General features: G+C 33.4%; 2 protein-coding genes, 1 long non-coding RNA gene and 1 other non-coding gene across 5 annotated transcripts; 3 read left to right on the top strand and 1 right to left on the bottom strand.

Moving 5' to 3' along the window:
- Window positions 1-14966: 14966 nt before the first annotated feature.
- LOC133038770 (uncharacterized) lies at window positions 14967-17001 on the bottom strand. The gene is made up of 3 exons (XR_009688283.1): window positions 16029-17001; window positions 15862-15932; window positions 14967-15135 (listed from the first exon to the last, which is right to left on the bottom strand). It is a non-coding gene; the product is annotated as an uncharacterized LOC133038770 (long non-coding RNA).
- Window positions 17002-39479: 22478 nt separating this feature from the next.
- LOC115724689 (protein CHLORORESPIRATORY REDUCTION 6, chloroplastic) lies at window positions 39480-40988 on the top strand. The gene is made up of 4 exons (XM_030654028.2): window positions 39480-39808; window positions 39918-40049; window positions 40134-40342; window positions 40452-40988. The coding sequence occupies exons 1-4, from the start codon at window positions 39604-39606 to the stop codon at window positions 40656-40658; spliced, it is 753 nt and encodes a 250-aa protein (XP_030509888.1). The 5' UTR covers window positions 39480-39603; the 3' UTR covers window positions 40659-40988.
- Window positions 40989-41262: 274 nt separating this feature from the next.
- On the top strand, window positions 41263-41336 carry TRNAN-GUU (transfer RNA asparagine (anticodon GUU)). Its single transcript has one exon. It is a non-coding gene; the product is annotated as a tRNA-Asn (tRNA).
- Window positions 41337-45777: 4441 nt separating this feature from the next.
- On the top strand, window positions 45778-52528 carry LOC115725435 (nuclear matrix constituent protein 1). 2 transcript variants are annotated; one of them, XM_030654949.2, is made up of 10 exons: window positions 45778-45955; window positions 46156-46250; window positions 47036-47324; window positions 47883-48092; window positions 48464-48717; window positions 48836-49106; window positions 49208-49291; window positions 49401-51478; window positions 51622-51817; window positions 51923-52528. In XM_030654949.2, the coding sequence occupies exons 3-10, from the start codon at window positions 47052-47054 to the stop codon at window positions 52121-52123; spliced, it is 3567 nt and encodes a 1188-aa protein (XP_030510809.1). In that variant the 5' UTR covers window positions 45778-45955; window positions 46156-46250; window positions 47036-47051; the 3' UTR covers window positions 52124-52528. The 2 variants fall into 2 exon arrangements, with proteins under 2 accessions (XP_030510809.1, XP_030510810.1); XM_030654950.2 differs by lacking the exons at window positions 45778-45955; window positions 46156-46250; window positions 47036-47324 and adding an exon at window positions 48183-48263 and having other exon boundaries at window positions 47965-48092.
- Window positions 52529-72089: the final 19561 nt, after the last annotated feature.

The raw sequence follows: 72089 nt of genomic DNA, 5'->3' as shown, positions 1-72089 counted from the left end.
TAATAGCCACATTTTTATCCTTCTTTAACAAATTCTGTCTAGCATTCTTGCACGGCCCATTCGACTTGAAGGAGCCCAAAGCACTTATCTTGGATACACGGCTCTCTTTATATGGCCCACTGACCAACTTCTTGAAACGTGGCCCAAATAAAGGAAAATGATTAGGGATATTAGGAGCATCAACATTACCCATTTGTTGCATTAAAGATCTCGGCCCACTATCCCCAACATCCAACTGGCCCACCGCCCCAACCAAAGAGCCCGAGTTGACTAAGTCAACCAATTCAAACACACCCTCTCTATCAACACCACACGACTCCCCATAAAATTTTGAAATAGGCTCTAAATGAGGAAACATAGCAGTATCCTTTCTCACCACCAGCTGCTTAGAGTTGGAAACATCACAAGAAGAGGAAATAGTGTTCCTCTCCACCTTTGCCACCTTCGTTCGCAGATTTGATTTTAAGAAAGTGAGACAAATTGTTGAGATTAGGAGAGCTTTTGAGTGTCATTTCTGGTAAGAATTCTTGGTCAGGCAAAAAAACTCTGCCAAATGATTCCTCCATGGTCTGCATCAATCACCACCAAGTTAACAGAGTCCCTCAATTCCATGGCTATGTCTTCTTTTCCTGCTGTGTTTGTAGACCAAACGACACCATTCCTACTTGTCGAAATGAGGTTGCCACTAATGTCAAAGTCAAACTTATCAAAGTTTGAGATTGGTAGATCTCTATTAGCAGTTCAAATTGACTTTGAACAGTCCTTGTGAATAATTGGAAAGGAAAGGATTTGGAATAGGCACAGGAAAGAATCTCAATCCAAAGATTATTTACAGTCAAAACTACAAAGTGGAAAGATTTTAAACAATTTCTTTAAATGAAGGGATTCATATATCCCAATACAAACTAAAATTAAGAAAAACATCTAAAAATAAAAAAAACTTACCAAAATCTTAATGTCCTCTCAAGCTTTCAAGCAACAATCTCAAATCTTTCCAAAAAAAAAAAGAAAAATCATTTAAGATTCGTAAATGGCTTACGGTTATCAATTCATTTATCTTTTCTTTTTTTTTTTTTCATTTTTTTATATATTACATAATATTATTTAAATATTTTTTTTGAGATAAATATTATTTAAATATTAAAGAAGTCAGTGTTTTTTTTTTTGGGTGTCAGTATTATTAGACACTACTGTACAAAGCTTTTTAATCAGCTATACGCTAATATATATTAGTTAACGTGTACACTTAAAAGTCATTTACGAATCTCTACACCAATGGCAGAGACAAAAATTTGGCAATATAAAAAAGAAAATTTCCAAAGCTCAGAAAAAGGTTGCTGATTTAAACAATGTTACTGACCGAACCTCTAATGCCATGGAAGAGTTGAAACACAGTGAAAATGTCTTAGATAATTTGTTAGCTCAAGAAGAGACATATTGGCAGCAGCGTTCGCGTGTTGATTGGATGCAAAATGGGGACCAAAATACCAAATTTTTTCATGCCTATGCATCATCTCGCAAAAAGCATAACACAATTAAATCTCTTGTTGATAATGATGGAGCTGTGGTCACATCAAAAATTGTAACATCGGATATGAACGACTCCTGACTTCGGCCTTTTACCAACGATGATGTTTACAATGCTCTCAAAACAATAAATCCAGACAAAATCCCAAGAAGTGATGGAATGTCAGCAATGTTCTACCATAAATATTGCTCTATAGTTGGGGATGTAGTTACTAAAGTTGTGTTGGGAGTCTTGAATGATGGTGACTGTTTGGAATCTATTAATCACTCACTCATTACTCTCATTCCAAAGATCAATGTTCCTCAAGGTATGGGAGATTTTAGACCAATAATCCTATGTAATGTCATTTACAAAATTGTTTCCAAGGCTCTTGCTGTCAGATTTAAAGATGTTCTTCCAGCAGTAATCTCTGAAACGCAAAGTGCTTTTCTCTCTAATCGGTTCATCACCGACAATATTCTTGTGGCCTTTGAATTGGTTCACCACTTGAAACATAAAACAAGGGGAAATAAAAGCTACTCAGCACTAAAATTGGATATGAGTAAAGCTTTTGACAGAGTGGAATGGTTTTACATCCTAAAAGTCATGCATAAGATGGGGTTCCATGATAGATGGATTGCAATGATCATGAGTTGCCTAAGTTCCACAAGCTTCTCCTTCATGCTAAATGGTGAAGAGGTTGGATATGTCAAACCTACAAGAGGCCTTCGGCAAGGTGACCCTTTGTCACCATACTTATTTTTAATCTACTCTGAAGGATTATCAAGACTATTACAGCATGAAGAATCGACCCAGAACCTTAAAGGCTTACGCTTAACACGTCATGCTCCATCAGTTTCTTACCTTCTCTTTGCAGATGATAGTCTCCTTTTTTGTGAAGCTACTAACAGTACAGCCGTGGCAATTAAAAGGGTTTTGGACATCTACCACAACGCTTCAGGCCAATTGTTGAATACAACGAAGTCAGTAATGTCTTTCTCGCCTAACACTACACAAGCTGCTAAGGATTTTTTCCACCACACTCTAGGAATGCCAATTAGTGAATGTCATGAACGTTATCTTGGTCTTCCCGCTTTTTCAGAGCGTGATAAAAAAGAAATGTTCAGTGATGTAAAAGAACGAATATGGAAAAAACTACATGCTTGGAATGACAAGCTCTTCTCAGTTGGAGGGAAAGAGGTTCTATTGAAAGCAGTGGTTCAATCAATCCCTACATATGCCATGAGTTATTTTCGTCTGCCTTCTACTTTTTTTAGCCAATTAGAATCCATGATGGCTAATTTTTGGTGGGGTTCAACTAAGGATGGTTCAAAAATTCATTGGCGAAGTTGGAAATTGTTATGCAAATCGAAATTTGAAGGTGGAATGGTTTTCTCTCCTTTGTACATTTTAACAAGGCACTCCTAGCTAAGCAAGCTTGGAGAATCTTTGAGATGCCTAATTCCTTACTAAGTCGATTGCTCAAACATAGATACTTTTCAAATAACAATTTCTTGGAAGCTCGGCTTGGTCACTCACCTTCACTCACTTGGCAAGGAATACATTGGGGAAGGGAATTGCTTGTTGAAGGACCGCGTTATAAGATTGGTAATGGTTTCAATGTTTTCGCTGGCTTTGACAAATGGATTCCGGGATATACTGATTTCAAACCAGTTAGCTTCAATGGGGCTGATTCTTTGACTGTTTCCAACTTCATAACCAACCAAAGAGAATGGAACATCCCTCTACTTAATCAATATTTCCAATCCATTGATGTGGACAGAATTGTTACCATTCCTCTTAGCTTCTTTCCTTCCAATGATCGTTTGATTTGGCACCATACTATAACAGGCTGCTACACAGTGAATTCGGGTTTCCACCTTGCTGAGAATTTGGCAGAAAATCAAGAAACAAATGGATCAAACTCTCGCAGCACTTGGTGGAGAACTTTTTGGAGCTTAAATCTACCATGTAAGGTTAAAATTTTTGCATGGAGAGTGATGCAAAATGCTCTTCCTGTAGCTACTAGTCTGGTGCGAAGGAAAGTAATTGATTCTGTAACTTGCTCTTTGTGTAATAATGCATGGGAATCGATTGGTCATGCCTTGTTTAATTGTACCAAAGCAAGGAAGGTTTGGAGAGAAACAAAGTTCACCATTGATCACACACATACTCATAATATGTACAATGGTGATTATTTGATCCATTTATCATCTCTACATTCCAAGCAAGACTTTGAATTAATTGTTTGCACCATGTGGGCTATATGGCATGATAGAAATAAGGTCATTCAAGGAGGTTTGTCAAAGCCTAGTCAAGTCATTGCATATTTTGCTAGTGCACATCTGGAGCAATACTATCGGGCTAAAACTAAAAACCAGCAGCAGTATATTAACTGCAATGTCCACACCAGCAATGACTCTACACCAGTACACTTTCAGCGACAAATATCTGATGTACCTTGGTCCCCTCCGAGCATATCTGGACTTAAAATAAATGTTGATGTTGTTGTCAACCAAGAAAGGAAGGTATTGGGGGTTGGTGCTATCGTCCGTGACCATCAAGGCAGTGTTGTTGCTGCTTTATCCAAACCTGTTCAAGGTTGTTTCAGATCGGATGAAATGGAGGCCAAAGCACTATTTCATAGTCTTAATTGGGCGCTGCAATTGCAATTACAGCTTACAAATGTTGACACTGATGCATTGCGTGTTTCATCAGCTATTAATTCTCTTTCTAAGAATCTATCTAGTTTTAATGATTTAATTATGGATGTTAGTTGTCTTTTATCCTTCTTCTCAGGAGTTACAATTTCTCATGTTAAGAGAAATGCTAACCAAGCTGCTCATGGTTTAGCTAAGTACGCTCTTGAGTTGGATGAAGATGTCTGTTGGATGGGCGAAGTCCCAAATCCTATTTTCTCTGTTGTTGTAAACGATTTGCAGTTTTAATAACAGAGAAATTTCTCGAAAAAAAAAGTATATCAAAGGTTCAAAAATTGTCACTATACTATAAGAACAAAACAGGTGTGCTTACCATATAATTTTTGTATATATATATGCTTATAATAATTTGTACACTTTATTATAACCATACTCTTTTAACTACAAAGAATGTATCTATCAGTATCATTATTTTTTAAAAATATATGTTTAGAAATAATATATAAAATGTATTTTGAAAGTAATTAATTCTCTAATCAAACTTAAATTTTATGAAAATATATTCTAATATAATCCTTATATATAGAGAAATTAATATAAAATACGTATAACAATGAAATTCATTCTTTTATTGTACATATAATATATAATTATATTTAAAGAGCACACTAATATAGTCACAATAGCTAAAAAAATTCTCAAAGATCAAAATCTCAAACCTATTTCAAAAATTAAAATATAAAAATACATTACCTAACTAAAAAAATTGAACATACATGTATTGCACTTAATATCAGTTAATTAAATCTAATTAAAAAGAAACTAATTAAATGTGCATTGCACGTAACATCAACCTAGTACATATAAACAGATCAAAAGTTTCTTATTTTGGAGAATCAGGTGGGCTTGCCCAAATTTTTTTAAAAAATAAATACTTTAAGGAAAGAAAAGAAAAAAAAAAAACCAATCACTTTTGTAATAGTGACAACATTACATTAAAATTCAAATTTTAAATTTACTATTAAATACACTAAAAAATGTGTATGAAGAGGTAAATTTAGTTTCTTATGATTAATTTTTTAAAAATATATATCTGTCATAAAGTGACAATACCGTCGTATAAAAAAAATCATTATTAAATACAATAAAAACTTTTGAAAGAGACCCTAGACTGACATGTGTGAACGAAAATGCTACATAAAAAGTTTTACAATTAAAATAGTAGTCTAGCGCTAAGCATCGGTCGGTTTGGTTGGCTTTTTCTATATTAAAATCTAAAATTCAGTTTTCGGTTTGGATTGTTGCAATTCAAAAACCGACCGACCGATTCAGAACTTATCTTAAAATTGACCGTTTCGAACCTCGGTTTCGTCGACTTAAATCGCCCGAGCCGAACTTCTTTTTTTTCTTTAAAATATGATCCAATGTATTCTATAAGCACATTATTCTACATTCTACAACTGAAAACATACAAATTAATTGTTTAAAAACTAATTATCTTACTCTTTTAACTTTAATATTAATAAAATAATAATAATATATTGTTAGTAACTACAATACATAAAGTAAAAAAAAAAAAACTTAATAAATTAATTTATATATCTATAACGGTCGGTTTAAGTTTTTTCTGTCGGTTTATTACCCAAAAAAACTGACCGTTCAATGGTTGTTTCAATCGTTAGCAATTTTTTCGATTTTTAGTTTTGTCGATTTCGGTTCTAACGATGTTCGGTAGGTCGGTTTGAACTATTTTTTTAGTTTTCTAAATTTTATGTTTAGCCATAAACAGTACACAGTATATATCAAGTGCAGTAAAATTATAAATATTGGCACTCAACAGTAAAAATTAAAAAAAAAATTAGTATATGGCGTAAAAATCTCTATATATACTGGACATCTACTCCATGTAATCTCTTTTAATTAAATGAGATAAACATGATATACATTTACATTATAGCATGGATTGATGATAGAATTGGACATGGGATAAGTTGAGGAATACTTTTTTTTTTTGTATCCATTAATGAAAAATATCCCTATATTATATTTCATTGAAATATACCCACTTTTGTGAATGGGTTGCCCAATATACCCTCACCTTTCACTTAAATCTAGCATATAATTTATATTAACTTAAGAGATATAATATGAACATCATTTATAAAAGTGGGTATATTTTAAAAAAATAAAAATAAAGGTAAAAACATGTAAATCAAAGTGGGTATCGTTGGACATTTGTGGGCCCATTACTCTTTAATGGTCACGCCCTGTCCAGCCATTCAAAATAGGGATAATTACACCACATACTAAAATTTTCAATTTTTTTACTTTTATACTGTGGGGTAAAATTTTTTTCAAAAATACTGAGTTTTTTTTTTCAAAAATACGGTGTACTGTGTTAAGTTTTTATTGTTATTCTACGGTTGTTTTTTAGTTATTCTACTGTTATTTTTAGTTATTATGTTTTGTGTTCCACTGTTGTTTTATAAAAATACAGTATTTTTGAAAAGATTTCCGTGTGACAGTATTTTTGTAAAAGTTAACCCGAATTTTAATATTTTTGTAAATTTCCCTTCAAAATAATGCATATATAATGAAGTTGGATCAATTTCTAAGCTCTCAATTGGGCCTTATCCACTCGTTCACTTAAAGCATTTATTCTTTTTCTTTGCTCCAAATCTAAAAATCAACACAAAATCTAATTAGATTAAGGGCCAGTTTAGCACAATTGTGCTGTGGGAAAAAGCTACTGTAGCTGAGCTGTGAGAAAAAGCAACTATAGCAAAATTGTGAAAAAATATTGAGTTGAGTGTTTCGTAAATTATAAATTTTAAAGTATTGTGAGTTCTTAAGATCTATTATAATGATAATGATAATATTATAACTAGTTTAATATAATCACAAATATGTAAAAATTTATTTTATATAATATTTTATTTTTTATATATTTTTAATATTTTTTCAAATATAAATTTATATTCATTTGATAAAAATAATTTATAGTATTTTTTTATTATGTTTTATCAAATGTAAAAAAAATTAGAAACTCAAGTATATAAAAAAAAATTCTAAGTTGATGTTGTTTATTAATATTAAAATAAAATATATAATAATTCTTTATTTTATTATAATTAGTTAATTTTTATTTTTTTAATATGTGTAACGCCCGTACTTTTATAAAAATATTAATTTTATTTACAAGCGTTAAACGCGGAAAATCGTAATGTCGCATTTTTATTTAATACTCGAAAATGTTCACAACTAGCCAGTTTTCGTAAAAAAAAACATAATAATTAATAACTAAAATAATTGCGACATAAGTTTAATAACATAAATAAATAAACAGAGCGCCCTAGACCGCCCGCAGTTATATGGCCCTTAGCGAATTTACACACACAAGCATCCAAAGTTCCACTCGCCACCGGCTTTCTAAACTTTCAGTTACCTTGGTCTGCACATGATAATTTGATAAGGGTGAGCTACTAAACTCAGTAAGGAAATGTGTGTCAGGTAGTCACATAAATAAAAACAAAACTTAATTAAAATGCACATGCAAATATTTAGGCAGATAGCAAAACATAAACTTAATCATATCACTAGTCACTAATAATTAGGTTCTAAGCTAAATCACATAATAATGATTACGCCCGAGTCCAATTTTGGCAAATAAACTCGAGCTATTGGACTAAATGGCGGAGGGCTAGGTTCAGTAAAATCGTACCCACTACTAAATGGCCCCCTATCTACCATATAGACCCAACAGTCAAGTATTTAACCATTATCTTCTCGGTCAAACCATGTCACATAAACTATAATCTATCTAATTTAAATAATGGCAAACTACTATACATTATTTAAACAACATAACAATCATAATTAAATAATGTGAATCTTATAAACACACTATTTATATACATACTTAAATAACATGAATCTTATAAACATATTATTTAAATATATACCTTTAGCAATGGCCATGCTCTAATACTGTAAACATACATAAATAACATGAATCTTATAAACATATTATTTAAATATATATTATACAGTACATTAAATAACAAACAATAAAGAGTCAGGCAGAAGACCTTAATTAACTTCTCTTTTACTATTCCCACTCTTTCTATGAATGTTATCACATACAGAAAACTTATATTTTTCTACTTAATTTCCTTACCTCGAATGTGGAGTTCTAGCCTTGATTGTAATGAGAGTGATCCTTGAGAAACAATAATTTTCTTATGAAACCTAAATTTCATATTTATTAATTAGAACATATTACAATGGTATATATATACGAGATCTTAATCTTGAATCTACAAATCTAAAATCATAGAATGATATACCTTAATTAGCTTCAAATGAGATCTAGTTGAGCACTAAAACTTGAATGTAAAAATAATGGTGATACTGATGTCGATATAATGAAGGAGATGTATATATGTATGGGGATGGTGGTGATGTAGTGATGGTGCTATCGTGTAGCTACGTGACTATGGCTATATTGTTTTGAAGAGAAACACAACAATGAGAGAAAGAGGAAAATTTTGTTGAAGGTAAGAACTTAGAGATGTTGGTGATGGTGGGCTTCGGCCTAGGATGAGTAAAGGGTTTAGAATTATTATTCTTTGAGAGTGATGAATTGGTGATATTGGTTTTGAAACTTAGAGAGAGTGATGAAGTGAGCTACGAGATACAATGTATGCTTGGATGTGTTTGTGAGATAAAAAGGAAAAATGCCTCTTATTTATAGACTTTGATTGGACTTAACTCTTGTTGGTTTAACCCTACTCCACCCTTGAGTTAAGCTATAATAAAACTATTTAACTAATCATCATAATACTTGACTAATTCAATTTGAAAGCCCTATATACGTTTCATGTGAAATATTGTTTTGGATTTAGTCAAAAGTGGAGAGAGAAAAGCTAAAGGCAATTCAAATGGTAATATTCTTGGACTTCACTTCGGCTACCAGAAATTCAAATGTTTATGCTATTATTTCTCTAACTATTCCTCAAATGTATCCCAACAAACCATGTGTCATGCCTATGTATTCATCTTATTCCACTATAATCTCACTTAATGCCACATGTATAAGACCACTCCAAAGCTTCAGCCAAGCACACAATAAACATATATAAACCTACATGTAGTTTATGTGGAATTGGTCAACTTCTCTCCATACATATCACAACAATATGCCTAAGTGTAAATAGCTTATTTCTAATTCAATAATGCACTCACACATATATGACTAGCCATACTAATAATAATAACATTACTAATTACAATAATAATAATGTATAATTATCTATATATATTATTTAGGTACTTAGATACAACTGATTATTAATTAAATCATCCATTAATTTTATAAGCCCAATTCAAAAATATATATATCTTACAAGAAAATACTATTTTATATGAAACCATTATTTCCACATCGAGATATTAAGACTAACGTAATATAGAAAATAATAACTAAATATTTCGATTATTACAATCTACCCTCCTTAAAGGAATTTTCGTCCTCGAAATTTACTTACTTGAGAATAACTCGGGATACTGATTCTGCATGTCCTTCTCCAACTCCCATGTCGCTTCTCTATTAGAACTATCACTCCACACGATTTTGACTAAGGGTATAGTCTTATTTCGTAAGACCTTTATTCCTTTTCTATCACGCGCACAGGGCGTGCCATAAAGCTCATGTCCTGCTGTAAGTTCAAGTTCTCGTACTTAAGCACATGTGTCGGATCAGGTACATACTTACGTAACATGGAAATGTGGAAAACATTATGCGTTTCTGCTAATGTCGGCGGTAGGGCCAAACGGTAAGCTACCTGACCAACTCTGTCCAGTATCTCAAAAGGACCTATAAATCTTGGGCTTAACTTTCCCCTTTTTCCGAAACGCATAATCCCCTTCATAGGTGATACCTTCAAGAACACTAAGTCCCTACAGAAAACTCAACCTCCTGTCTTTTCAGATCTGCATAACTTTTCTGTCTACTTTGGACGGTGAGCATCCTTTGCCGTTTCTTTTCAACTGCTTCTGAAGCTTCTCTTACAGCTTCTGGACCTAAATAGCGTCTTTCTCCAACTTCATCCCAGTGAAGCGGTGACCTACATTTTCGTCCATACAACATCTCATATGGTGCCATTCCGATTGTGGCTTGATAACTATTATTGTAGGAGAACTCTATTAGGGGTAAATACTTGCTCCATGAGCCAGTGAAGTCTAGTATACACGCTCGAAGCATATCCTCGAGTATTTGGATGGTGCGTTTAGATTGTCCATCTGTTTGGGGATGAAATGCTGTACTTAATTTCAATCGCGTCCCCATTGCCTTATGTAGACTCTCCCAGAACTTGGAGGTGAATACTGAACCTCTATCAGAGACTATCGTCTTTGGAACTCCATGCAGCCTCAATATCTCTTGCACATACAGGTTAGCATACTGCTCTGCGTTGTAAGTAGACTTTACTGGAACAAAGTGTGCTGACTTGGTGAGTTTGTCTATAATTACCCAAACTGAGTCGTGTTGCTTGGTTGTTCGGGGTAGTCCTGTCACAAAATCCATGGCTATATCTTCCCACTTCCATTCTGGTATTTCCAATGGTTGCAACATCCCTGCTGGTCTCTGATGTTCAGCCTTAACTTGTTGACAAGTGAGGCATCTAGCTACGAATTCAACTACATCCTTCTTCATCCCTGGCCACCAATACAAGGTTCTTAAGTCATTGTACATTTTGGTTGACCCTAGATGCATTGAGTGGGGTGTAGTGTGTGCTTCCATCATGATCTTTCTTTTAAGCTCTATGTCGTTGGCTACACACACTCTTCCCTTATACCTTAGCATGCCGTCTGTACCTTCGGAGAAATCCTCTGCCTCCTTCTCTGGCATGCCTGCTCTTTTCTTCTGTAAGAACTCATCAACAATCTGTGCATCTTTAAGTTCTTGTAGCAACGTCGAGACAATGGTTAGGTTAGCTAGCTTTTGTGTAATGATCTCTATACCACTTCTTTGGAGTTCTTGTTGTAGTGGCATTTCCATTTGTGCCAGTATTGCCAAGCTGGCATAACTGCGTCTACTTAGCGCGTCTGCTACTACGTTGGCCTTCCCCGGATGGTAGTGGATTTCACAATCATAGTCCTTAACAAGCTCTAGCCATCGCCTCTGCCTCATGTTGAGTTCCTTTTGCGTAAAGAATTATTTCAGGCTCTTGTGGTCGGTATAAATTTCACATTTCTCCCCGTAGAGATAGTGCCTCCATATTTTTAGCGCAAAAACTACTGCTGCCAACTCCAGATCGTGTGTTGGGTACCTCTGTTCATACTCCTTAAGTTGTCTTGAGGCATATGCTACTACTTTGTCATTCTGCATTAGCACGCATCCCAGCCCTTGTTTTGATGCATCACAGTACACCACAAACTTATCCTCGTTATTGGGAACACATAATACAGGGGGTGTTATTAGTTTGTCCTTAAGTGTTTGGAAACTACCCTCACATTTTTCTGACCAGATAAACTTCTGTGTCTTTCGAGTCAAGTTGGTTAGAGGAGTTGCGATCCTGGAAAATCCTTCAACGAAGCGTCTATAATAACCAGCTAGACCCAAGAAGCTTCTTACTTCACTTGCAGTCTTAGGTGTTGGTCAGCTCTTGACCGCTTCGATCTTTGTAGGATCCACCTCGACTCCATCTTTGGAAACTATATGGCCTAGGAATGCCACCTTCTCTAACCAAAATTCACATTTCTTGAATTTGGCGTATAGTTAGTTCTCCTTAAGTCGGTTTAGAGTCATCCTCAGGTGTTCCTCATGTTCCTCCACAGTTTTGGAGTAGATAAGAATGTCATCAATGAATACAACAACAAACTTATCTAGGTACTCCTTGAACACCCTATTCATCATATCCATGAAGGTTGCTGGGGCGTTAGTTAGTCCGAAAGACATTACTAAGAACTCATAGTGTCCATACCGTGTTCTGAATGCTGTCTTGGGTATATCTTCCTTCCGGACCTTCAGCTGGTGATACCCAGATCTTAAATCTATCTTTGAGAACACAGCCGAGCCTTGCAATTGATCAAAGATATCGTCAATCCTTGGCAGAGGGTACTTATTCTTGATGGTCACCTTGTTGAGCTCACGGTAGTCCACGCACATCCTCATACTTCCATCTTTCTTCTTGACGAAGAGTACCGGCGCACCCCAAGGTGAGTAACTCGGTCTAATGAACCCTTTGTCTAAGAGCTCCTATAGTTGTATTTTAAGCTCTTTTAATTCATTAGGTGCCATTCTGTACGGAGCCTTTGAAATTGGATTAGTCCCTGGGGCTAATTCAATGACGAACTCCACCTCTCTATCTGGAGGTAGTCCCGGTAGATCTTCTGGAAAGACCTCTGGAAATTCACAGACTATGTGCACATTCTCCACATTTAGTTGCGTTTCTATTGCTCGATCCACTACATTGACCAAGAATGCCAGACACCCCGCCTTCATTAGCTGACTAGCTTTTAGGGAAGAGATTAATGGAGTCCTAAGGGCCAGCTTGTCGCCCTTGAATATAAACCGATCCCCAGTCTTTGTTTCAAAAACGATCAGTTTCTTTCGGCAATTGATTGTCGCACCGTGACTAGATAGCCAATCCATCCCAAGTATAACATCATATTCCTTTATTCCCAGCTCTATTAGGTCGCCCATGAGTTCTTTGCTTTCGATTATGATAGGTACATCTCGCATTCTTCTTGTTGATAGTATGGTTTCTCCCGAGGGTAATTCCGTCACAATACCACATCTAAGTAGGTCACATGGCTTATCTATACTATCAATCAACCTAGTAGCTATATAAGAATGAGTAGCTCCAGAATCAAAGAGAACATTACAAGGCAATCCGTAAATAGAAACCTGACCTGAGACAACAGTGTTGCTTGTGGCCGCTTCTCCTCTGGTGAGAGCAAACACTCGAGCGGGAGCGGCTTGGTTCTTCTTCTTTTGTCCCTTTGGGCAATTTTTCTACAGATGGCCTGGCTGCCCGCAATTGTAGCAGACCCCTGACTTCATCTTACACTCCCCAAGATGTTTTCTATTGCATGTGGGGCAAATTGGGAATTCTACATAGGACCTTTTCACCCCATTGTTGTTATTTTGGACCACTGCTTTCCCCTTTTTATCACGATCATTACCGTGATTTCCCTCGTGTTTTCTCTTGTTCTCTTGATTTCCTCCATTGTTTCTTCGGGCTTCCCACTTAGCAGCATTCTCCTTCTTTATATCATTTTCGAGCAACTCAGCTTCGAGAGCTTTCTCTAACACCTCAAAGATAAACTGTGTTGGTCCCCACCATGATTTTCACATCTTTTTTTATCATGGGGTTCATCCCCTTCAAAAACCTTTTGACCCGAAGGGCCTCGGTTGGTACGATCTCTTGTGCAAACTTTTCCAGACGGTCAAATTGCCTAGCATACTCCGTGATAGTGAGATTGTTCTGCCTCAGATTCATAAACTCATCTTCTTTTACAGCCAGTATGGCGGCACTGTAGTACTTCCTGTTGAACACATCAACAAAATCTAACCAGGTCATAGTTGTTATGTTGCGACTCTGTCTTACTACTTCCCACCAGATCCGTGCATCCTTTTTAAGTAGGCTGGCAGCACAGGATACTCTTTCCCTATCATTGAGGTCCATATATTCCAATATGGACTCCACTGAGCGCAACCATTCCTCAGCTTCAAGTGAGTCCGAGCTCCCATTGAATATTGGTGGTTGTTGTTTCCTGAATCGCTCGTACACAGGTTCAAAACGTTGTATTGGTTCTGGATTCATTGCAGCTGGTTGAAGAGCTAAGTTTCTAACGGGTGGATTTTGATTCTGGCGTAACTCCTCATTCTGAGCTCGTAGCCTTGAAATTTCTTGAGTTAGCTCCTCACGTATACGAGCGTTTTCTCGGAGTATCTCAGCTTGAGCATTGGGAGGTTGTTGTTGTTCGAGTGCTACTTCATCTACCGGTGCTACCGATGCTCCTTGTCTACCTCCCCTACCGCTTTGGCCTCCACGTCGGCCTCCGCGTCGACCATCACCTCGGCCTCCGCCCCTTGCGGGTGCTGGAGCTGCATCCACGTGGATGTTTCTATTGCCGTTGATTCGAACTGATCTTCTTGGAGACATTATTTCCTAATGTTCCTTGTTTGTTTCTAAGAATTTCTAAAAGAAGATAAACTTAAATAAGATATCACTATTTTCAAAAAAAAAATGCCCATACTTACATAACTAGTTCACAAATAATTTCTATTTATTCAAAGATAAAATAAATAATCACATAAAATAATAAGACACACATTTTTTTTTCAAGAGTCATATGGTGCTATCTAACATCAAGTTCTAAAATTTTACCCAAAATTTTATTTTAAACTAACTTGAAATATATTTATATGTATTAAAAAAAAAAATTATTTCATATGGGTAGTACCTAAACTTGGATATTGGTACTAAGGTTTTTTTTTTTTTTTTTTTAAAAGTAAAATGCCAATTTAGAAATTACAAAAAAAAAAATACACATAAAATGCAAGTATATATAATGGACTTACTTGGTGGCAAGCAGAAACTTTTTGGCTGATGTGTGTAACTCGTGAGAACGTTCGGGACCGATATAACTGTGGCTCTGATACCAAACTGTAACGCCCGTACTTTTATAAAAATATTAATTTTATTTACAAGCGTTAAACGCGGAAAATCGTAATGTCGCATTTTTATTTAATACTTGAAAATGTTCACAACTGGCCAATTTTATATAAAAAAAAACATAATAATTAATAACTAAAATAATTGCGACATAAGTTTAATAACATAAATAAATAAACAGAGCGCCCTAGACCGCCCGCAGTTATATGGCCCTCAGCGAGTTCACACACACAAGCATCCAAAGTTCCACTCGCCACCGGCTTTCTAAACTTTCAGTTACCTTGGTCTGCACATGGTAATTTGATAAGGGTGAGCTACTAAACTCAGTAAGGAAATGTGTGTCAGGTAGTCACATAAATAAAAACAAAACTTAATTAAAATGCACATGCAAATATTTAGGCAGATAGCAAAACATAAACTTAATCATATAACTAGTCACTAATAATTAGGTTCTAAGCTAAATCACATAATAATGATTACGCCCGAGTCCAATTTTAGCAAATAAACTCGAGCTATTGGACTAAATGGCGGAGGGCTAGGTTCAGGAAAATCGTACCCACTACTAAATGGCCCCCTATCTACCATATAGACCCAACAGTCAAGTATTTAACTATTATCTTCTCGGTCAAACCATGTCACATAAACTATAATCTATCTAATTTAAATAATGGCAAACTACTATACATTATTTAAACAACATAACAATCATAATTAAATAATGTGAATCTTATAAACACACTATTTATATACATACTTAAATAACATGAATCTTATAAACATATTATTTAAATATATACCTTTAGCAATGGCCATGCTCTAATACTGTAAACATACATAAATAACATGAATCTTATAAACATATTATTTAAATATATATTATACAGTACATTAAATAACAAACAATAAAGAGTCAGGCAGAAGACCTTAGTTAACTTCTCTTTTACTATTCCCACTCTTTCTATGAATGTTATCACATACAGAAAACTTATATTTTTCTACTTAATTTCCTTACCTCGAATGTGGAGTTCTAGCCTTGATTGTAATGAGAGTGATCCTTGAGAAACAATAATTTTCTTATGAAACCTAAATTTCATATTTATTAATTAGAACATATTACAATGGTATATATATGAGATCTTAATCTTGAATCTACAAATCTAAAATCATAGAATGATATACCTTAATTAGCTTCAAATGAGATCTAGTTGAGCACTAAAACTTGAATGTAAAAATAATGGTGATACTGATGTCGATATAATGAAGGAGATGTATATATGTATGGGGATGGTGGTGATGTAGTGATGGTGCTATCGTGTAGCTACGGGACTATGGCTATATTGTTTTGAAGAGAAACACAACAATGAGAGAAAGAGGAAAAGTTTGTTGAAGGTAAGAACTTAGAGATGTTGGTGATGGTGGGCTTCGGCCTAGGATGAGTAAAGGGTTTAGAATTATTATTCTTTGAGAGTGATGAATTGGTGATATTGGTTTTGAAACTTAGAGAGAGTGATGAAGTGAGCTACGAGATACAATGTATGCTTGGATGTGTTTGTGAGATTAAAAGGAAAAATGCCTCTTATTTATAGACTTTGATTGGACTTAACTCTTGTTGGTTTAACCCTACTCCACCCTTGAGTTAAGCTATAATAAAACTATTTAACTAATCATCATAATACTTGACTAATTCAATTTGAAAGCCCTATATACGTTTCATGGGAAATATTGTTTTGGATTTAGTCAAAAGTGGAGAGAGAAAAGCTAAAGGCAATTCAAATGGTAATATTCTTGGACTTCACTTCGGCTACCAGAAATTCAAATGTTTATGCTATTATTTCTCTAACTATTCCTCAAATGTATCCCAACAAACCATGTGTCACGCCTATGTATTCATCTTATTCCACTATAATCTCACTTAATGCCACATGTATAAGACCACTCCAAAGCTTCAGCCAAGCACACAATAAACATATATAAACCTACATGTAGTTTATGTGGAATTGGTCAACTTCTCTCCATACATATCACAACAATATGCCTAAGTGTAAATAGCTTATTTCTAATTCAATAATGCACTCACACATATATGACTAGCCATACTAATAATAATAACATTACTAATTACAATAATAATAATGTATAATTATCTATATATATTATTTAGGTACTTAGATACAACTGATTATTAATTAAATCATCCATTAATTTTATAAGCCCAATTCAAAAATATATATATCTTACAAGAAAATACTATTTTCTATGAAACTATTATTTCCACATCGAGATATTAAGACTAACGTAATATAGAAAATAATAACTAAATATTTCGATTATTACAATATGTAATAAATAAGTAAATATGATTTTAGTACAAAAAAAATTATTATAGTCTTTTAATCAAAACAACTGTAGCTTCTCTGAAAATTCTCAAAAAGTTATTTTTTGACTGTTTACCAAACAAAATTTTATCACAGTTTTTTCAAAAAGCAGCTTTTAACTTTTCTAAAAGCTGTGTCAAACGGGCCCTAAATATTTTCAAATATAATAATTTACAAAACTAAAAAAAATATTCAACTGAAATAATTTTTATTAAAGCCTTAAAAAAATACAAATTTGAGTTCTAATCAATAATCAACGTGTTAAAATTGTAAATATATATGTTTATTTTAATTATTTATAAATATTTATAAAATTGTATAAAATTTTATAATAATGTGTTTCTGCACATATCTTGTAATATAATAAATTTACTTGTATATAATTAAAAATTACTTTATTTTAAACATATTCGTTTTTTCTATAATTATTCCATTTCTAGTTACGATTTAGTAAACCTATCATTAGAGTAATCAGATGATTAACTAATTACCTCCATCTTAAGATAACCAAATTACATTCACTTATAAATCAAATGGTTAACTAGTTACCCATAAAATATTTGTTAAAGTAAACTTTAAATTAGATATAATGATCATACCTATTTAGTTTTAGTCATATATAGTTTTAGGTGGAGATCACATCATTTTTTTTTTTTGAAATCATCATAATTTTTTAAAAAAATTGTATATAATTTATATAATAAATATTGATTAAACATTAGAGAAAGCATATAATTAAGTGTGTCACAATTATTATAGAAAGGAAAATAAAGTTTTTCTTTTAGTTCGAGATAAAATTACTACTTGAATGAAAAAAGTATTGATTTGCCATAACAAAGAGGATCATCATGTTTATAATTATTATGGCACGTTTGTTATACTGTAACGCCCTATCTAGCAGAGACACCACGTGTGTGTGTGTTTTTATAAAATTCTTATTTAAATACTATATATTTATAACAAAAGTGTAGGTAATTAAATTTTGAAATTTTTACACCAAAAATCTAAAATGATAAATTTATTATATAAATACATGTACACAGCTAAACCAACTTTTTTACTCATATTCTATATTTATATTACTATTTTACTACATGCACACACAATTCAACCTTTTTGACACTTGAGTGATTGATGTATTTCTCTCCTTTTTCTCTTCTTTTTTCTTTTATTTTCATTTTTTTAAAAAAAATAATAACCTCCATAGCTGAACACTTCCCTCTCCACAATCCCAACTTCATTTCACTCTTCTTTTTGTTCTTCAATTTTTTTTTCAACTCCCATTAACCGTTTTCCCTCTTTTTATTTTTCTCTTAATCTATATATAAATATGGTTGTAACTCATTCTTCATCAACTCCTTCTCCTATTCAAAAAAAAAAAAAAATTCTAAAATGGAGTTGAAATCTTTAGCTAATAGAAACAAGGGTAAACGACCTGTTGTTGAGGATGATGACTCTGATTTTGCTCCTCCATTTTCGAAACGTGGGCGAGCTCTTCCAAAGAAGAAATCAAAGGTGGCTGCCTATGAAAAAATTCCTCAAGATGATGCTCAAAAAAATGATCAAGATGGAGTTGGTCTTCAGTATAAGGTTTGATTTTAGTTTCTTTTTGGTTTCACCCCTATTTGAAATTTGTTTGTATTCGCCATTTGTGTGTCTTGTGTTTTTCGATTTTACTATTCTAGGTTTTTCATTTTAGCATTTCGTTTGGTTTTGTTTGGTTTTTTAGGGCTTCTATTTTTTTTTTTAGTTTAATTTATTTGTTCTTTTATGGATTTTTCATTTTCGTTTGTTTAGTCTTAAAAACTGTTTTGTTTTGTTGTCTTTTTTTTTCCAGATGTTTTATTCTTTTTCATTTCAGTTTCTTCATTTGATCTATTCTCAGTTTGTATTAGTTTTTTCATAGTTTTTTATTAATGTAAACACGTTTTGTATGTATTTTTTTGGGAATATGTTTTTGTCTAGTTGTTTCCTGTCCATTTGTATATCATTAATGGGTAACAATTTAATTTATCATGGATGTTGATGTTCAAAGAGTTTTTTCTGTATTTTAGTTTGTTTACAGTTATTTTGTAGTTTTATTATAGTTTTGCTACTTGCATAATATATAAACTATCATAAAACGATAAGGCAACTATAATACAACCAAAACAAAAAATAAACAGACTTATACGTAACTTGTTGTCCCTTAATTCAAATTTGCTCTTCTTATTGTGTTTTTTTAAAAAAATATATTCCACATTGGAAACCAGTAATCAACCAAAATGCAACTATATATAACGTAAATCTATTATTCATGAGGTTTTTTTTAAAAAAAAAATTCACATCATACCTTGTTTTGGATTCGGGGGGAGCTCCAGATCTATTTGTTACAGATCTACATTTCATGAATCTGGATTTCAATATTAGGGGGAGTTGTTTTGATCGAATAAAACCGAAAACAATTGTGTAATTTTAGTTTCTTCCCAGTTTTTCTGGTTTTTTTTCGTAAATTTATGTTTGGATCATTGCAGGTCATCTTTTCCAGTTGATTTCGCCAGAATTAATGGTTGTATTTCCTTCGTTTTGGTTTCATTTTGGTTGTTTTGCTGATTTGAAACGATCGAGGTATGTCATCTTCATTGTTCGCTCCGTGCAGCTGAAGGTTTAGTGCATGTGGTATTTTTGTAAATATTTGTATGTGGACTGTATAAATGTTTAATGGGCCGGCCCATAGTATTTTTGTAATTTTTTTTCCTTTTTTGTATTTTTCTGTTTTTTTCCCTAAAATTTTTGATAATTAAAATCACGCATATAAAAATTTCTTTATAGTAAAAGATAAGTAGTGAGAACTACGGGGACCCCCTGTTTTCAAAATATTACAAACTAGTTTATTACTGCTTTTACAACATAGACATTGCAATCCCAAAATACTATCAAAACGGAGCATCCTTTTCACTGGGCCGAGCCAATGCGGCTGCTATGTACATTGCTGCTACGACCTCGAACTCATGGTTGTTCAACCTTTGCTTTCCCCTTACCTGCACCATAAAGCACTTGTGAGTCACAGAGACTCAACAAGAAAAGTGAACAAAATAATAACCAGTAATATTCTGCAATTCAATCTCAAATTAACTTGCATACACATTTACACAATATTACAGACACAACTCTGGTACTTTATAAAGTACCCCTTTACAACTCGTTAATCACGAGCTGAGTATGTCACTATCGTTGCCCGATAAAGCAAACAATAAGTAAGAAACCTAACTACGGTTTCAAGAGTAATTACTCGTAATGATAATAACCATTCCCAATCCCTAGGTCATAACCTAGGCTCACTTTTAATCAGAATCTTGATAATAATCAAGATATAATCATTCAACCGTCAACAACTATATATGGTGCTTACTACTTTTCTTACCTTAGTTCAGAACTCAACCGTACGGGCCGACTTGAGTGAAAAACAAGCTAAGCGATCTCGGGTCCTATGTCACGACAAAGAAATTCGATAAACAACTTATCCATATTCTAACCAAACCCTAGCTCCATAATCACACAAATTTCTAACTCTCCTCTAGTTTAAAATAGCTTAAACATTACTAAAATAACCTATTCTAAATTCTAAAAAACACTCCGAGCGAAACCAGTTTCGAAGCCAAAACTAGGGTTTTCCTCCATTGCTGCCAAAATTGGTCGACCGGTTTCACTATGCCTGTGAAATCGGTTAACCGGTTCGCCCTACTGCAGAAAACAGAAAATTGGGTATTTTGGCTCCAAAACCAAACCAAATCTTCTCCAAACCTGTTCAAACCTTCCAGAACAGTATAACAACCATAATACAACATATCTCAAGCTTCAAAACACAACAACTCAATTATTTACTCAAAATCATACATTAAAGTGAAGAAAATCAACTTTTAGCTTCATCCAACACATTTCAATCCAAGCAGCCAAAGAAACCTCTCAAAACCATTCTCAACATATTCAAAGACCTAGCCTAAACACAACTCAAAGTCAATCTAATCCCTACAGCCACGGAAACACAAAACCCTAACCTTAAACCAACCAAAATTCATAAAATTCACAACCTATAAGGTGTAAACTTACCTCAATCACATCTAGGTTGATCTTAGGTTGAATAATATGCTCCAAGGGCAAAGAAAAATGGTGAGAAGAGCCTCTCTTGCGGGCTAGTTAGCTTGCACGAAGGGGAGAAGAAGAATAGTGTAACGCCCTAATGCTAAGGCACGCTACAGTGCTTTTTCAATAATTGTGCAATCTTTGCTAATCAAAGAAATTTCTCGAAAAACGTGTCAAATTAAAACTTTTGCATTAAACATTAAACTTTGAAATTTAATAAAATATTTACAAGTGCCGGGATCCCGATTTTTAAAACTTTACAAACTTTACTTTTTAAATATACATTCCAAAATATACAGATTTACAGGTCGCACAGCGACTTTCAAAATACAACTCCCAGATGTCCCGAGACCGAACACTCCAGGTCGCGCTGCTTGACATGTACAATCTCACCCGAGCTCGGGTTCACTCTGTTCGGCTTTCGCCTTTCCTTTACCTACACATGGAAGCAGAAACTGTGAGTCGACAGACTCAGTAAGAAATGCATATAACATACCATATAATTTCCAGGCACGTAAATAGGCGCCCATACACCTATTTACAGAGCTTAACAGATGAGCATGAACGTTCAATACCAGGGTACGACCACTATACCACATACACCACGAACCTAGCTGTACGAGTGTTGGTAGGGTTTACCTCGATCAGTGAGTAACACTGAGTAATGTACCACACACCTTAGCATTTTTCCTATGCTTGTGTTGGTATCACCGTATCGTACTCAAATCAACAACAATCACTGTACCAAACACACTCTATAACTTAATTATACAAGTGTTGGTAGTGTTTAACATAACTCAAGCATGCATATATAAACACATATACACACATTCAGATAATCACATCATACATTATACACAGTTCTTACCTGTTTTCCGAATTCAAGTGTGCTGGCCGACCTGAACGGAATTCACGTGCTAGATGGATGCCCTAATCACAATAACGGTAACACAGATGAGTGACCCGCCAAATCACTTTTCGGGACTTAAAACTCGAAACTAAAAGTTTCCCTATCAATAAACCTCATGGCAATACCCTATATAACCCAAAATTGGCTAAAACTAGGGTTCTGGAAAAACCCCCAACAAAGCGACGGATCCAACCGTATCCCGCTTCGGGTCACCAATGGTCGACCGGTTGGTATAGACCACCTGCAGGAATTCCGGTTCATCTGCAGAAACCCAAAAATTTATCCCCCTTGATTCAAATCAAGCCCAATCTTTACCAAACTCTCCAGTATACCTAAACAAAGCATACACAATGATTTCCAGGCAGTAATTCACAGAACAACACAATAAATATCAACTTGCCATTAAAGCTTAAAGCTTGAACTCAAAGCTTAGAATTGCTCAAAACTTACAACCAACCTCAAAACCAGCTGCTAGGATTGCAAAACAACTCAAACTAATCATAAAATTCGAACTCCAAATAACTCTAACCCTAACAGCTCCTAAAACTCAAAATCACCATTTCAACCTAATTTTAAAAGCTTGAAAAACAATAACCAAAAGACTAGGGCTTTACCTCACTTCCAATAGATTGAAACCTTGCTGAAAAATCCAAAGAAAACTCAGCCCTTCCCCTTGCTCTTGCTGCCTTCGAAGAGAGAGAGAGAGAGAAGAAAAGCTTCCCAACCAATTTTTTGCTTATTTTCTAATTTTCCTTTATTCTTTGACTTTCCTAACTTAGAAAAGAGTTAATTAACTCTTTGCTGCCAAAAGAAATGGCTAGGTGTCAACCAAAGGGGCAGCCACCTATTCCCCTTAATAGCAAAAGACTAAAATGCCCTTTAGACTTAAAACTAGGGTATTTCTAAAGCTAGGGGTAAAATGGTCAAAATCCATAACCCCGCTCAATCCCGGTAATTTATTTTCTCTAAAATATTCCCCACTATAAAATAGGGTTCTAAAATTACCCATGTGATTAATCTAGCCATCCATCGCATTTTCCGTTGTCGCCGAATAAAAATTACAAAAATAACATATTACACATATAAGCTAGATAATACCCCTAGAGTTTAATAAAATCTCCGAAATTGAGAAATTATAACTCTAATATTTATTTCTAAATATTGGGGTCCACATTAAAATTTAATTCACAAATAATAATAAAATAATAAAAATTAGTGCTAATTGCCTTTACTAATTCATAAACTAGAGCGGTCATTACAATTATCCCCCCGTTAATAGGATTTCGTCCCCGAAATCTAACCCCGAATAGCTACGGATGTTGAGTCCTCATATCTGACTCCAACTCCCAGGTGGCTTCTTCCACCTTACTATTCCTCCAGCAGCACCTTAACCGGCAATAGTCTTGTTCCGAAGAACTTTTTCTTTTCTATCCAAAATCTGAACAGGTTGCTCTTCATAGGATAAGTCTGGTTGAAGTTCAAGGGCTTCATAACTCAAGACATGAGTCGGGTCTGACACGTATTTCCTTAACATAGAAATGTGAAATACGTCATGAACAGCTGACAATGCTGGTGGTAAGGCTAGCCGATACGCTACCTGCCCGACCTTCTCAAGTATCTGAAATGGCCCAATGAACCTAGGGCTTAACTTACCCTTCTTCCCGAAGCGTCTAATACCCTTCATTGGTGAAACCCGCAGGAAAACATGTTCCCCTGTCTGAAATGTAACATCTCTGCGCTTCGGATCAGCATAACTTTTCTGCCTGCTTTGAGAAGCAAGCATCCGAGCCTTGATCTTATCAATAGCTTCATTGGTCCTCCGCACTAACTCGGGACCTGTGTACTTCCTTTCTCTGTCTCGTCCCAATGAATAGGAGAACGACATTTTCTACCATATAACATCTCATAGGGAGCCATCCCTATTGTACTTTGGTAGCTGTTGTTGTAGGAGAATTCAATTAGAGGCAAGTACTTAACCCATGAACCCTCAAAGTCCATGACACAGGCTCGTAATAGGTCTTCTAAAATCTGGATAGTTCTTTCTGACTGACCATCAGTCTGAGGGTGAAAGGCTGTACTAAACTTTAACTTGGTACCCATAGCCTTCGGAGACTCACCCAAAACTTCGATGTGAACTTTGGATCCCCGTCCGATACAATAGATTTAGGGGCTCCATGGAGACGAACTATCTCCTTCACATACAATTCAGCATATTGATCCACTGAATATGTAACTTTCACTGGTAAGAAGTGAGCTGACTTTGTGAATCTGTCCACGATGACCCAAACAGAATCATACATCCCTGTGGTTCTAGGCAAACCAGTTACGAAGTCCATTGTGATGTCCTCCCACTTCCATTCTGGAAGGACTAAAGGCTGTAATAACCCTGCCGGCCTCTGATGTTCAGCCTTAATCTGCTGGCAAGTTAAACATTTGGACACGTAGTCCACCACATCTCTTTTCATCCCATACCACCAGAAGTAGGGTTTCAAATCCTGATACATCTTGGTGGTTCCCGGATGCAACGAATAAGGTGTGGTGTGAGCTTCATCAAGTATCTCTTTCTTAAGCTCATCCACACTAGGAACACAAACTCGAACTTTATATAGTAACATTCCACTGTTCGAGACTGTAAAACCTTTAGGCCGACCAGCTATCACTTCATCTCGAACTTTAACTAGTTCGGGATCTTCCAGTTGTGCCTTTCTGATTCTCTCCAACAGATCAGATTGGAGTGTTAAATTATGTAGTTTCCCGACCACGAATTCAATTCCTGCACTAACCATTTCCGAGGCTAGCTGAGGAGCTATCATAACCGTAGTACACACTTGACCGGGACCTTTTCTGCTCAGAGCATCGGCCACAACATTGGCTTTCCCGGGGTGATACAGTATTTCACAATCGTAGTCCTTAACCAACTCCAACCACCTTCTCTGCCTCATATTCAGATCTTTTTGGGTGAAAAAGTATTTAAGACTTTTATGATCAGTATAAATTTCACACTTTTCACCGTAAAGATAATGTCGCCATATCTTTAAAGCGAAAACCACAGCAGCGAGCTCTAAATCATGAGTTGGGTAACGTTGCTCATAATCCTTCAGTTGACGAGAGGCATAGGCTATAACTCTGTCAGCTTGCATCAGAACACATCCCAGACCCTGTCTGGATGCATCACAATACACAACAAATTTCTCTTGATCTGATGGCAAAGCTAACACGGAGAGTCGTTATCAAACGCTGCTTCAACTCCTGAAAGCTTGATTCACACTTATCTGACCACACGAATCTCTGATTTTTCTTAGTCAATTCGGTTAGGGGCATAGAAAGTTTAGAAAATCCTTCGACGAAACGTCGATAATACCCTGCTAACCCGAGAAAACTTCGAATTTCCGTCACAGACCTAGGCCTCGGCCAATTCTTCACTGATTCCACCTTGTTTGGATCGACCATAATTCCATTCTTTCCCACAATATGACCCAGAAAAGATACCTCGGACAACCAGAATTCACACTTTTTGAACTTGGCATACAGCTTGTGATCTCTAAGTCGCTGTAACACCATTCGAAGATGATGCTTGTGCTCCTCTTCTGACTGAGAGTACACAAGAATGTCATCGATAAACACTATAACGCAGTTATCGAGGAAATCCTTGAATACCCTATTCATGAGATCCATAAAGGCCGCAGGAGCATTAGTCAATCCGAATGACATTACCAGAAACTCATAGTGCCCATATCTGGTTCTAAAAGCAGTCTTCGGTATGTCCTCCTCCCGAATTCTGAGTTGATGATAACCAGACCGTAAATCAATCTTCGAAAACACCGTCTTTCCTTGAAGCTGATCGAACAGATCATCGATCCTAGGCAACGGGTACTTGTTCTTAATCGTCAGCTTGTTTAGTTCCCGATAATCAATACACATTCTGAGGGAACCATCTTTCTTCTTTACAAAAAGAACCGGAGCTCCCCAGGGCGATACACTGGGTCGAATAAACCCAATATCAAGCATCCCCTGAAGTTGTAACTTAAGCTCCTTGAGTTCCGCTGGAGCCATTCTATATGGAGCTTTAGAAACAGGTTCGACTCCAGGTGCCAGATCAATTACGAAATCAATCTCTCGCTGTGGCGGCAATCCCGGCAATTCCTCGGGAAACACATCAAGAAAATCTTTCACCACCCGGACTATCTCAGGCCCAAATGTTTCAGGTCTGCTGGAGTCAAATACTACCGCTAGAAATCCTATACAACCATTGCATAGTAAATCCCTAGCTCTCAACACGAAATAGCGGGGATCCGAGACCCCCGAATCGATCCAACATAAACAAAGGGATCTTCACCTTCCATTTGAAAAATCACCATTTTACGTCTACAATCTATACTGGCCGAATACTTGGATAGAAAATCCATTCCCAGTATAATATCAAACTCAGTTAATTTCAATTCTATAAGATCAGTACTCAATTCCCTATCTTCGATCCTAATCGGCATAGACCTAATGCGCCTATTAGAGATAACCAATTCCCCGCTAGGCATTAGGGTTCCAAACCCTCTTTCTAAAATGTCACAAGGTCTACCCAAAAGATCAATCACCCTTGTAGCCACATATGAACGTGTAGCTCCCGAATCAAATAATACTGTAAATAACAAGTTGTTGACGGGAAGCTGACCTGTCACAACAGAAGGACTGGGCCGCGGCATCGGCTTGGGTGATGGCAAACACACGAGCGAGGAACCGGTTTCACCTCAACTTTTGGCTCCTCTTTCTTAGCACAGGGGCAATCTTTCTTGAAATGCCCCACCATGCCACACGGGAAGCATGTCTTCGGTTACACTCTCCGGATGGTGTTTCTTGCATCTTGGACACTCAGGATAAGAGTAACCCTGGCGTCCTCCTCTGCCTTGGTTCCCACGGAACCGCTTGCTTTGCCCCGAGCCACCGTAAGCCGGAACAACCTTTCTTTTACGCTCGGTGGTGGAGTCACCACCATCCCTACCATAAACGGGGAGTAGGAACAGTGGGGGTTCCACCAACACTCGGAGTCACCCGGGGCTCCTGAAGAAATTTTACTGCACCCTCGGCTCTCAAAGCCTTCTCAACCATATCTGCATACGTGGTTGCTTCGGTAGTGGTAATAACCAGATCATGCCGGATCTTTGCACTCAAACCCGCTAAATATTTTTCTTTCTTACTGAAGTCCGTGGGTACAATTCCTGCCGCCAACTTAGCCAACCGATCAAACTTCGTTGTATACTCAGTGACTGACATACCCTCAGTCTGAACTAGATCAGTGAACTCTTTCCGCTTTGCACTGCGGACCGCTTCATTGTAATACTTGGAGTTAAATAACTCCCTGAATTCTTCCCAAGTCATCAGCGTGACGTCCCGTGTGAGGGTTATCAATTCCCACCACACAAGGGCATCTTCCTGAAACTGGAAAGTGGCGCAGGTCACCAGATCATTTCCAACCACTCCCATAAAGTTGAGAATACGCTCAATCATCGAAAGCCATTGCTCGGCCTTCATCACATCAGGGCCTCCCAGAAACACTGGAGGTGCCTGCTTCCGAAATCTTTCATACAACGGTTCCATACGGTTGCCAACAACGTTGTTCCCGCCGGCACCGCCGGAACCGCAACGGCCTCGAACTTGTTGAGGAGGCACGGCGGGGAGGACCCTGCTGCCTCAATCTTTGGATCTCTTCATCTTGCTGACGAATTCTCTCTTGCATTTCAGCAAATCTTTGCTCCCAATCAGGAGGAGCTTGAGGTGGATTTACAGGGCGACCACCCTGAGCTCTGCCACGGCCACGGCCGCGACCACGGGGATTTTGAGGATTCCCCTGACCGCCTCCGGTCTCAACCATGCCACCCTGACTTCTTGTATTTCGCGGGGTGTCCATTTAATAGGACTTAGCCTGCGAATCCATAAGCCAGGCAGGTTAGACAGCGATCAAAATTAACACCGCTCTTTAATAACTTAAAGGCAACACACTTCTTTTCTTTTAAGAAAATATATTTAATTTAAATCTAATATGCTTCCTAACATGCTTTCACATTCACATTTATTTAAAATACTAAACAAGTACAGGCTTACTGAACCGTGAACCGAGCTTTCTCTGATGAAGATTGTACATGTCATAGCAAGCTTCGGTAGACAAACCTGGCGGCTCTGATACCAAAATTGTAACGCCCTAATGCTAAGGCACGCTACAGTGCTTTTTCAATAATTGTGCAATCTTTGCTAATCAAAGAAATTTCTCGAAAAACGTGTCAAATTAAAACTTTTGCATTAAACATTAAACTTTGAAATTTAATAAAATATTTACAAGTGCCGGGATCCCGATTTTTAAAACTTTACAAACTTTACTTTTTAAATATACATTCCAAAATATACAGATTTACAGGTCGCACAGCGACTTTCAAAATACAACTCCCAGATGTCCCGAGACCGAACACTCCAGGTCGCGCTGCTTGACATGTACAATCTCACCCGAGCTCGGGTTCACTTTTGTTCAGCTTTCGCCTTTCCTTTACCTACACATGGAAGCAGAAACTGTGAGTCGACAGACTCGCAAGAAATGCATATAACATACCATATAATTTCGACACCGTAAATAGGCGCCCATACACCTATTTACAGAGCTTAACAGATGAGCATGAACGTTCAATACCAGGGTACGACCACTATACCACATACACCACGAACCTAGCTGTACGAGTGTTGGTAGGGTTTACCTCGATCAGTGAGTAACACTGAGTAATGTACCACACACCTTAGCATTTTTCCTATGCTTGTGTTGGTATCACCGTATCGTACTCAAATCAACAACAATCACTGTACCAAACACACTCTATAACTTAATTATACAAGTGTTGGTAGTGTTTAACATAACTCAAGCATGCATATATAAACACATATACACACATTCAGATAATCACATCATACATTATACACAGTTCTTACCTGTTTTCCGAATTCAAGTGTCTTTGGCCAGGCACGAACGGAATTCACGTGCTAGATGGATGCCCTAATCACAATAACGGTAACACAGATGAGTGACCCGCCAAATCACTTTTCGGGACTTAAAACTCGAAACTAAAAGTTTCCCTATCAATAAACCTCATGGCAATACCCTATATAACCCAAAATTGGCTAAAACTAGGGTTCTGGAAAAACCCCCAACGGGACGGATCCAACCGGTATCCCGGTTCTGGGTCACCAACCGGTCGACCGGTTGGTATAGACCACCCAGAACCGGAATTTCGGTTCATCTGCAGAAACCCAAAAATTTATCCCCCTTGATTCAAATCAAGCCCAATCTTTACCAAACTCTCCAGTATACCTAAACAAAGCATACACAATGATTTCCAGGCAGTAATTCACAGAACAACACAATAAATATCAACTTGCCATTAAAGCTTAAAGCTTGAACTCAAAGCTTAGAATTGCTCAAAACTTACAACCAACCTCAAAACCAGCTGCTAGGATTGCAAAACAACTCAAACTAATCATAAAATTCGAACTCCAAATAACTCTAACCCTAACAGCTCCTAAAACTCAAAATCACCATTTCAACCTAATTTTAAAAGCTTGAAAAACAATAACCAAAAGACTAGGGCTTTACCTCACTTCCAATAGATTGAAACCTTGCTGAAAAATCCAAAGAAAACTCAGCCCTTCCCCTTGCTCTTGCTGCCTTCGAAGAGAGAGAGAGAGAAGAAAAGCTTCCCAACCAATTTTTTGCTTATTTTCTAATTTTCCTTTATTCTTTGACTTTCCTAACTTAGAAAAGAGTTAATTAACTCTTTGCTGCCAAAAGAAATGGCTAGGTGTCAACCAAAGGGGCAGCCACCTATTCCCCTTAATAGCAAAAGACTAAAATGCCCTTTAGACTTAAAACTAGGGTATTTCTAAAGCTAGGGGTAAAATGGTCAAAATCCATAACCCCGCTCAATCCCGGTAATTTATTTTCTCTAAAATATTCCCCACTATAAAATAGGGTTCTAAAATTACCCATGTGATTAATCTAGCCATCCATCGCATTTTCCGTTGTCGCCGAATAAAAATTACAAAAATAACATATTACACATATAAGCTAGATAATACCCCTAGAGTTTAATAAAATCTCCGAAATTGAGAAATTATAACTCTAATATTTATTTCTAAATATTGGGGTCCACATTAAAATTTAATTCACAAATAATAATAAAATAATAAAAATTAGTGCTAATTGCCTTTACTAATTCATAAACTAGAGCGGTCATTACAAATAGAGTGTTTTGGTTACTTATTTCATAAGTTATGAGTTTATATACATATTAGTTTCCTTTTCTTCTTTTTTTTTTTAAAAAAAAAAAAAATAATAGGCAGCCCTAAAAAAGTCAAAAGGGCAAAAATTAAAAAATCACTAAAAGACTAATCTACCTCCCAAAACTTTTAAAAATAACATAGGGACATTTTGGTAATTTTACTAATCTATTAAACTGACATTCTAAAAATTCTAACCTAGTCCGGAATATCCTCAAAATAATTCTCCCATCAATATCGTGACATTTCTGACCACATTGCTAAATTCCACAATCGCCGGGCCCGAAAAATATTTTTATTTTATAAATGATATCATCGATACCCATATATCTCAATATAATCGTCGTAATTAATAAATTACGCTTGGTATAATCATTCAATAATTCCTTACTAATTACCCTAAGTAAGATCATAATGTTACTTCGTTACCAAAATAATTACATATTTAATAAAATATGTCTATTTAAATATCATTTTATTTTCCAGGATGTTACAACTATCCCCCCTTATAGGAATTTAGTCCTCGAAATTTACCTGAAAAGCTCTGGATACAATTCACGCATCTGCGACTCTAATTCCCAAGTCGCTTCTTCAACCTTGTTGTTCCGCCACAGCACCTTAACTAGCGGAATAGTCTTGTTCCGCAACACCTTTTTTTTCTTGTCCAAAATCTGTACTGGTTGTTCTTCATATGACAGGTCGGTCTGCAGCTCAATGTCTTCGTAAATCAAGACATGAGTTGTATCTGATACATATTTCTGAAGCATCGAGACATGAAACACGTTATGAACCTCAGATAAAGCAGGAGGTAGAGCGAACCGATAAGCTACCTGACCTACTTTCTCAAGAATCTCGAACGGACCAATAAACCTGGGACTCAACTTTCCTTTCTTCCTGAACCTCTGAATTCCTTTCATTAGGGATACCAGAAGGAAAACAAAATCCCCAATATGGAAGGGAAATTTGAGTTTCTATGCATTTTTTATACCCAAATTAATTATCTAAACTAATACTTATAACTCTTGAAAAAATAGGACTATTTTTACCTAAACCCCAAAATACCCCCCTCATTATTCTCAACCATTTCTCTCTCTTCCTCCTTTCTCTCTCAAATCAAACCCACCAAAACACACTGCCGATCCACCCAAAACCAACCATCGCACGAGCTGAACGGCGAACGCCACCTCCGACCGAGACGCCGACGGAGAGCCAACCGAACCCACACCTCCACCACCTTCGACCCTCTCTGAAATCTGAAGAAGAAGAAAAAAAAAAACCCACAGTCCGATGGTCGAACCTTGGGGTCCGACCAATCGGACCCATCGGACCCATGGTCCGACCATCGGACCTCTCTCTTCCTCTCTCTCCGAAATGCGAAAAAAAAAAAAAAAAAAAAAACTCGTAGAAGAAGGAAAAGAACACATGCAGATCTAGAATCCAAAGCAAAAGAACAGTTGTAACACATATATCATTTTATTTGGTTGAAATAAAATAACGATCCACACCTGCAGAAGAAGGAAAGGTCGCATTCCAAGAAGGTTTCTGATGAGGATTAACATTGAAACCAGAAGAAGGTCACATATATCATTTTTTTTAAAGATTTCAGAGAGAGAGGAAGAGAGAGGTCCGATGGTCGGACCATGGGTCCGATGGGTCCGATTGGTCGGACCCCAAGGTCCGACCATCGGACTGTGGTTTTTTTTTTTTTTTTTAGATTTCAGAGAGGGTCGGAGGTGGTGGAGGTGTGGGTTCGGTTGGCTCTCCGTCGGCGTCTCGGTCAGAGGTGGCGTTCGCCGTTCAGCTCGTGCGATGGTTGGTTTTGGGTGGATCGGCAGTGTGTTTTGGTGGGTTTGATTTGAGAGAGAAAGGAGGAAGAGAGAGAAATGGTTGAGAATAATGAGGGGGTATTTTGGGGTTTAGGTAAAAATAGTCCTATTTTTTCAAGAATTATAAGTATTAGTTTAAATAATTAATTTGGGTATAAAAAATGCATAGAAACTCAAATTTCCCATATGGAATTCAACATCTCTAACTTTGGATCTGCGTAGCTTTTTTGTCTACTTTGTGAAGCAAGCATACGAGCCCTAATCTTTTCAATAGCCTCACTCGTTCTTTGGACAGCTTTAGGTCCAAGATACCTGCGTTCACCAGCTTCATCCCAGTGAATGGGTGAACGACATTTCCTTCCATAAAGCATCTCATAAGGAGTCATGCCAATGGTACTCTGATAACTATTGTTATAAGAAAACTCAATCAGAGGTAGGTACTTGTTCCAAGCACCTTCAAAATCCATTACACATGCCCTCAGCATATCCTCAAGTATCTGGATAGTCCTTTCAAATTGACCATCAATTTAAGGATGAAAAGCTATACTGAATTTTAGTTTAGTACCCATTGCTTGCTGTAAGCTTCCCCAGAATTTGGATGTAAATTTTGGATCTCGATCTGAAATTATCGACTTTGGGGCACCATGAAGCTGAACTATCTCCTGGATATACAAATCAGCATATTGATCCACTGTATACGTTGTTCGCATTGGTAAAAACAGTGCAGACTTCGTATATCGATCCACTATCACCCAAATAGAGTCATAATTCCCTACTATTTTTGGCAATCCTACCACAAAATCCATGGTGATGTCTTCCCATTTCCATTCGGGAATCTTTAGAGGCTGAAGCAAACCTGCCGGCCTCTGATGTTCTACTTTAATTTGTTGACAGGTTAAGCATCTCGACACATATTCAACAATATCCCTCTTCATACCCGACCACCAGTATAAAGCTTTCACATCATGATACATTTTGGTTGTCCCCAGGTGTAAGGGGTACGGTGTAGTATGAGATTATCAAGAATCTCCTGTCTGATATCCTTGTCAACTGGTATACGAATTCTGTTCCTGTATCGCAACAACCCATCACATGAAATGAAAAGTCTTTTGTCAATTCGGCCTCTAACTTCTCCTTATGCTCCTGTAACTCAGAATCACTTTGTTGAGCCACTCTAATTCTTTCCAACAAATTAGAATGCAAGGTAATATTGTCAAGTTTTCCAATCACAAATTCAATTCCCGCTCTAGTCATATCCTCAGCCAACTCTGCTGAAATTTTCTTTAGTTCACAGACTTGCCATGGTCCTTTTCGACTTAGAGCATCCGCTACCACATTTGCTTTTCCAGGGTGTTAGAGAATCTCGCAGTCATAATCTTTGACCAGTTCTAACCATCGTCGTTGCCTCATATTTAAGTCCTTCTGAGTGAAAAAGTAGTTCAGGCTTTTGTGATCAGTATAAATCTCACACTTTTCACCATACAGATAGTGACACCAAACTTTCAAGGTAAAAACAACTGCTGCCAATTCAATATCATGGGTAGGATACCGCTGTTCATACTCTTTCAATTACCTGGATGCATAAGCAATCACTTTCCCTGACTGCATAAGAACACAACCTAACCCCTGTTTGGATGCATCACAGTAAATCACAAATTTTTCGTCACTTACCGGTAAGGTTAATACAAGAGTGGTAATCAACCTTTGTTTCAGTTTCTGGAAACTACTTTCACACTTATCAGTCCAAACAAACTTGCAATTCTTTCGGGTTAATTCTGTTAAGGGCGTATAAATCTTTGCAAAGTCCTCAACAAACCTTCTATAATACCCTGCTAGTCCCAAAAAACTTTTAACTTCAATTACTGACTTAGGTCGAGGCAAATCTCGTACCGCTTCAATCTCCACTGGATCCACTAGAATACCATCTTTACTTACCACATGCCCCAAGAAACTCACCTGAGGCAACCAAAATTCGCATTTCTTGAACTTGGCATACAACTTATGCTCCCTGAGACGTTGTAACACCATTCGAAGATGTCTTTTGTGAATCTCTTCCGAGTCTGAATAAATTAGAATATCATCAATAAAGACAATAACAAAATCATCCAGGAAGTCTTTGAACACTCAGTTCATCAAGTCCATAAATGATGTCGGGGCGTTTGTTAATCTGAAGGACATTACTAGAAATTCATAGTGTCCATACGAGGTTCGGAAAGCTTTCTTTGGGAATATCCTCTTCTCAAATCCTCAACTGGTGATAACCAGATCGAGATCGATCTTGGAGAAGATGGTCTTTCCCTGAAGCTGATCAAATAAGTCATCTATCCTTGGCAAAGGATACTTGTTCTTCACTGTCAACTTGTTTAACTCCCAGTAATCAATGCACATTCGTAAAGTTCCATCCTTCTTTTTCACGAACAAAACTGGGGCACCCCAAGGTGAAGTACTAGGTCTTGTAAACTTTAAATCCATCATCCCCTGTAATTGGACTTTTAACTCTTGCAGCTCCGCAGGTGCCATCATGTAGGGAGCTCTTGATACAGGTTCTGCTCCTGGTATTAAATCAATCTCAAAATCAATTTCACGTTTTGGTGGTAACCCCGGTAACTCCTCTGGAAAAACATCCAGAAATTCTCGAACCACTACGACATGCTCCGGTCCCGCTGGTGGTTCCCTAGTAATATCCACCACATTTTCTAAGAAACCGATGCACCCCTCACACAACAAATCTCTTGCCTTAAGCGCTGAAATTAAGGGAATCTGGGATCCCTGCATCTTCCCCACAAATACAGAGGGGTCCTCGCCCTCAGGCTGAAAAGTTACCATCTTTCTTTTGCAATCAATAGTGGTGTTGTGTTTAGCAAGCCAATTCATCTCCAAAATAACATCAAAATCCTCTAGATTCAATTCTATCAGATCAACTAATAACTCCCTTCCTTACACAAATACTGGAACGGATCGAACCCACCTGCTGGAGATAACCAACTCCCCAATAGACAGCAAAGTTCCGAAACCTCTAGAAAGCACATCACTAGGCCTATTCAACTTCTCAATTATTCTACTTAAAATATAAGAATGTGTCGCACCAGAATCAATCAGAACAGTCAATAAAGTATTAGCAACAGAAAGCTGACCTGTCACAGTGGAAGGACCAGCATCAGCCTCAGCCTGAGTCAGGGCAAACACCTGGGCAGGAATAGGTGTGTCATCCTTCTTTTGCTCTAGTCGCAGTAGCTGTTGGAAATTCCTCTTCATGTGACCCACTACCCCACAGTGGAAACAGGCCCTGGCCTGACACTCGCCCTGGTGGCGCCTTTTACATCTCGGGCATTCAGGAAAAGTCCGCCACTTTTTGTTCCCACTACGACAGAAGCCTTGGTTACCCTGGAACCTTTTGTTTGGGTCTACAGCTGATGATTCAATAGGCCTTTTCTTGCGGTCACCGGGGTTAGTACCCTACCAAAACCAACACCTGATGTCTGCTTCCAGAAATCTCTTCTCGCAATATTTTTCTTTCGTATCTGATCTTCTGCACCCTCAAAAACTAGGGCCTGTTCAACTATCTAGGCATAAGTCTGAGGAACCCAAGGTTGTTTAGAAGCAACAATCACATCCCGTGCGATATGTTTATCCAACCCTGGGATAAACTTTGCTTTTCTAGCAGCTTCAGTAGCCACCTCATCTGAAGCAAATTTTGCTAGTCGATCGAACTTAGTGGCATACTCTGTCACTATCATACTACCCTGAGTCAATCGCATAAACTCTTATGCCTTTGCTCGTCGAATAGACTCATTATAGTACTTCTCATAAAACAAAGTCCAGAAGGCATCCCAGGTCATGTTATCCAAGCCATGACCCTGAGACACAATCTCCCACCAAGTACGGGCATCATCTCGCAACATATAGATGGCACACCTGACCCAGTTATTATCCTCGACCCGCATGAAATCAAATATGGACGTTATCATATTCATCCACTGTTCTGCCTTGAGTGGATCTGCACCACCCTCAAACACCGACAGGTTCTGCTTCCTGAACTGCTCATACAACGGTTCCAAACGATTCCCTGCATCCGGTGGCACTACTAGAGGTGCTGGAGGATCAGGATTAGGGTTTAGAGCAAGCTGAGCTCGCTGCTCTCTCAATTCTCTAATTTGTTCACCCTGTTTCCGGATAGTCTCTTGCATCGTGGCATATAACTCTTCCCAGTTTGGTGGTGGTGGAAGGTTCTCGCCCTCACCAGCAACCCCGAGCCCAGCTAGCTTGCGGTTACCGCTACCAGTCCGCCTCGGGTGCATAATCTATACACTTGCGGTCACATTCCAGGTAATAACAATACTAATAAATATTTCATATATCATAATCTTTCCCACAAATTCCATTATTAACACAATTCAGATAATCAGGCAATCATATAATTATCAAATTATCTATTAATTAAAGCTTGTTGAACCATGAGTCGAACGAGTCCTCGCAGCCGATGTACATATCAAACCAGTCTTCAAGATCTAAAAACCTTGGCGCTCTGATACCATGTTGTAACACCTTGTCCAACAGGGACGCCACGTGTGTGTGTGTGTGTGTTTTTATAAAATTCTTATTTAAATACTATATGATTATACCAAAAGTGTGGGTAATTAAATTTTGATAATTAAAATCACGCATATACAAACTTCTTTATAGTAAAAGATAAGTAGTGAGAACTACGGGGACCCCCTGTTTTTAAAATATTACAAACTAGTTTATTAGTGCTTTTACAACATAGACATTGCAATCCCAAAATACTATTAAACGGAGCATCCTGTTCACTAGGCTGAGCCACTGCGGCTGATATGTACATTACTGCTACGACCTCGAACTCATAATTGTTCAACTTTTGCTTTCCCCTTACCTGCACCATAAAGCACTCGTGAGTCACATAGACTTAGCAAAAAAAGTGAACAAAATAATAACCAGCAATATTCAGCAATTCAATCTCAAATTAACTTGCATACACATTTACACAATATTACAGACACAACTATGGTACTTTATAAAGTACCCCTTTACCACTCGTTAATCATGAGCTGAGTATATCACTATCCTTGCCCGATAAAGCAAACAATAAGTAAGAAATCTAACCGCGGTTTCAAGAGTAATTACTCGTAATGGTAATAACCATTCCCAATCCCTAGGTCATAACCTAGGCTCAACATACTTTTAATCAGAATCTTGATAATAATCAAGATATAATCATTCAACCGTCAACAATTTAACTACATATGGTGCTTACCACTTTTCTTACCTTAGTTCAGAACTCAACCGTACGGGTCGACCTGAGTGGAAAACAAGCTAAGCGATCCCGGGTCCTATGTCACAACAAAGAAATTCGATAAACAACTTATCCATATTCCAACCAAACCCTAGCTCCATAATCAGATAAATTTCTAACTCTCCTCTAGTTTAAAATAGCTTAAACATTACTAAAATAACCTATTCTAAATTCTGAAAAAACACTACGAGTGAAACCGGTTTTGAAGCCAAAATTAGGGTTTTCCCCCATTGCTGCCAAAACCAGTCGACCGGTTTCGCTATGCCTGTGAAACCGGTTAATCGGTTTTCCCTGCTGCAGAAAATGGAAAATTGGGTTTTTTGGCTTCAAAACCAAACCAAATCTTCTCCAAACCTGTTCAAACCTTATAGAACAGTATAACAACCACAATACAACATATCTCAAGCTTCAAAACACAACAACTCAATCATTTACTCAAAATCACACATTAAAGTGAAGAAAATCAACTTTTAGCTTCATCCAACACATTTCAATCCAAGCAGCCAAAGAAACCTCTCAAAACCATTCTCAACATATTCAAAAACCTAGCCTAAACGCAACTCAAACTCAATCTAATCCCTACAGCCACAGAAACACAAAACACTAACCTTAAACCAACCAAAATTCATAAAATTTACAACCTATAAGGTGTAAACTTACCTCAATCACTTCTAGGTTGATCTTAGGTTGAATAATATGCTCCAAGGGCAAAAGAAAATGGTGAGGAGAGCTTATAAGGTGTTTTGGTTACTTATTTCATAAGTTATGAGTTTATATAGGTATTAGTTTCCTTTTCTTCTTTTTTTTTTTTTTAAAAAAAATATAATAGGCAGCCCTAAGAAAGTCAAAAGGGCAAAAATTAAAAAATCACTAAAAGACTAATCTACCCCTTCAAAATTTTAAAAAATAACCTATGGGCATTTTGGTAATTTTACTAATCCATTAAACCGACATTCTAAAATTCTAACCTAATCTGGAATATCGTCAAAATAATTCTCCCATCAATATCGTGACATTTCTGACCACATTGCTGAATTCCACAGTCGTCGGGCCCAAAAAATATTTTTATTTTAAAAATGGTATCCTCGATACCCATATATCTCAATATAATCTTCGTAATTAATAAATTACGCTTGGTATAATCATTTAATAATTCCTTACTAGTTACCCTAAGTAAGATCATAATCTTACTTCGTTACCAAAATAATTACATATTTAATAAAATATGTCTATTTAAATATCATTTTATTTTTCGGGATATTACATATACAGTATTCAAAATCAGAATAAAATAATGTAGAAATATAATGGAATAAATGAAGAATAATCGAAATCAATATTTGTAATATGTTGTTTACTAAAAGTGATTGGAAATAAAATGATAGTGATTTATCTCGTTTACTTTATCAGGAAACGTGATTTGAATGCTTAAATTGACTAAATTATCCTTTTGAGTAAAAGTATAGTATATGGTAGTTATTATGTAAGACATATTTTAAAGGATAACATTGTCATTATGTATTTAATATTAAAAAATAAAATAAAAATAAATAAAATCCATTAACCTAACATTTCTTAGAAAATTAGTGGGGGAAGTTCTTCCTTTCTTTTTTCTCTTATTTAATTAAATTTTCCCTTTCTTAAATTTAATAAATTAAATAAACAAATATAAGAGAATGATTCCCTTTCCATTAGTAAAAATTAGAGGATAACCATCCTATTATATTTTTTATTTAAAATAAAAATAGATTATAAACAGCAAGAGATATGGTGATTGTTAAAACGTGAGGACAGAAGAAAAAGGAGATAATAAAACTGTATTAACCGTCCCTCAACACAATACCACTCACTCTATCCAACCAGAGCTCAGAGCTGTAGTGAGAGAGACGAACCAAGTGCTTCAATGGCTGCTACTTTCCAATACTTAATTCCACTTTCACCTTCTCTAAAACAGGCCATTTCTTCTCTTACTCCATCTATTTCTTCCAAACCCATGTCAGATTCAATGCCTTCTTTCCCCTTAAAGCGACAGAGACCACAAGTTTCAGTCTCTGTTGCCTTTAATCCTTCTGGGAATTATGACCTCTCTATGTTTGATGATGAAGATGGTAAGCCTTTTCCCTTACTCTTCCTCTTATAATTTCAACAACCCAATTTTAAAAGTTTATATATATATATATATATATAAATATATATATATATATTTTTGATTGACAGACTCACCAAAAGTTGATCCTCCAATGCCACCAACTAAAGGGAGATTTGAAATAGTTATTGATAATGATGCTATAACCAAGCTTGACTTATCTCCATTTCAAACTGTAACTGGGATTACTTCTCCTTCTTCAGGTATATATCTTCATTATGTTGATAAGGTCTTAATGTTTTTGTTCTTTTTTCACAATGATAACTTAACCATGTTGTTTTAATTAGCGGAGCCAAGAGAGTTTCTTGAACGAACAATTGGGTTTACAATAAATTACACAAGAGAAGATCCAAATGACCTTAGAGAACTCTCAGAATTCCCTGATATAAGGCTTTGGTTCTTGAGACTTGATGCTACTTATCCTTGGCTACCGGTCTTGTTGGACTGGCGAGCCGGCGAGCTTGCTCGCTATGCTGCCATGTTGGTTCCACACCAGGTAATGAAAACTATATACTTCTTTTGTTGGTTGGTTCCATTATTTACAATGTTGAGAATGTGAATCTATGATGAATTGGTGATGATATGGTTTTGGTGTTTTGACACAGATGAGTATGAAAATGGGAGTGGTGTTCAATCCTGAGGCATTGGAATTGTTCATCTTGAATAAAGTTTTCATAGTGTACTCATGGTTAAAGCAACATGATGTACCAAAGCCTAGATTGAAAACTAGTGACATGGCAAGGATGCTTGGATTTGGAATTGGTGATGAACTTTTCGACTTGATCGATAAACACCCAGTTTTGAAATCATAAACAAGGAAGATTGATGATCCAAATTCAACATGAGAAATTGTAAAGCACTTGAAGACAAGGAGATAACAAAATCCCCTCTTGTTGGTGAGGGTGAGGCTAAGCAATTACATAATCAAAAGAGGAGCTAACTGTTGAGTTCTTATGTGAAAAGGAACAGTTTTTTGGCTTTGGAACTTCAACTAATTAGGACACTGTGATCTTCATACCCCATGTCTCTATTTTCTTATATAATTTATTTGCCAATACAGTTTGAGTATTTTTTTAATATAATTAGGACATTTAGAGTTCCTTGCAACTGTTAAGTATAATAAGTTGTTAAGTGAAATAAAAGGCTTTTAGATATTGGAATTAGATGCTGATAAAAAATTCATGACATTGGCCTCTGCAAAGTGCAAACGTCTCATAAACATTAAATAGATAAGAATGTTGGAGTTGACGATTCATGAAGCCGCAGAATTATCTTCAACGGTTGTGCACAAGATCATACAACTAATGTTAATTTGCTATCAGTATGAAGTGAGTAAGAAAACAAAATAACTCTTCTTAGTCCAAAAAGAATATTTTGTTTGGTTTAAATTAAAAATAACTATTAATATAAACAAAAGCTGGAATAGCTCAGTTGGTTAGAGCGTATGGCTGTTAACCATAAGGTCGGAGGTTCGACCCCTCCTTCTAGCGATTTTTTTGTATATATTTTTTGTAAGGTAGAATTATATAAACACGTTGACCAAAATCTTGAAGTTGACATCAGTGATCTATGATAGAAATAGAGAAATATTTTTTTAAATATAACTAGAAGTATTTGACATAAATATAACTAGAAGTATTTGACATCATTTTTAGTGGGTAATTTACCGTATAAATAGTTTTAGATTGGGATATTGGCAGCTAAACCACCTGAACTTTACGGTTTGTAACACTTAACCACAAAAACCGAATTTTTGGCGGCTAAACTACCTAAACTCTGGTTCCGTTTTGCTCTGCACACCTCCGTCCAAAAATCACAGTTAAGTGCTACGGTGGACTGTCCACGTGTACACACTTGTACATGTGGCAAATTTTTAGTGGTCCTCGTAATTTTAATTTTAAAAAATAAATATAAATATTTAAAAAAAATTAAAAAATCAAAAAAAATATTATAATATTTTTTTTTTACTTTTTTACTTTTTTTAACTTAAAAAAAATAATTTTTTTTCTTTTTCTTCTTCTTTCTTCTTCTTTTTCTGCAGAACTCTCCCAACCCTCTTTCTTCTTCTTGGCCAAGGCTATTGATTTGCTTGGCCAAGGCTATAAGTGGCCCTGTAGTTCGAGGAGGATGGCAATGGAGATGTTGCTTAGAGGTGAGACTTACTCTGTTACAAAAGATAAGGAGGACCAATTTAGGGCTGGAAGTCCTTTGTCCTCAAGGGACGAAGGTGAGAAGAAAGAATACTCCATTGATGTATTTTTACCAGACATAAACAATGGGATGTACGGTTCAGACGATTTCAGGATGTATAGTTTCAAGATTAAGCCTTGTTCAAGGGCCTACTCTCATGACTGGACTGAGTGTCCATTTTTTCATCCCGGGGAGAACGCCAAGAGGAGGGAACCCAGGAAATACCCTTACAGCTGTGTCCCTTGCCCTGAGTTCAAGAAAGGGTCTTGCCAAAAGGGAGACTCTTGTGAATACGCTCATGGAGTTTTCGAGTTTTCGAGACTGGCTGCACAAGAAAAGCCTGCTTCTTTGCTCACAAACATGACGAATTGCTGGGAGGGTTTCTGCAAAAGAAGAAGAAGAAAGAAGAAAGAAGAAGAAAAAGAAAAAGAAAAAAAAAAATTTAATTTTTTTAAATTAAAAATAGTAAAAAAATATATATATATTTTTATTTTTTTTTCTTATTTTTTAATTTTTTTTAAATATTTATAATTATTTTTTAAAATTAAAATTACGTGGACCACTAAAAATTTGCCACGTGTACAAGTGTGTACACGTGGACAGTCCACTATGGCACTTAACTGTGATTTTTAGACGGAGGTGTGCAGAGCAAAACGGAACCAGGGTTTAGGTAGTTTAGCCGCCAAAAATTCAGTTTTTGTGGTTAAATGCAGGGGCGGACCCACATTGTAGCGAGGGGGGCAGTCGCCCCCCCTGAAAAAAAAATCGAAAAAAAAATGTATATGTATTTTACTTAGTTACAACATATATTTGTATTAAAAGATGATATTTATAGACATAATAGTAACCTTGGTGTAATGGTTAATGTAGTTGGTAAATAAGTTAGAGGGTAAAGGTTCAAATCCCACTATCTACACTTTATATTTTCTTTTTAAATTTATTCATGCCCCCGTCACTTTAAATTCTGGGTCCGCCACTGGTTAAGTGTTACAAACCGTAAAGTTCAGGTGGTTTAGCCGCCAATATCCCTTTTAGATTTTATACACTTAGGGCTTGTTTGGTACGTTGTATTAAGTTTTATTGTATTGTATTGAATTATATATCATATTTTTATATAACTGTTTTAAATTTTAATTTATACTAAAATTAGGTGTCTATAAAAGTCAGTACCGCATATAGTTTTACATAAAAATATTGTATGAAATACATTCAATATAGTATTATACAATACAATACGATATAATATGACGTACCAAATGAACCCTTAAATACTTTATTTTTATTTTTGGAGACAAAAATATTTAATGTTACAATTCTCTGACACCTGTTACTACCACTTATGTTAATTTTAGGGAATTTTCTAAGATGATTGAAGTTTTATTTTAGAGAATTTTCTAGTGGGCTGTGGTCTTATTCAGACCGTGTGTAAGCTATCAATAAGGTGTATATTGATTATAAATACAACTTATAGCAGCTAGATTTAGTGTATCTTTTGTATCTTTGTATTTCACTCATATTTTTAGAAAAGATAGTCTTTATTTTGTAGAGAAGAGCTTGTTCGACTCTTACTCTGTTTATTTGTATTTTGTATTGTTTTGAGTCTGTATTCAAGTCTACAAAGAAGAAGAACAACAATGCTACCTTCAGGAGAAGATTTTACAAAGCTTTCGAGAGATTATTTTTTCAAGTCTTGCATCGGGAGGAAGCAAGCACTCTTCAAGGAGATCGAAGGGAGTTCGAGACCCTAAAGTTTCAACAAGGTTCGATTAGAAGGTGGAATACATCAAGCTTCCAGCATATAATAAGAGAGAGTCTATTTAAGCATTTACTTTGTATTTTTGAGACCTATCTAATGAATCTTATCTCTGGGCGTGGTTCCGTGGACTAGTAATAATCTGAAAGGATTGTTGAAACCACGTACAAAAACTTTATGTATTTTTAATTTTCTACACTGTTTATTTTTTTGGTTTCTTCTGGAGTTACAGAGTTATTTTCTGTAGCTACAGAAAAATTATTTCAGTACCAGTTTCATTATTCCGCATTTAACTAAGCATTTAATTAAATAATAAAACTGGAAACATTAAAATACGAAATTTCAATTGGTATCGGAGCGGGTCACTAAATTCTTAGTGAGATCTTGCGATTATTCCGTTTAATTTATTTTGTGTGAGATATCTTTGTTTGTAGAAGGAAGCTCTATCACTTGACCACATCTGTTGAATGAGTCGAATTATCCTTATTAGAAGGTCAGGATGAGAGCGTTCATCAAGTCACAAGATGAGAAGGCTTGGAGAGTTATACTTATAGGTTGGTCGCAACCTACTGAAAAGTGATGACAAATGTAATACTAAGGTAAAACCTGAACTCAGTTGGACTACTGAAGATGAAAAATTATCTGATTATAACAATAAGGCTTTACATGCTATTTTAATAGTGTCGGTGAATACTTTATTAGATTAATTTCATTTTGTGAATCTGCAAAGGGCGCGTGGGAAATCCTTCAAACTCAGTTTGAGGGTAGCGCTGATGTAAAAAGATCACGTTTTACCATGTTGCAAACTAGATTTGATGAATTAAGAATGTCAGAAACTGAAACTTTGTTTGATTTTTATGAAAGATTATCTGATATTTCTAATAAGTTTTTTGCCTTGGGAGAAAAATTAGATGACTCTGTCTTGGTTCGGAAAATTGTCCTTGACACAAAATTGCTAGTAATGGAAGAGGCAAAAGAATTTGGCAAAATGAAGGTTGAGGAATCAACAAATCAAGAAAAATGGTAAGTAAAGTTCCTTGAGTAAGAAAAGTAAAGGTATTGCGTTTAATGTTTATGAAAATATTGTTTCTGATGATGAAATGACCTTGTTGACAAAGAATTTTCAAAAATACATGAAATTTGTTGGAAACAAAAAGAATTTTTCAAAAACTCCAAAAGGTAACAATTCCTCTAAACCCTCTATTACTAACAATAAAAAGGGTATTCAATGTAGACAATGTGAAGGGTATGATCATATTCAATCTGAATGTCCCAATACCTTAAGGGTGCGTTTGGAAAGCCACAATGTAATTGGATTTGTGTGTAATTGGAGGTAATTACACAATTTGGTATGTTTGTCTGACCATGTAATTACACTGTAACTGTGTAATTAGAAGTAATTGAGGGGTTCCAATTACACTCTCTAATTCTAAATGGCCCCCCATGTGAATTGGATGTAATTACACTGTGTAATTACTAAAAACTTTTCATATTAAACATTAGCTAGTAAAAAATATTATTTCCCCATGTAATTACTAACTATTTTGCCAAACAAGATATTAGGAATTCATATGTAATTACCACCTCATATCCAAACACACCTTGCATTTTAAAATATAGTGTAATTACTAAACTGTGTAATTACCACCCTAGTAATCACCATACCTAGTAATTACACAGTTAGCAATTACAGTGTAATTATATGGTCAGACAAACATGCCAAATTGTGTAATTACCTCCAATTATACACAAATCCAATTACATTGTGGTTTTTCAAACGCACCCTAAAAATGTTTTAATGTTACTTGGAGTGATGATTCTAAAAGTAGTGAAGATGAAAAAAAAAAAAGAAGTTGATGTAACAAGTGCTTTATCAAGAAATTTGCATAAAAAAGAAAAATAAAAAAGGTTTTAATGTCACATAGTTATTTTCACTCCAAATTACTTTTTTCTTAATAGGACTAAACTGTCCTCATTTAAATCACCAAATTCCAATTTCACCCAGCCATAGGTTTCTTTCCGTCAAATCAAAACGTATTATGTTTCTCTCATCATCAGTTTATTGTCTTCCTCTCACGAACCACTGCACTCCACCTCTCCCACCGGGCCACCGGCCGCCAGTCTAACTGCCTCGCCGTTTCAGTTCAGATTTTTTCTTCTTTTCAGGTGCGTATTCTTTTTTCGCATATCTAATGTCGGGTAGTTTCTGGAATCAAAGGGTAAGCTTTTCTGCCCATTTTTTTTTCATCAAGGTTATTCTTCTTGGTTTTCTTCAAAATGTGTTCGTTGTTTCTCCTTTGGCTCATTTCATGTGCTTTATTAGGTTTTTTTTTTTCGTTTTCTGAATTGGGTCTGTCAATTTTTAGGGGAAGTATTACTCTGCGAAGTGCAAACGGTGTTGCTCGTTTCTTTAAGGGGAACCTAGTTGTTTTCTTCTCATTTTCGCTTCATTTGGTAACTGGTAAGCTTTTGATATTCTTCAACATTTTGAATTTTGCTCTGTTAATTTCTTGTAGTGCCAGATGAAAATGGGCACAGACTAGCCCCGTTAATATACATAAAACCATTAATAAAAACAAGTTTTTTTTTTTTTTTCGTAAATGAAAGAAAAAAATGTTATTCGGTAAATGTGTTCTTATGTTTTATTTTAATTTCAAACAAAATTTATTAAATTCTGAAAATGTTTTTTCTTACTTCTACCATTTTTCTTCTTCATCATCATCATCACGCATCTCACTATAGCTTGTTCTTCCGACAGAGGCTCTTCATAGCCTTGTGTTTTATGATTTCAACAGGAGTGTTTTGATTCATCTGCTTTACATTTATGATTTGAGCACAAATTCCTTTTGAATTTGATTGTGCTTAAGGAAAAAAGAGGGATTTATGTATGTGTTGGTTTTAGGGTTATTTCGTACCATACCATGTTTATTTTGGAAGATAGATAAGAAGAACTAGCTTTGTTGCTTTATATAACCTGTTGACTTTTTTTTTCCAAACCTTGGTTGATTTATTAATTTTATTTATGGGTTAATTTGATATTGTTCATAGTCTCCGACCTCCACTTCCTTCAATGTATCAATTGTATTTTGAAGGGAGCTTATGGATTTCCTCACTGGGATTTTTCTTTTTGTTGTTGTTGTTGATATCAAGTGTTTCCTCACCTAAGAATTTTTTGTTTAGCCTTGTGTTTGTGTTTTATAGTTGCTCTGCTCTTTGTTATTTGTTTCAAATATGTATTTATCGCAGAAACAAACGTGTCGGGATGTTCACGCCACAGCGGAAAGCAGCGGAGGCAGCACTGTCTCTCGGGCCAAGGCTCAGCGCTGATAAGGGCAAAGCAGTGGCGTTTCTAGATGGTCCGCCACCACCATTGGGTTCATTGAGCGAGACCCGGGTTAATATGATGTTGGAGTCAGACATGGGGAATTTGGATGATTGGAGAAGGTTTAAGGAAGTGGGTTTGTTGGACGAGGCAGTTATGGTGAGGAAAGACCACGAAGCACTTGCTGAGAAAGTCACCAAGCTTGAATCCCAGGTTAGAGAAAAGTTGCTTGAATGACATTTTCTTGTTCTTTTGAATTTTGCTATTGTTGTATCCAATTTGGAGGAGGAAAAGAGTTGATACTACTGGAGTGAGCTTGCTCATTGTTTGTTACTGTGAGAGAATTAATATTCATTTTTATGCACGGGTGGTAAAATATGTGTGTATTTATTTATTTATTTGGGTTTAATATTCGTTGGACTTTCTGGGTAAGCTTTAGGCGTGCTACACTAGAACTTGGGTCGATTAGAACAGAACTAGCTAGACCAATTTAGGTGAGATAAGGATAAAGGTAAAATATATGTAGATATATGATCCTAGGAGTCATATTTGTAATTGATTAGTATACAGATACAGCATCTTGATATTATGATAGATGAGGTTTTGAACGTTACAGGGAAGTGGATTTACAATTTTCTTTTAACAGTTATCTTTTCGATTCCTTTTTGCTAACTGTCTGTTTATTTCATGTAGCAAGCTTTCGCTTAAAGAGTAAACTTTATATTTGTACAACTTTCTTTTGCAATAACTAATGAAGTATTTGTTGGGCAGCTCTTTGATTATCAGTATAACATGGGGCTCCTCCTGATTGAGAAGGAGGACTGGGCTTCAAAGTTTGAAGAACTAAGGCAAGATTTAGCAGAAACACATGAGATGCTGAAGCGTGAACAATCAGCTCATTTAATAGCATTATCTGAAGCTGAGAAGCGAGAAGAAAATGTGAGGAAAGCACTGGGTGCTGAGAAACAGTGTGTTTTTGAGGTATATGCTGTTTCTTAATGTATTTTCCTTCTACTTAAATTCATCCATATTCTTCTTGGTACCGTACTCTACATTATTTTTGTGTTCAAGGGATAAGTGGTGGACGAGTTTCTCCCTTTCATGAGATTGCAGAGTGTCATCTTCCATGCAATAGAATCATATCTACATGAGGCATGTGGTAGTTAATTTAAGTCTCTGCCTGTATATATTTGCTTCTATGACATTCTTATCCCAGCTACTGAGTAGTTGATCAGATTAATTTAGGATTACGTGTTATTCTGAATGTCCAAAGTAGCTTTTGTTAGGTATGTAAATTTATTTATTAGCACCCAAATCATAGTCTTTATTTATACCGGTCTTCCTCACTGCAGCTTGAAAAGGCTTTGTATGAAATGCATGATGAGCAGGCTGAAATCAAGCTTACATCTGCTTCGAAGTTGGCAGAAGCAGATGCATTGGCAAATGGAATGGAAGAGAAGTTTTTGGAGATAGAAAAGAAGTTGCAAGCTGCAGATGCTAGGCTTGCTGAGGTGAACAGGAAGAGTACAGAGTTGAAGGTAAGGTTAGAAGAGGTGGAGGCTCGGGAAAGTGTGCTTCACAAGGAGCAGCAGACTTTAAGTGCAGAGTATGTTACTATGTTCTAGCTTCACCAGTTTTAGTTTCGACTATAATCACATTTCTGACATTTTTTGGAACTTCGGGATATCTTAATAATTTTTTTTTGTTCTTCTAATTGCTCTTAGGCGGGAAACACACAAGGCAACTTTTAGTAAACATCAGGATGATTTGCAAGAGTGGGAGAGGAGACTACAAGAAAGGGAAGAGAGGCTCTGCAAAGATCGGAAGATCCTCAAGGAGAGAGAGGAAAAGGCAAATGAAAATGAGAGAATACATAAACGGATGGAGATTGAACTTGAAGAATTAGAAAAGAAAATTGAGTCGTGTAACTTGGATATAATACAGAAAGAAGAAGATATAACGAAACGGCTAGCTGATTTGTCATCTAAAGAGAAAGTGGGGGTGTTATTTTTTTGTTTTTAGGCTATGATTGGGGTTTGTTAAATTAAATAAATTTTAAAGTTTATGCATAAATATTCTGCGTCATTTCATTGCAGGAAGCTGATTCTTTGAGAAACGTTTTAGAGATGAAAAGCAAAGAATTGCATCAACTAGAAGAAAAGCTAAGTTTACGAGAAAAAGTGAGTGCATACTTTTACATGTCTGTTTTGAAAAATGACATTGACATCCCTGCCTTTGGGTTTTAATGAAACAAATTATTGATTTCTTTATATTTGGGGTGCATAACAGATTGAGGTACAACAGTTACTTGATGAACACAAAGCTATTCTTGATGTGAAAATGAAGGAGCTTGACGTGGAAATAGAAGATAGACGAAAGTCTCTTGACAGAGAGCTATCTTCCAAGGCAGATGCATTAGGAATGAAGGAAGCTGAAATAAACCACAGGGAAGAAAAGCTAGAAAAGAGAGAGCATGCATTTCAGGAGAAGTCTGGCAGGCTTAAGGAGAAAAACAAGGAATCAGAAGAGAAATTGAAATCTATAAAGGAGAGGGAAAAGATAATGAAAGCTGAGGAGAAAAAGCTGGAGATGGAGAAGCAGCAAATGCTTGCAGATAAAGAGAGTGTACAGAGTCTCTTAGCCGAAGTTGATAAGATAAAGGCTGAAAATATCCAGCTTGAGCTGCAAATTTGTAAAGAGAGGGAGAGCCTGATAGTAACTGACGAAGAGAGGTCGCAACATGTCCATTTGCAGTTAGAATTGAAACAAGAAATTGAAAATTATAGACTTCAGAATGAGTTGCTTTTAAAGGAAGCTAATGATCTAAAACAAGAGAAGGAGAATTTCGAGAAAGAATGGGAAGATTTGGATGAGAAAAGATCTAAAATTAGCAAAGAGCTCAGGGAACTACATGAGGAGAAGGAAAATCTGACAAAATTGCGACACCTGGAGGAGGAGAGATTGAATGAAGAGAAACGCGCAATTCAGGAATTTAAACAGCGGGAGATGGAAAACCTTAAACTGGAAAACGATCGGTTTGCAGCAAAAATGACGGCTGAGCAATTAGCAATATCTGAGAAAGCTCAATTTGAGCAGAGACAAATGGCTCAAGATTTTGAGTTGCAGAGAAGGAATCTTGAGACTGACTTGCGAAAGGAGCAGGAAGAAATGGAGAAGCTCCTTCATGAAAGGGAGAGAGCATTTAGGGATGAAACAGAAAGGGAGCTTAACAACATTAAGAAACTGAAAGAAGTTGCTCAGAAAGAAATGGAAGAAGTAAGGTTGGAAAGACAGAGAACCAAAAAGCAAAGAGAGGAGCTAGTGTTGAACAAGGAGCAATTGAAAGTGAACCAACTTGAAATACAAAATGATATAGATCAGCTTGGTATTCTTAGCAATAAGATCAAGTATCAGCGAGAAGAGCTGATCAAAGACAGGAATCAGTTTCTCTCTTTTGTTGACAAGCTCAAGAATTGCAAGGATGGTGGAGATATAGGAAGGGAATTTTCACTTTCTGATTTCCATGTACCTGAAGTGAATCATGGGGACGCTGTTCCTCTTCCGAACTTTGATGATGAACTTGTGGAGAAGTCATCAGATGGTTTAGATTTAGATTTGGGATCTTCTATGTCAGGGGCAAGCATGTCTTGGCTTAAAAAATGCACATCAAAGATTTTTAAGGTTTCACCAAGTAAAAAATCCGAAAATGTTGTTGCTCCAGTATCTGTGGAATTACCACCAACCGCCCAAGAAGTAAATGAGCCTAAAGTTCTCGACAATGATGGAGGAAGAGGGCCTGGTATTCCTGAAGATAGGCAGCCTTACCCTTCTAAAATTTCTAACTTTGGTGTTCATACTCAAAAGGTTCAATTTGGCAATGTCATAGAGATTGATGATGGGTATGCTCCAGATCATAGCCAATTGGACAGTAAGGTGGATGAAGTTCCAGAAGATTCTTTGCAATCAGAAGTGAAGAGTGGTCTTCAAAAATCTGGTAGGAGACGCAAATCTGCATTGCGTAGAACGCGATCAGTGAAGGCAGTTGTTGAAGAAGCAAAAGCTTTTCTTGGTGAGTCTCTAGATGAACCTGGATCAAATGTAGTAATGCAGCCTAGTGATTCTTACAATACAAATGAAGAAAGTCGTGGTGATTCGGGTCATGCTATGAAAGGATATAGTTACCCTACTAGGAAGCGTCTGCGTGATCAGGCATCTAATATTTCAGAAAGTGAACAAGATGCGGGTGATAGTGAAGCATGTTCCGGTAGTGTAAGTACTACTGGTCGTCGGGGCAGGAAGAAGCAGCAATCTGTTGCTTCTGGTTTAGAGACTCCTGGAAATCGATACAATTTCAGACGGCGCAAGAAGTAAGTTATGGTTATAGTTTCAGTTTAAGCATGCCTGGAAGATACATAATTGTACATGATTATTCTTATCTTCACTCTTTCTGTACCAACATGAAAACATTTTCACTTTGCTAGTTTTAAAATTTCATCTGAATGTTGATCAGTGTGGACTCAACCAATGTTGACCCGAAAATGACAGAAGAGAAAGAAGCTGTAGGCAGTGGTATGGTAGATGTAGCAGCGAATCCAGAAGTTGTCTCCATATCGTCGGACGTAGCCACGAAGAGCACCCAAACCAAACAAGTTGTGCAGGTGATCACAACGAAAACTGTGGAATTTGCTGAAGAGAAAGTTGTTCGGGTAACAATCTTTCGATTTTTGGGTTTTGCTGTTTGCTTTGATGGTTTGTAGATAATTTTGACCATGTCATTTCGTTTTAACCTCTTTTATTGACTGATGATGCAGTTTAAAACTACAGCAGATGCTGATATAGATGCTGAGCAAGCAAGATTGGGTGAAAGTACAGAGATTGGCAATGAAGTAAATGAAACTTTAAAACACGGCGGTGAAGATGAGAGCAATGATGATTACGATGAAGACGAGGAGGAGCTGCATCCTGGTGAAGTTTCAATGGGGAAAAAGTTATGGAGTTTCTTCACAACATGACAGCTCAAACATTCTGTTTTTTTTTTTTACTGTATCACCACACATCTAAATCTACAAACCTTAATTTTGACAGGAAGACTTCATCTTTGGCCGTCAGCTATAGTTATTTCTCAACACCCTTTATTTTTCTCCTGTAATTTTACGACACTATTATCCATTGAGGATTTGGGTTGTGTTATTCTAGTATTAGATAGTTGATAGTCATTGTACTCCCTTGGTAATAATAAACTATGATCCTTCCCATTGTATTTCATCGTTTTTGTTAGTCAGGAATATCTCCAATTTTTTTCATGGTAGATAGTATTACAAGTTATCGAAGTTTTTGTAATAGCAAACTGTAATTTACTTTTTCCCACATTTATTCATTTAGAGAACAAATAGTTTGTTATTTTTTTTTTTGGTAAATACCATTTTGCATCTTGTTTTGCAAAAGTTACTAATTTGATTCTCTGTTTTGTTAAATGACAAAATGGATTTTGTATTTTCCAAAATGGTAAAAATATGATACTGAGTTTAGTTTTTGATAATTTTTTTTCTTAATATAACCAACTTGAAGACAATTCCTAAGACGAACAGATACAGAAAATATAAAAAGTTTTGTCATAACACTTTTAGATCGGATTATTAATAAATTTTATTTTGACAAAAAATCAGTTCAGGGTCTTATTTGTACTATTTTAGAAAATACCGGATCCATTTTGGCATTTAACAAAACAGATGGTCTAATTGATAAGTTTTGCAAAACACAGGGTCCAAAATGATATTTACCCTTTCTTTTATTACTAACAAAGCTACATCAACTATATAATTTGTGATACTTACCACACAAATTCAATTTTTAGTGATAAAACCGTCCAAGCTTTACTTTTGTTAGCTATTTACCTGTTCGTTTAAAAAATTTTGTTTAAGTGCCGTAGTTTACATGCTATAATGTACCTGTGATAAATTTTTAGTGGTGCACATAATTTTAATTATCTAAATATTTTAGAAAAATAATTTAAAAATTCTAAAAATAAAACAATAATTAATTTTTTTTCTTTTTATTCTTCTTTACTACTGGAACCATCAGACCCCCAGTTCCTTCTTCTGCAAGACCCAAACCCTAGGTGACGAACCCTAAAACCCCGCGATGAACTTAGCGAACCCTCGATAACAAAAACCACGATGAACTCCAGGTTCGACTGCTCTCTCTCTCTCTCTCTCTCTCTCTCTCTCTCTCTCTCTCTCTTGATGCTAACCTAGATTTGTTCTTTATCTCTCTCTCTCTCTCTCTCTCTCTCTCTCTCTCTCTCTCTCTCTCTCTCTCTCTCTCTCTCTCTCTCTCTCTCTCTCTCTCTCTCTGTAATATATCGATAAGCCTAATAGTAAATAATTAGGGTTTATATTTTTATTACGAGTTAATCTAGTAATAAGTAGGATTATGATCCTACTAATTTATTTCAGCATAAAATTTAAATTTTGCTATAAGTGAGTAAATAATCGTAATTTGTTAATTACAGAGATTTATATAGCATGTGTGAATGTAATATGAGCTATATGTGGAATAAAAATAGTTTTAAGTTTGGCGACCCTGGAGACCCGATTGGAGGCCGAAAATGTCATAACAGTTTTAGTTAGAAATATTGATGGGATTATTGGGATAAGTTGATTTTAGAAATACTAGAGTATTTTGGGGTACTCGAAGTTGGCTAATTACCCTAAAAATAGAAGTTTCTTAATGGCTAAGAAATAATAAGATAACTATTAATAATAAAGTTATTAATATTATATTATTATATTATTATTATTAAAATTTGAACTTTCACGATGAAAGTTTATATATATATATTATATAAGTTATATTAGGAATAGTATAACGAAAGAACGAACGAAACTCTTGTTCTCCCTTCTTCGATAAAACCTTCTCTCCCTATATCCATTTCTTTCGATCTTCAATCCAAAACTTAGCGATCTAAGCTCTGGTAGTAGCAGGATAGCAAATCCTTGAAGAGGGAAAGCTTGATTTAATTTCGTTTTAAGTTTAAAAACAATTGGTTTCATATAGGAATTTGTGAATTAGAATAGTTATGAAGGTTCTGACCTTATAGAATTGTTCTCGGGTAGTCATAAGACTAGTTTCGATATTTTCTTATCAAATTTGAGGTGATTTTGAGTTAGAAATCAAATTTAGAACTTTTTAAAACTTAGTCCGAACGTTAATGGCGTTTTTCATTTAAGGGGTCGATTTTTATTTCTGTTACGTAAGGATGGTAATATTTATGGTATATATGCACTTTGTGAAGTTTGGAGTGATTTGGATAAGTTTTGGTAGTGTTTCGGTGAGTGCGACAATTGGGATTTTCGAGTTTTATAGTTTTTAGAAATTCCTAAGAGATCAGAAATCGTATTTTTGTCATAACTTTTGACTCGGGTGTTCGTTTTGGACATTCTATATACCGTTTCGAAGCTTGAGACGAGTTCTACAATATGGTGTAAGTTTTAGAGCCAAAATATAAATTTTATTTTAGTGTATTTATACTGCAAAGTTTGGTAGAAAATCCTAGATTGTCTTATTTGAATATTAAGCAGTGTTTTGGGATAAACACTCATTGGTTTATCGTTGTTATGACATAGGGTCGAGATCATCGGTGATAGTTCTCCACTTGGGTTGGCCGAAATGTATGAACCTGGATTAAAGGTAAGAAAAGTATATTGTACTGTATAGTACGTTGTATGTAATACAATTAGTATTGTTATGGATTGATTAATATTGAGATATAGTTAATATTGTTATATAATGAAAAGATTAATTGGTTGAGTAATGATAATGTGATAATATTATGCATGTGATATATGGGCTCACGTTATTAGGTGATGCGATTTTCCTGGCGACGTACTGGACGTAAGTACGGTCGTTAGTGATCTAAGATGAGTACCGAGTGTAGGTACGGGCTCACCTGATTAGGTGATGCGATTTTCCTGACAACGTACTGGGCGTAAGTACGGGCGTCAATGACATATGATAAGTACCGAGCGTAGGTACGAGCTCGTCTAATTAGACGATGCTATATATTGGTGTCAGATTGCTACGGGCCCACCTGATTAGGTGATGCAATTATATGATATATGGGTGCAAGTTTTTGGCACAGGCTCACCTGATTAGGTGATGCAGTTATGCGACATATGGGTGCCAGGCTATGGCACGCGCTTGCCGGATTAGGCGATACGATACAAGATTATCAGATTAAAGCATCGACTTGCCTGATTAGGCAACGTGATGTTATGAAGATGGTTGCTTTATGAGGTAACATATATATTATTTATATGATTAAATGAATATGAATTCCATTATTGGTATAATGGTTTTGTATTACCAAATATCTGTATACTGATGTTTATTTGTGGCAGATGCCAGTAGTAATTTGGATTTCATCTTATGAACAATGTGTGATGGTTTGATTCTTATTGTGTATGAATGACAATATTCAAATAATAAACTATATGATTGTTATTATTACAATTCTTACTGAGTCCTTGTGACTCACGGGTGCTATGTGGTGCAGGTAAAGGCAAAGAAAAGCTAGATCAAGCATGAGGTGGCAGTCTTCTCCAGCAATGTACATATTGACCTCACCGGCCTGCGTGTCGAGTTGCCAGGAGTTGTTTTGGACTGGCTATATCTACTGTGTATTTTGATTTTATGTTTAAATAGTTGTCGTATATATTTCCTTAGCAAAACTTTTTATAATAGGGATTCTCGGAACACACTTTTTATGCCGTTATAATGTCCGTTTTTAGTGTTTTGTATTAGTCAAGTTTTTTAATATTATCACGGTTTTTAATAATTAATTATTCTACTAGTATTAAACTAGTTTATAAAATCATACACGTGGCGTCCCTATAGATTAGGGCGTTACTCTCTCTCTCTCTCTCTCTCTCTCTCTCTATATATATATATATATATATATATATATATCTCTTATTCCTGTTGTGGAATGGGAATGACGAAAAGCCTTGTGCTCATTTCATTACATTTCATTCCGTTCTCTTGTAAAATCAAGTTTTATTTTTAATTGGTTTTCTATTTGGGATCTCAATATTGTTGTGGTTGTGCTAATAGATTTGAATTTTTGATTTTGTAATTAGGTTTAGAAAATGGGAGAGGATTCTTTCAACTTAACACCCTAACCAACTGCTAGAACTCAATTTCAACTCAACAAGAACTTAGAAACTAATTCACAAACCATTCTAATCCTAACAACCAATAATTCTCAAATTCACATAATCAAACTAAACATAAAGTTTGAACAACTAAAAACCAAGTTCTAGGATTTACCTCCACTTGGTAACACCTTGGTTTCTTGTTGAATTCCAGAAAAAAGAAGGAGATTAGGGTTGGGTTCTACTGGTTTGAGGGGTCGAACAAAGAGAGAGAAAGGGAAATGAATTTCTTGAATTTTTTATTTTCTTTTCTAAATCTTTTTTTAATTAATTATTCCTAAGAAAACTCATTATTTTTAGCTGAAAAACTAAGTGGCCAGCAGCCACTCATATGGAATGCCACCCTATCCTCAAATATAAAATACCTAAATTGCCCTTAAATCTCCTAAGTTAAGTAATTATAATCCTAGGGGTAAAATGGTCAAAAGCCATAACCCTGCTCAAACTCGGTATTCTAAATATCTCAAATGTTTGTCCCGCTAGGAAATAGGTTCTAAACTTACCCATGTAACCCAAACGACCATCTATCGCATTTTTTGTCTTCGCCGAGCAAAAATCATAAAAATTGCATAATTCATATTTAACTTAGATAATGCTCTTAGAGTTTAATAAATCTCTAGAATTGAGAAATTATAACTCTAATGTCCATTTTTAATAATGGAACCCACAATATAATAAAATCATAAATAATTATAAAAATATCAACAATTAATGCTAATTGTCTTTACTAATCCATAATCTAACATGCAGTCATTACATGTTTCATATGAGGTGTTTAGCTCATATCTTGAATCTGATAGTAAGTGATGGTTTGAAAGAGTTGAATGAAGTAATTTTAAGTATTCAAAATGCGGTGAGATATGTGATGTTATCTCCATCTATTGAAAAGGATTAAAGAAAGTTGTACGGATGCAAATATTGAATCAAAAGCCTTGTTATGTTTAGATGTCATTACTAGATGGAACTCCACCTACATGATGTTAGAATTAGACGCTATAAAATTCAAGAAGGATTTTAAAAATTTAGAAGGAGATGCAAACTACACAAGGGACTTTGATGAAGAAAGAAGGGGTGGTTCGCCAAGTAATCTTAACTGGGAAAAGACAAGAGTATTTGTTAATTTTTTGAAGAGATTCTATGATCTTACTAATCAGTTTAGTGGGTCATTATATGTCACATCCAATCTATTCCTTCTAGATATTTTGAAAGAACAGACTAATTTAACTACTATGATTTCTAGTCTTGATACTTTATTAGGAACTATGGCTATTAGTATGAAGCAAAAATATGACAAGTATTGGGGAAGGATTGAAAAGCTAAATATGTTGACATTTATTGCCAATATCCTCGATCCAAGGTAAAAATTAGAGGTTGTGAATCGAGGTTTTAGATTTGTGTACAATCCAAGTGAGGCTAAAAAAATGATAAAGTTAGTCATTGATACATTAGCACAGTTGTATGCATTTTATAAACAACAAACAACTCTGCCATCTAAAGCTCAACCATCTCAATCTCAGTCTCAGGTATCTTAATCTCAACCATCTGAGCCTGTTATTAGTGCAACTACAGAATCATTTCTTCTTGAACAACTACAACTTAGTGACGACGTTGAAGAAGATGATCTTGAATACTACTTAAATGATCATCGTGAGAAGCTTGATCCTGCATTTGATATTGTCCAATGGCGGAAACATAATCGATTCAAATATCCAATTGTTGCTCGTATGGCAAAGGAAGTCTTAGCTATTCAGATGTCTGCAATAGCATCTGAATCAGCTTTTTCTACAGGTGCAAGAATCTTAGATGCATTTAGGAGTTCTTTATCTCCAAGGATGGTGGAGGCTTTAATTTTTTCTAAGAAATGGTATACTTATGAGTATGAGGAACCTATTATACTTCGACAATACATGGATGCAATTGAAGGTTTAGAGACATGTGAACAAGTTATCCCAGGTAACAAATTGCTCAATCATTATATATTAATTGTTAATTGAAATTATTTTATAAATGTTAGATTTTTAACTATATATTCTAATTTGTATGGTTGCACTTACAATATGTAGAATAATGTGTTTACAATTAGTTTTTGAATAATTAATTTGTATGGTTGTAGTTGTAGAATGTAGAACAATGTGCTTATAGAATAAATTAGATCATATTTTTTAAAGAAAAAAAGTTCAGTTTTGGCAGTTTAAACTGATCAAACCAGGGTTTGAAACGGTCGGTTTTAAGACAGATTTTGGATTAGTTGATTGGTTTTCAAATTACACCAATGCAAACCAAAAACATAATACTAGATTTTTATAGGAAAAGAACCGACCGTTGCTCAGCTCTACTACACATAGAATTCAATAAAATTTTTGTAATCGAGAAATTATTTCTCTATTGCCTATTTTTAATAATAGGTCTTATTTTCTATTTATGCACATATATTCATAAATAACAATTAAATTTCTAATTATTAGATAATTTTCATGTTTAAACTATGCGGTCATTACAGTATCTCACCTATAAATATAAGGTACCGATTCTCAAACTCACTATATATTATGTGAAAATCAATAAATTTATCTAAGAGAGTTAGAAGCCCGAATACCTATATACTAACTTAGTTTTGTTTTCTTTTGTAGATTATAGCTCGTGTAAGATTGAAATTCAAAAAATTACCAATTACTAAAAATATTTTAATATCATATATATTTTCATCTATTTATATAAGTTTTAACATGTTAAAGAGAAATTTAAAAAAAATCAATAAGATTTTTAGTGAATGTTTAGATTTTTTTTTCACTTATTATTTTCTCATGCAATTATTGACGTACTGAAATAATCTTCAATGAGGACCAAGTCAAATTTATATATTCATATAAATAATAAATATATATTAAAAAATATATATACATGTATATATCAACATTTTGTGTGTTGTTTAGAAGATCTTGTGGTTTTGTCTTTGGCAAACGAATTATTGAAAGCATTAAATGGGATCTATGATCTATCCGACAGAATTATTAAGCCAAGCATCTCATGCAATTACTAATGCATATGAGTTGTTTTTCTTACATATATAGCAATATATTTGACTATATAGCCATTATTTATTTATTTTTGTTGGACAATTTTATTGTGACAAAAATTACATGCATGGTTCCATCTCAAAATTTTTAGATGAGTGCAAATTATATTTTTATAAATAGTTTAATAATTTTATATTTAATTTATATTAAATAATATTGCCCAATATCTCTTTCTAAGATAGTAGTTATTTTTTTTCTCACTAATCTTACTAATTTTGAATCATCATATCACATGTAGTCATTATTTACTAACTTATTTTTTTAAAGGCTCATTTGGTACGTCGTATTATATCGTATTATATTGTATTGTGTTAGATTGCGTTTTATTGTATTGTATTAGTATTATTTAATACAATATAATGTTTGGTATTGACTTGTATTACTTGATCGTGTAAAGTTATAATATATTTTCAATACACTCGACCCAAATACCAACTACGTGTTGGGGTCTCGAGTCTTAAGTCTGGGTTCGGGGTCGGGGTTCGGGTCGGGGTTCGAATTCGGGTCTGGGTCCGAGTCCGGGTCTGGGTCTGAGTCCCAAGTCCGGATCCGGGTCCCAAGTCCGGGTTCGGGTAGGAGATTGGTGTTGACCCGAAATCTTTTGTAAATATTATAATACAAGCTAATACGAACCACTTGTTATGTATTAAATAATACAACATACATTGGATTGCACATGTGTTAAATAAGATTACAATTAATGTTGATGGGCTTTATTTGAACAAGAGGGGCGGTTTGGAGTGGGTTGTGTAGCTCGAGATCATCATGGAACCATGGTAGAAGCTTTCAAGAAGGGAAAGATTGGGTATGTCCAACCCGAAATTGCTGAGATCATAGGCATCAAAGAAGCTTTGAGTTGGATTGCAACTCATCCCTGGGACAATGTAGTGTTAGAAACGGATAGTTTGGTGTGTGTCCAAGCAGTCCAAAATAATATTTTTATGTCCTCACAGTTTGGTCTTATTGTTCAAGATGTTAGGAATTTACTTTTGACTTTATCTTTTGTTGAGTTATGTTTTGTTAAACGATCTGCAAATAAGTTGACTCATTGCTTGGCAAGAGACTCTTGTTTCTCTACAAGTTGTGTGCTTCAGTTGGAGGATCTGAAGTACGTTCTATTGTTTTGAACGAGTTTATTAATTAATAAAGCTCCTTTTTTATTCAAAATAAAAATAAAAATAATACAACATACGTTGTATTAAAAATTTTGGTCGTAATAATTAATACAATATATTATTTTATCCAAACATAGTGTTATTTATTATTTACAGCGTACCAAACAAGCCCTAAGTGTATCATTTTGCACTATACAGATTTCATGTGGCGTACTCTTCTTTTTTGGCTTACGGTCTAAGTTTAAATCTAATGCCAATTAGGGATACAATGGCAAAAATTATAAAATTCCATCTCAAAATTATTATCGTTAAATAAATCACTCAGTATTTTTATATTTAATTAATATGAAACAGTATTAAGCAAATTGAAAAAAATATATACTCTTTTCAAAAATACCATATAATTATAACTCTCTTTAAAGATATATCTATTCTATATAAAATGTGTCTACATAACAGAATTATTGGTTTATGAAAAATTATTGGGTGACTTTTTTTTAATTAAAAAAAATAACAAATAATTAGATGTTGCCAAGTAAAGATCATAATTGGTTAAACCTAAATATAATTAATCCACTTAATTAAAGTGTTGCAATTAATAATAAATTCGTTCATATTGTTTATTACAAAGTATAATAGTAATTTTTGTTTTTATTTAAATCACTACTATACTTTCAAATTTCAATGATTATCATTACATTGAATATTATTAATTTTAAAATTATGATATTAAAAAAAACTAAAAATTAAAATGAAATTAACATACGTGACTTGACACGTAAAATTTATCTAACATCTATCTAGTATTCTTAATGGATAATACCTATGGATGGATACTAAAAAAATTGATGATGTAGCAATCTGATTACTTACTATAGCAGGTTACCAATATATATATATTTTTAAGAAAAATTATATTTGTATTTTTATGAAATTAAAAATAATGATTTCAACCAATAAAATTAGAGCATTAGAAGTTATTTTTAGAAACTAGTACTTTTATTGTTGAAATTACTACTTTATAATATTTCCAATTTATAAATTTGCAATAATGTTGAAGAACCTTATATCTTGGTTTCTAGTATATATACCATGATCTTGCTGGGATTACAACAACCGATGCATCAAGTTCACTTTTTTTTTAATCTTATTCATGATCTTGGGAAAAGTTTATTTTTTCACTCAAGGGCTCAATTAAATACTTAAATCTAGTATTTTGTAGTAATTGATAGTCACCTCTCTTCTCTAGCATTCTGAAGTAATGGATTGCCAATCTTATAATCAAGTCAAATAGAAGAACCAATGGATGTAAAGCTAGTTTTTTAAATTAATTCAAGGTTTGGTTCTACAAAAATTTCTCGGCAAAAATTAATTCTAAAAACTAGTTGATTTCTTATGACATGATATTATTTTTTGAAGGGTGTAGTCTTTATTATTATTATTATTTAATTTTACAGGTTTTAAAAGAAAACATATTTTCTGGAAGAATCTTGCCAATGATGAACATGATCAAAAGTAGAGGAGATTTCCTTTTCAATGAATATATAAAATATTATTTTTAGAGAGAAAAGATAGTCCAATAAATAATAATAAAATTCTTTACATATTATGTATAAATACTTATTCATTTATGTATAATTAATTCCACATGGAAAAATGACAACTAAAATTGATAATTGCTATATTCTAATATGACAACAAATTTAAAGATTTTTACTAGAATCCCTACTAAAAAAAAAAAATTTGATTAATGTTAGAAAATTCGTAAGTTTAGAGAAATTCACAGGCTTAGAAACTTTTTTACTAAAATGACCATATCTAGCTAGAGTTTTATAACTCCGATTGAGGTGATTCCACTGGCATTGGAAAGATAATTCAAAGATCTATAAATTTTGTAGAAATAACTATATCATAATTCGTAATTTTTCTAGGTCAAAACTAAGCCCTAAAGTTACGAGAATGAGAGCTAACAATTTAAATTTAAAAGTTAGATATGAAAAAGAATAAGAAGGATTGTCATAGTTGTTGTGATCATGAAAAATATAAAACAAAACTTTTCATGGTGAAACATTTTTTTATCCATCTCATATCTATTACAAATTAGAATTTTTGTTAGAGCAAATTTCATAAAAAATTAATGGGTCTGTATGCTTTTTTTGTTTTTTAAGAAAATAATCTTTAAAAGTTTTTTAAAAAATATATATGTCTCACTTGATTTGTGCGTTTTTCTTCTTTCATAACAATCATAAATAAAATTCTTTTTTTTTTTTAATTAGTTTTATTTATTTAGGAAAATTTTATTTATTTAGGAAAGAAGAGAAAATTGAAAAAAAAAAACAAATAAAAAGAAATATCCGCTATATCATCAGGTAATAGGTTAAAATAAAAAATATTAATTTTAGAAATTAGTTAATAATTATAAATTTCAAACTATTAGATTTGATCTAATGGCTAATAATAAAATACCCATTCATGGGTAATACCCATTAAGAGCATACCCATGTATATATTTACTAGCAAAAAATTACGTACGAGGCACGTATATTAAATTTATGCTAGTTTTTTTTTCTATGTTATTTGAAAGTGATAAAATTAAAAATTAAAGAAAAAATATTATTAATTATTAGGTAAGATTATTATTATGTGTATCTAAATATTATATTTTATAATGTTGTCAATTAAAAGTGAATACCGAATGCAATATATTAGTATTTAAGAAAGCTTGATGATTTAAATATGTTTTTAAGTTAATCTAAAAATAAATTAAAAATTGATGTTCCAATACTTAAAGAAACATTACTTAAATGGGTGTAAGATAAAAAGAAAATTAAAAATCAATCTCTAAATTATTGATAATTGAAGATAGCATTTGTCTAAAAATTATAGATAAGAAAACTAATGATAATCATTGGTGGATTTCAATCTTCATTTGCTTCGATAGAGACAATAGTGTAATTTTTGTATTTTGTACTTTTCTTTCTAGCCGGGTCCGCATATATCTGGATTGTCCATTATTTCGTTGATAAATTAAATATGGTAGTGTCGACAAAAAGTGAAAACCATGTTTAACAAAAATGATAGTATTCTATAACAAAATACTATTAAATTATTTTAAAATACTATATTTTATTAAAATAAAACTCTATACGATTAAAATTTCATATTTATGTTTACTCAAAAAGAAAAAAAAATTGATAAAAAAAATGAAAAAAAAAAATGAAAAGTTTCTATTATTATCTCCACTGCATTTCTAGATGTGAATAATGGTCTCTTCTTTCTTCCATATTCTTCTTTATTTTTTGTATATTGTGTTTGCAACATATATGTAAATTATTACGTAACTTTAAAAAATTTTGCTCCTGGAAACTAATGCATATGCCGAGCACTTAGAATCATTTATTAGCTGTAAACTTTGTTGGGTTTTTTTCGCCATTGATGCTTGGTTTTGTGAACTTTGATAAAAGTCACGCTTCTTTTTTATTATTATTATTACTTATATATTTTGTTATTAAGTTGTGAAGAAGAAAAAAGAGAAGTGCGGATTGGAATATTATGTGTGATCTCATGGGAATGTCCAAATTGTAATAGGAAAAGGAATACAATAAATAATTAAAGAAAACTTAATCGTAGATGTACAACAGCAAAAACTCAATCATATTTTTTTGGATTAAATGGGATTTATTTTATTATATATAAATGAAAAGTGATCCATGAATTAAAAGAAAATTAAAAATTAAAAAGAAACACAATGTGTGTAAGATAAAAAGAAAATTAAAAATTAATCTCTAAATTGTTGATAATTGAAGATAACATTTGCTTCGACAGAGACAATAGTATAATTTTTTATTTTGCACTTTTCATTATAACCGAGTCTGCATATAACTGGATTGTCCATTTTTTTTTGTGTATAAATCGAATATGGTAGTGTCGACAAAGCGGCGGTGTTCCTGCAAATAGTTATTTATTTTCATTTAAGATGATTAGACATGGTGTGCATAATTAATTTAATTAAAAAAATTTACTTATGAAAGACAAGTAAAGTTATTTTATTTCTTTAAAACTACACCTCTGCAGTATAATCCATTAATTGGACACCAGTACACGAAAATATTTTTTCCTGTGAAAAAAAAAATAATCAGAAAATTAATTTTCTTTTTTCTTAAGATAAAACGAAATTAGGGTAAGTAATTTTTTTTGTTTTGATATTATTTTTATAATATTTTTTAAGATCATCAAAAAAATTTTTAAAAAATATCAGTGTATATTTTTGTAAATGGATAATTCAAATTTTTTTTTTTTTGTTATTTCATATTAGAGAGAGTGAAAAAAAGTTGTATATTATTTCAGAAAAAAAAGCTATATATTATATTTATTAACTATCCTTTCGAAGATTGAAAAGAAGAAGGACTGTATATGAATATACAAATGGCATAGTTTAGTCTCCGTATAACACAACAACGATGTGAGCTCATTAATTTTGATAGAAACAATGCAGATTTGAAAAGATTCAATAAGGAGACAAAAATCCCAAAATGTTAGAAAATGAAAAATTAATCTTAAAAATTGGGGGATGATTTACGAATAAAAAGAAGACCCAATTGGATCAGAACCTGAAATTGGGGGACGATTTTTTTGAACTTCTCACAGCGAATTTGCGTCAGATCTTCCATTTTTCGCAGATTCACTCATCCATCTAGACGGCAACAAGAATTTGCTTGCTCTGTTCATTGAATAGTGGGAGTGGACTGCGATTGAAATATGCTAAATATCAGTTCAAATATTAATAGGATTTGTTTTATTATTATTTTATTATATATAAATAATATTTTATTATTTTATTAAATAAAAATAAAAAGTCACCCATGAATTTTTCAAATTTTAGTTATACACCTTATATAAAATAGATATAATGAGCTGCGACACTATATATTTAGTTACGTTCTATACAAATTATAACATATGATCGCTAGAACATATAAGAAAAACGATATATAATTTATAAATATAAATTATTAACATATAAATCTGAAAGTGTAATCATCGATCGTGAAAACGGACTTATATCTATTCTATATAAAGTGTGCCTATATAACCGAATTCTTGGTTTATGAGAAATTCATGGGTGACTTCTTATTTATATTAAAAATAAAATGTTTTATTATTAAAAATAAAATGGTTTATGAAAAATTCATGGATCACTTTTTATTTATATATAATAAAATAAATCTCATTAAATCAAAAAAAATAAAAAATAAATAAACATCATTAATAAAAATAAAAAAAATGACTCAACATCAAATCTTCAATTACACGATACATGTAATTACTTAAACATCACATCTTTCAATTATAAAAAAAAAATGATTTTTCACGAGGGAAAATATGATTGTCTAATAGAGCTAAAACAATATGTTTTCAGTGTGATGAAAAATTAAAGTAACAATTTTGTTAATATCAAAAAGTTTAATTCAATTAATCTTATAATCTTAATTTTACTCTTTCTAGAATCAATATATGAACCATAATTTGAATTAATCTTATAATCTTAATTTTTTAATTCAATTAATAATTATTTGTCATGTAATTATTAAGTCTTTTCCCTTTAATTTTCCTTTTGTTGATGATGCTAATTTATTCATATTTTGATTTCTACAATTTTTGTGTTCAGACCATTAATGTAGTGTTCTACTAGGGGATCTAACGAGTTTTGCCTCTTCGCTAATGGCATCTAAGAGTTCAAATTAGTATTGTATAAATCTTCAATTTGTTCTATTTCTTATATTAACTAAAATTTTGCTACTTTTTTTTTTTAATTTACAACTTTATTGTTTATATCTTATTAGGGACATTCATGGAAATTAGAGTTTCTTTGAAATATACAATTAATGAGCATTACTTTTTGATCATAGTGTGTTTTCCATGGCTGAAAACCTCAATAATCTCTATCATTTGATATCAAATAAAATAAAATTATCATGATGTATACATTAGTGTGTTAAAATTGTCAAGCTGATATTTAGAATTGTTTATAATTAAATTGTTTCTTTGTCAAAATTAATATTAAGTATATTTATATGTTTATAGGTTAATCTATTTTCTCTTAGATCAATCATGCTCATATAGCAAAAAAATCATACTCATTTAGACATGTTATTTTCATTTTGTAATTTAGAACTTCTTAGTCATTATTTAGTTCACTTAAACATTTTCCGATTATGGTAACTGAAGTTTTGTTTCTTTTAGGTACTCCATTACAAAGATCTGTATTACATGTATTATTTATTTTTGACTATGATGAGGTGGATTTTTTTATTGGGAAACATATAGCGTGACAAATTATTGTTCATATATTGAATAATTATTTTTGAATAATGGGATTCATATATATAACTGTGTATATTGAATTCTTTATTCAAATAATTATTTTTGATTTTTACGTGATTATTTATTGTTCATATAACTAGAACCTTATTTGATTAAAGTTAAGATTATAAAATTAATTAATTTGTGATTTCTTCCTACACACATAATAATAATCTCACCTAATAACTAATAATATTTTTTTCTTTAATTTTTAATTATATAACTTTCAAATAACATAGAAAAAAATTAGCATAAAATTTAGTATACGTGCCTCGCACGTAGTTTTTTACTAGTATATAAATAAGTTCATATTTCATAACATGTTCTTCTTCGATCAGATATATAGCTGGTTAGCAAGCCACTAATTAAAATTGTTCCTTTTCTATTACCACGAAAAAACAAAAATAAAATTAACTTTTAGTAACAATTTTTTTTAGTTATAATATAAAAATTTTATAACTAAATATAATTTTAAATCATAACAAAAAAAAAAATATTTTTAATTAAAACATAGTAATTTTAATTACAATAAATATTGTGATTAAAAATATACTTAGTCACAACAAATTGTAATTTTATCACTAATATCTTTAGTTATAGATCTTTAATAATAGAATAAGAATTATATTTTATAATTATGGACAATTTTTTTACTTTTAATTAAAAATTTTATTGTGACTAAAAAAAAAGTTTTAACGAAAAAAATTAAATTAAAAAATGATACTAAGGAGCTGTTTGGAATAGGTTAATCTTAATAAAGGAATGGTAATGTGAAACATTACCTTGTTTGTTTGGAGGGTTTAACCTTGGAATGTTATTCCCCTAGTAATATAACTACCCTTGAGGAGGGTAATGTTCATACCTTAAAAAAGGATAGGATTGAATTATTACCTTCCATCATATTAAGTTGAATAATATTTTTGAATTAATAAATAAATTTAAATACCAATAATATTATCAGTTATTATAAATAAAATATTATGATATATAAATTTAGTTTGTGAGATCAGTTTTTTTTAACTGAGTTATTTTATATTATTAGCAATAACATATATATATATTTATTATACAAAGATTTTATGCGGATGGTGTACATAAATAACGTATCGAACAAAAAAAAAAATAACATAGTGATAAAATATATAAAAATGTTAATTTTAATTAATAAAAAATACAATAAAATTTAATGTTTATTAATTAATAAATATATTTCTTTAATAAATAATTATTTTATTTTTATATGTAATTAACATTAAATAGATATAATAAAAAAATATTTTAATTTTAATTTTTCAAAATAATATATATAAGATTCATGTACTCAACCAAACAGTGTAATTTAATTAACAGTAATATGATTACATATTACCCTACACAGCCAAACACAGTTTACACATTTTCCTATAATCATATTCTCCTTCATAATATTCCCTATAATCAAATTATTTTGAACATCTCATACCAAACGCTCCCTAAGAGTAACTTTTTCTTTTTTGAATGAGAAACATAAAATAAATTTAATTATAACTAAAATTATAAACAATATACTCTTTCAGCTGTGATCGATGTATCATTATATTTCTAATGTCCAATTTGCAGAGATCAACAAATAAATAAACTAGGGATTTCAATTGTTGTATTCTATTGTGATGGTGATCATATAAGAGAAGAGGATTTAGAATAATATCCCAATTATATCTATTATAAATTTTTGGAACAAACATTAATAATTATAATGTTCCATATATATACACATTAATTGTATGGTTTTAAATAAGAAAGGATCTTCGTAGCAAGCCGACCATTAATACTACTTGAATTTATAATAATGGCATTGATTGATCAAGATCCAAAAGGTAATAAATAATCAATAGAAAAATTAAAGCAAAGTATTAAATAAGTATCATATAAATATGTTCATTAATTATTATATAACATATGCACGCTTACATTCTTTGTGCATTTACATGTATAGGGGTTTTTAGAAATGAATGCAGAAAATTTAATTATTATAAAATATATGGGTTTTTATTATACAATTCGAACAGTGATTGTTCGATATGGAATGGAGTATAGTCAGTATTGTCTATATTGTCTATAGAGCCAGCGAGGGACCCAATATTGTTTCCCGACATAGATAAGTACGTAACACTACCGCACCATATACAAAGTAATAATTAATTAGATATATAGATAGAAAAGTAGTTGAGGCCATCAAATCAATAATTTATTATACACACATAACATTTATAATCTTTTACTAAAGGCACCTAATACCCAGTGTGTTATAATCATATTTCTTACCTTCATTAATTATAGTGTAAATATTTGTGTGGACTATATATTTTGCAAAAGTTATTAATTGGACTATTTTTTTTTTGTTAAATGATAAAATAGAGTCTGTATTTTCTAAAATTATACAAATACGATCTTAAACTTATTTTTTTTTGTTAAAATAAAATTTAATAATAATCTTATCTAGAGATATTATGAAAAAACTGGTTACATTTTTTGTTTCTGTTCGTGTTAAAAATTATCTTAAAATTCTTTATATTAAAAATAAGATTTTTAAAGTTCCAAAATAGTAATTACCCATAATTATATTTAAACAATTATTAAAAAAAAATATTTAAACAAGGGCAGTTCGCTTGTTGAAGGTAAGATCATTAGTCGTTCTATTGTAATTTAAGTTCATCTGATTTTCTCAGCTATTATCTACTAATAAGCAAAGTTTAGAAGAAAAATTAAATAATAACTAACAAAAATTTATGAAAAAAAAAAGAAGAATAACAATACAAAAAAGATTAATATTATATGCATGCTCATATAATTTTTACACTTTTATATATTTACTAATAAACAATTATGAAGAAAACCTTAAAAAAAAAAAATAAGCAAGTAAAATTCATTAAAAAAATACAGAAAAAAAATGATAAAAAATGTACAAAAGACTTAGGGCCAGTTTTGCACAATTGTGCTATGTGGAAAAGCAGTTGCAACTGTGCTGTGGAGAAAAACAGATGTAGCAGAACTGTAGAAAAAAGTTGAGCTAAGTGTTTGGTAAATTATAAATTTTAAAGTGTTGCGAGTTGTTAAGATTCTATTATAATAATGATAATATTTTAATCTAGTTCATTGTAATAATAAATAAATATATAAATATATGTTATATAAAATTTTTCTTTTCTATGTATTTTTAATTATTTTTTTATAGTACAAATTTATCTGCATTTGATAAAAATAATTTTTCATATTTTTAAATTATATCTTTATCACTTGTAAAAGAAAAAATTGAACTTTATAAGAAACTTAGGTTGATATTGTTTGTTAATAATAAAAAAATAAAATATTTTTAAAAAAAATAAACAATTAAGAATTTAAATATTATTTATTTTAAATATTTTTTCCTTCAATTTTTTTTTTTGTAATATATAATAAATAATTAAATAACTTTTTAGTAAAAAAATAATTTATTATAGAGTTTTTTAATCAAAACAGTTTTTTTTTTTTTTAAAAAAACGTTAGATTGTACCAGCTTTAATTTTTAGCTGTAGCATTTCCATAAATTCTTCAATAAGTTATTTTTTAACAGATTACCAAATACCTTTTTGTCACAATTTTTTTAAAAAGCAACTTTTAGCTTTTTCAAAAGCTGTGCTAAACGAGCCCTTAAAAATAATATTTTAAAAAGTAAATAGAGTAAAAAATATCTAAAAAAAGAAAAAAAAGTTGAGAGATTAAAAAAAGAGACAGGCTAAGAATAAATATTAATAATTGATAAAACCAAAAATAAAACATATTAACTTCAAATATGGCAAATAAAAAAAATAAATAAATTACTAATATAATCTTATTAAGTTTAAGAAAATATAAAAAAGAGATAAGAAAATAAATATAAAATTTAGAGTTATCATAATTTAAATAACAAAATATTTTTATATATCAATACTTATTTTATTATAAAAATAAAGTTATAATTTTTTAAGTTTTTAAAATATTTACAAGTAATATAATAATATGCATATATACATAAAAATTTCTTTTATTATTTTTACATTTAAATAAAATATATATAAAATATTTACAAAAAAAAAATATTATTATACTCATGTATTGTCACACAGACTTCTATATAAATTTTATTATATAAAATTACTTATAATTTTTAAGAAATTTTAATATGTAATTTTCAACAAAAATAATATATCTAATTCAACATTTAATAATAAAGAATAATATATCCTATACATGTATATCGTAAAACAAAAACAAACTAAATAAATATATAGAAAGAAAGTACTAATAAATATAAGTAACTATCGACAATATAAATGAGACACAAACAAAAAAGAACTAAAAAAAATTAAACTTACAAAGTTATGCATAATTAAACAAAAAGTTAAAATTTTAATTAAAGTGAACAAAAACATGTACATATTAATTGATAAGTAAACTGCAAAGGGAGGTGTCAAGCACCAAAAGATGTGGACTATTATTATTGGTGTATTTCAATATCGAGTCTCGTCAATTTTGATTTAATAAATAATATGAGAAGCCACTATTTATATATATAAAATATTAATAACAGATAATTATATATAGACAATATAAATAAGACAAAAATAATAAAGAACTAAAAAAACTTACCAATTTATGTATAATTAAACAAAAGTTAAGATTCCAAGGAAAATGTCAACATATCCAACTTTCATGATATTGAAAAGAAAAAAAAAAATCATTCATAAAATTAAAAAGAAAAAATTTAGATAAAAAACAAAAAATATTTTATGAGAAAAAAAATATAGTAAAAAGACCATTTTAAAAAGTAATAGAAAAAAATATCATTCATAAAAATTAAAAATAAAAGAAAAGAATAAAAAAAAAAGATCATTATTATTTATGACCCAATTAAAAGTAAGTTAAGGTATAAAACTTCTATAGCTGGCACATGGTCTCTAAGATTATAAAAAATGACCGAAGGTGTAGGAAGGAATCTGCACTATGTAATTCCCTTAGTTATGCATAAAAAATAGGGTTTTTTATTTTAATTTCAACAAAAAAGTAATAATATTACAAAAATACTTTCAGCTGGCCAAATAAACAAATATACAACCCAAATAAAATAAATACACAAATACCACTTACACACACTTTCAACCTAGGATTCATGCTTCTTGGGCAACTATCGCGCAACCACGTAACAACCCAACG

The sequence above is a fragment of the Cannabis sativa genome, chromosome 6, assembly GCF_029168945.1.
Source record: "Cannabis sativa cultivar Pink pepper isolate KNU-18-1 chromosome 6, ASM2916894v1, whole genome shotgun sequence".
NCBI classification, from domain to species: domain Eukaryota; kingdom Viridiplantae; phylum Streptophyta; class Magnoliopsida; order Rosales; family Cannabaceae; genus Cannabis; species Cannabis sativa.
This window is presented reverse-complemented; position numbering and strand designations above follow the sequence as displayed.

Bases quoted from the DNA above. Each gene is read 5' to 3' on its own strand.
- LOC115724689 (XM_030654028.2), top strand. From the start codon at position 39,604: ATGGCTGCTACTTTCCAATACTTAATTCCACTTTCACCTTCTCTAAAA. The intron at 39,809-39,917 runs GTAAGCCTTTTC...TTTGATTGACAG, and splicing joins TATGTTTGATGATGAAGATG to ACTCACCAAAAGTTGATCCT. The intron at 40,050-40,133 runs GTATATATCTTC...TGTTTTAATTAG, and splicing joins GATTACTTCTCCTTCTTCAG to CGGAGCCAAGAGAGTTTCTT.
- LOC115725435 (XM_030654949.2), top strand. From the start codon at position 47,052: ATGTTCACGCCACAGCGGAAAGCAGCGGAGGCAGCACTGTCTCTCGGG. The intron at 48,093-48,463 runs GTATATGCTGTT...TCCTCACTGCAG, and splicing joins AGAAACAGTGTGTTTTTGAG to CTTGAAAAGGCTTTGTATGA. The intron at 51,479-51,621 runs GTAAGTTATGGT...AATGTTGATCAG, and splicing joins AATTTCAGACGGCGCAAGAA to TGTGGACTCAACCAATGTTG.